Here is a 70,493-nt window from a genome sequence, read left to right as displayed (position 1 = left end):
GTATTAAAACACCAGATGCTAATAACTCAGTGATTTCTCACAACATGACATTTGTTTTGGGCTTCAACTGTTTTTCCACCTTTCCTTCATGAAACCAGAGGACATTTACAGAGGATTGTCCAGTAATGGGTTATAAAACCAGTGAATCCTAAAAGGCATCATTGCCTCAAATTTACACCACAGATATGAGGAAGATGAGCTGAAGAACGAAGACAATAATAATAATAATAATTACACCTGGTAATTAACAGGTGGAGCTCCAAGGAACAGAAGATGTGACTCACAGTTTGTTGTTTGGTAACATTTCAAACTGATGCTGAACTAAAATGACCTCAGTATGTTTTATAATGTCACTTCAGTTTCTCAGTTATTAGCTCAAATGTTTCTTCTGCCCCAGTTTAGAATCCAGTCTCTACCAGGAACGGACTGGCATACGGGGCTAACTGGGGCCTTCCCAGTGGCCCCTCCGTTGGTCGGCCAAAAGGGCGCAGCAAGCAGCATCCTTGGTTTGCAGAGTCTCAAACTGCGTCATATCAAACTCCTTCCTGACCTCACTTCCGCCCAGTCAGGCAGATTTCAGCAGCGCAGTGGACCTGTAAACTGAGCGCAACAGAACCGCCGGCTGACCATGAAGAGCAGAGATCAGAAAAACAGGTCCGAACAGAAAACAGCCTCTGAGGCGATTATTACAAACTCAACGACGGTCATGAGACAGAAAAGCCTCGTCTGGCCGTCTGTTCCTGCCAGTGAGTCATGAATTAAATCTCCATATTTCTCTCTCCAGCAGAGAAGCCCGGTCTGCAGAACCAAGCTGAAGTTGAGTGAGATTCAGAGAAGCTGCACCTTGACGCAGGTGTTCTCCTGTTTGATGCAGAGCTGCAGTTTGCAGTGCAGGTAGACCTGAGCTGAGCTCCCAGTGAACTGGAACATGTTGAAGGAGAAGGAGTTGGAGGTTCCCTTCCGTTTGCCTCCACGCTCACCGTCTGGTCGTCAGGGTTTGGACAACTGCTCACAAGCGTCAAATCAAACGTTGGTGGTCGGATCAGAGAGGTTAGAAAGGTCACAGAGGCTGAATATGGGCAGCGGTCTCACCCGTTCTCGATCAGGTAATGTTTACGGCTAGCGCTGGCCGATTCCTGGTCCGTCGCCCAGCAGGAGTCCATCACCACGGCAACCAGGCTTTCATCCAGGCCGTCGGCGTCCAGCTCCACCCAGATCTTCTGGTTCAGGCGAACTTCGGTGTTTGAGGCCACAGCTTGAGTTCGGTGGGCGTCGGTGTAGGCGTTCATGGTCAGAGAGTAATTCCAAGGTCCGGATGAGATGAACTGAACCACAGAGCTGCAGAGGACACACACAGCTGGCAGGAGTCTGCTTCTACTTCTGACTGCTCAAAGATTTTACTTTGCTTTCTGCATCCAGCAGGTTTGTACTGTCATATGGAGATGCTAGCTGTGGTCGTCTCCTTGGTGTTTCAGTTTTTACGTCAGCTTAACCGGAGCTTCTTTTCTTTCTAGTAGGTTTTGTTATGTCTTGGTTTTCTGCACCTGTTTTGCCTCCCATTATTTCCCCTCTGCTTCCTGCTTGTTCACAGGCCACATCCAATCACTGCCCTCGTCAACAGACGCTGTGGGCCGTCACGATGTTGCTATGACGACGGGTTCATCTCGTAGGGGAACCAAACTGCATTCAGCTCAACTTTACGCTACAGACACGTTGATGAAGGAACGACCCAAGTTACAGGAGTCTAAAAGCTTCCAACTCTTCAAAGTTATGTTTTCTATGCAACATATATCTATGATAGGACAGCGTAGCTACATCTAGTATTTCATAGAGTGTTTAAGCTTTTGGCCAAATCTGTAAAATCACATTGACCTGAATCATAAAGAGAAAGGATTGGACTCTGTTATATCAATCTATTCCTACAGAAACTGACCAAACTATTCTGTAATGTTTTACTGAATCTTTTTCACCTGATTCTGAAACTAAAACCACAAGTTTACCTGATGGGATCAACACCCACCTGTCTTTGATCCTGAAAGCCACCGTCTGTATGTCCGGCTGGGTCTCAACGCAGGAAAACCCGATGTAGACCTGGTCTTGGCGAGTGATTCCTCCAGAGGAGAGGTTCTGTGTCATGATGGTGTTCTTGTAGATGGTTTGGCTGTTGTTGGTCTGCAAACAGAAACATTAACTCCGTACCAAAAGCTGACCTGTGAAAGTTGCCTCCACATCAAGATCCCGAAGCAGAGCGCGAACCCACCGTGACCTCAGTCCCACAGAGGTCGGTGCTGTTGAAGCTGAAGGTCACCATGTGGGTCTGCTGGTCCATCTGACCTCTGCAGGTCGGATCATTGAGCTGTAAGACAGAGTAGTCGATGCCTTTGTCCTCCAGGAGACACCCGACCAGAGAGAGAGAAGTAGAGCTCTGCCTGCAGACCGGCGGATCACCTGGAGGTTACAGCGTTGGTGAGGAGAGGCAGTCAGAGGGTTTCCTCCAAACATTCAGGCCTGTTCTCAGGTCACAGCTGTCCTACCCAAAGAGATCGTCTGTCTGTACTTGGAGGCAAAAATGGCCCGACAGAAGCAGCGAGTTTCTCCTCCAGCTGTCTTCTCTCCACAGAACTCGTGATCGCTGCAGGTCCTGTCCTGACAGACGGCCCCAGGGGGCGCTGCAGAGCAGATGCATTACTGTGAAAAGCAGCAGCAGCAGCAGCAGATTCATGGAGCAGACGGAGGGCAGCAGGTCTTACAGCACTGAGCCTTGGACCTCCAGTCCTCCGGTGCGGCGCTGCTCTGCAGGCTGCAGGCTCTGGCGTAGGCCTCCAGGAACCGACAGCTGAGGCCGTCCAGATCCGGATAGCGGCACAAAGTGTCTGTGCAGGCGGCCATGTAGGGCTCCGGGTCCACGCCGCAGGAGGAGAAGGGCGCCTCCTTCAGGAGGCTACAGCTGCTCCACATGGAGACAATCAATGATCAATAAACGGATTCGTCTCCCATCAGAGCTGACGTCACGAGGCATCAAACACCATGAAACATGAAGTTTCCCCCAGAGATCAGAGAGAAACTCAGACTAAAGGTTCTGGATCAATGTGCTCACCGTTCAGCCATCTTGGTGCAGCTGGTGGTTGTGTCAGTAGCGTCGGTGTACTGCGCCTCACAGCTAGGGGGCGACACACAACAAGGTCAGGACCGATTCCTGAGTTTACCTGCAGTCCGTCCGTCCAGCAGCGGTCGGTCGGTAAGGAGGTCTGACCTGGTGGAGCCGTCCTCAGAGAGCCGCTCTTCACTCAGAGACCTGCTGGCGTTTCCACACAGACCCTGCAGAGGCAGTCCATTAGAACCTGGACGGGTTCAGGACGCAGCGAGAGACAATCAGCATCAGACTGCAGGACAGCAGCGATCCTCAGGAACCAAACTCATCTGATGCTCTGTACCTTTCAGGTGGATCTGAGCCGTGGAGCCGTCAAAGAAGACAGAAGCAGAGAAGTTGGACAGGGACGCCTGGACAGTGACTCCAGTTTGGTCCTTGGAGAGCTTCACACCGTGACCCGTCTGAACCGAGCCGCTGAGGGTCAGCGGCGAGCCGTTCAGCTGCGACCCACAGAGACACAGCGGACTGTCAGAACTCAGAGGCTGAGCCACAGAAACCTGGAGGTCTGTCTGAGAAAAGGAGCTGCAGGCGAGTCTGGAGGGGCTTTGGAAGGTGGCGCCCCCTGCTGGTGAAGCAGCAGAGAGACGCTGCTTCACCTACAAACTTCAGACTACAGCGGACCTGTGACTCAGCAGCTCTGAAAAGGTTCTGTAGCATGAGGAAAGCTTTAAACACACACACACAGAATGACTGAAATAAATTATGAACCAACTGAAAAAGTTCAAGTAAAACTGAATCTGACTTTTGTTTTCAGCTAAAACTCAGAAAATATGTTTTATAAGTTGTCTTTAGGATCAAAGCTGATAGAAAAAAAGTTCAAAACTGTTTCAGTTCTTTTGGGTTCAGGAGATAAGAAACCACAAAAACTATAAAGTCTAAGATTTTTTTAATCAAAACTTTTAAATTAGGAAATTTAATCATCAAATTCATTGCTAGTGTTTTTCCTGTTGTGAACATTTAAAATGATTTTATTTTAACTTCATGTCAGTCTCTTATAAGTATCAGTTTGCTCTTTAGCAGCAGAAAAAGTTGCATTTGTTTCATAAATCCAGAGGTTCCTGGGCTGGGCCCCCAGAACCCGACGATCCAGATTACGGCCCTGCTGGAAGCCATGAAGCGTCTGCAGCGGCTCACCAGAACTCTGCCTCCTTGTTTCAGCTGGATGTCAACGGCCGATGTGAACCCGTTCAGTCGCAGCGTCACGCCGTCCAGGAAGCTCACGTCTTTACGGCGCCGCTCCTGGAAGTGGGCCAGAACCTGGAAGTCTGGGCCTGATGGGATCCTCAGCAGAGAGTACCAGCACCGGTCCTTCACAGAGTTCTGCTGGCCCTGGAAGTCCACCACAGCCGGACCCGTCACCGTGCAGACGGAGCCCAACGAGGAGGCAGAGGAGCAGCTGGTGGAGGCAGAAACAAACATCAAGACCTGTTGCTGGGGGCCATAGCCACCAGGGGGCGCTCTACTCCTCCAGCTCTCTGGATCAGTAGTCAGTATGTTACTGAGGTCTGACTGATGTGAAGGACTCAGATTTAGACCAACTGCTGTGCAGAAAGATTCATTTCAGCCTCACTGATCTCTGATCTGTTCTCCACCGCTGCTCACTTCCTGCTGCTCCTTCACAATAAAAGCTCATTTATCACTTCATGCTTCTCCTTCACAATAAAAGCTCATTTAACACTTCCTGCTGCTCCTTGAAAGTTAATGCTTGCTGTGAAAAAGACCACAGCTCCAGTGAAATTTAACTTCATGAGTCAAATTTGAAAACACATTTTTCTCTTTCCCACTTTTCAAATACAAAATCAATCAATCAATTTTATTTATAAAGCACCCTTCAAAGTGCTGTTTTTAGTAGCAGGACTTTGAGCGTGTAAATAAGTAAAAATGACCATATTTACACGCCGTTGCCTTGACAACGCTCCGTGGGCCCATAGCTGGTATTCTGGAGGACTGCAGACTGAGAACAGGTGAGAGTCCTGCAGGTTATTGGATCAGAGCTGACGTCTCCAGGTCTGAACAGAACACCTGAGAAACGAAGGAAGAGACAGAAAACTCAGAAACTCAGTTTATCTGAGGAAAAACTGTTTCACTGAATCTCAAAGTTCAGGTTTGGATTCAGAGGTTCACTGACCTGATGACCTGCAGCCGCTCAGATCTGCGTAGGTTTGCTGGTTTGCAACACTCGGAGGGAAAACTTTGTTTCCATCCACCAGAAAATCAGGGAACTGCAGAACAACAGAGTCAGAACCACAGAGACTCAACACAGAATAAAAACTGATTTCATTAAAAATGTCTTGATAAAAACTCATTTCTTTCTTTGAGCCAAAACTTTGTTTTACTCAGCTGATTTTTACTCTAAAGAGCAAGACAGACATTTTTCCTGTCTCATGTTTCTATATGTTTTTTGTCTCATGTTTCTATGTTTTTCATGGTGTCCATTGTAATGGACATCTTGACTAAATGAACGTAGAACGTCATGAAAACTTCTATACTTTCCCCGCAGAGCTTCATGCAATAACTCATGGTCTCAACCTTTTAAACTGGATTTTGCTGTTTTGTTTATCAGTGTGCATGTCTGAATAGAGAATAAATAATATAAAATATAGCTTTGACTTTAGTGATGGCCATTGAACTTTCAGATGTATTGACATGCTATTATTTGTAGTGATGTAAACCTATAACAATAGATTACACAGTTATCAAACTGCTGGCTATTTCCATGTAACCTTTATTTTTTATGAACACCTTGAAGCAGTTTCAGTTTGGATTTTACATTTCTTACAGCAGAAATGTGTTTTCTGTGTATTATGGCCTCTTGCATCCAGTCGGCTCTGACTTTTTTCTCAGATTTTTGTGTTTACAGACTGATAATTTGATCTAGCAGGACAACAACACCCACTGATTCACTGTGAAGCTGAACTTCTCTGGATGAGACACTGAAAAACTGTGAATGCTTTACTTCTCAATTTACCATCTAATTCCTGTGGCTTATTTTCCTCATCCAATCACTGGATCAGAAATCTCTTGATGTACCGTCAGTTCAAGAAGGTTTGACAGTTTTTACTCCATCATTGAGAAAATAACAGAAAATCATTATGAAATCACAAACTGGCTATGAAATGTTCACACATGCTTCTTTCTTTGCACAGTAACACTGAATAATTAGGCGCTGTACAGCCAACACAAAGTCCTGATGTCCATTGGGATGGACATTCAACTTTTAAAAAAGTCCTACGATTTAATGAGAGGAAAAATGTTCAAAATACTTTCAAATACTATTACTGGAAATACTTAAAAATATACAGAGAAAACTTTTCTGTGCTGCTATGAACATAAAGAATATTTTTGAAGTAAAACAGAAGCTTCCTCCTCCCCGTCTGTTTTCAGTCACATGCTCGTCTGGATGACTGAAACTCACTAGTATCAACTTAAGGGTCTAAACTTTATTGTTTTTGCTTAATAATAAACCAATCTATAACAAGCATCATGTAAATAACCAATTCCCTAATATTTTTATTAGTTTAATCCCAGAAAAACATCATGTCCACGCCAGTGGACGTGGAGTCTAAAGGATATCTTGATAAAAACTGAAAATAATCAGGAAAATCTTCAGGTAGATGTTTAGATCTGACAATATTTAATTATTAACTCAAAGCTTTTCCTGTATTTTGTAAAAGATGTAAAGACTTACCACTGGTTGGTCTACATTCATAAAAGCACTTTGTGATCCATAGTTTAGTAGAAGAAAAGTGTACTAAAAGAAATACAAAAAAACAGTCAGCAGGTTTGATCCAGTCAAAAGGTTTTCACAAAAAGTCTTTGCATGAAACATAATTACATACTATAGGCGATTTAAACAATGAATAAAATATAAGAACTAAACGTAAACAGCTCATACAGTTCTATCAGTTCATTCATATTCTTCCATCAATGTTTTGTGTTTAAGTCTTTTCTAAAACCAGAAAACAGATTTAAATCACTGAACAGAACTTACTGCAGAGATCAGAAAGGTCATGTAGCACTCCCCAGTGTTCTTAATGCTTGGCAGATTCTGGAGGAAGTCTTGATCAGAACCGGCAGGCATACTTTGAAGTAAAAACTGTGCGTTGTCTGTTTGAGGCATCACCAAGCAGTCTCCTCTGCCCTGAGGCTCATAAAAGCCGGTGAAACAGAGAACAAAGTTCTCACTGGTGAAGTTCAGCTGAAAAAACAGAAACACAACAAGTCAAAGAAAAACCGACCCACAAAGATTCATCAGGAAGAGAAAAGAGTCTGGAAGTCCTGAGGAATAAAACTCTACAGATCAGTTTCTGATTAAATGAGCAGAAATCCTCTGGACTCCTACTTCCTGTGTTTGCTTCAAAATAAAAGCAGGCAGACTCAGAGCTCTGAAGCTGCAGAGATCATCATCAACATCACCATCATCATCATCATCATCATCATGCGTCTGACTAAGCAATAATTAGTAGAGGTTCATCCAGTCATTTTACTCACATAAAGTTGTTCGTATTTCTGTCCAAAGTACGTGATGGGGCATGAGCTGATGTCCACCTCTGTGTTATTAGTAAATACTTTAAACTGTCCAGCAGCTCCTGAAACACAGAGACACATGAGATGAGAACCAGAGTCTGGCAGCAACATGACAATCTGTAGATGAATAAACCAGCATCAGTTGGTCTGTTTGGAGACCAAGATGGCAGCAGGAGCTCCGTTCCTCCATCTTCACTGACTCAGCAGAAACTGCTTCTAACTGCAGGAACTCACCTGGCAGCAACATGGCAGCAGAGAGGAAGAGGAGCAGGAGGCGGAGCATGTTGGAGGCGACCAATCAGAGAGCTGGAAAACAGAACATCACATGAAACATAAATCAGTTTTTACTTTCTGCTAAGTTTATTGTTGAAGTTTGAACGTCTCGTTTTATTTCAGTCATGAATGAATTCCTTTGAGGCAGAATCTGTTGCTGGGTTTGTCTTCCTTGGAGGTGAGGAAGCCACCTGGGGCCACAGGGACACCTGCAGGGGCCACAAATGTCCTCTGTACAAACACAGGCTGTAAAGTTACTGACAACAAGGCAGATGAATCAGCAGCAGGACCTAAATGATGATATTTGTTTCAGATTTCTCCCAGAAATGTAACATTTTTAATGTTAAACCAAAACTTAAAGTGGATTAATGGCAATATCTGGCAACTTCCAACTCTTTCTGATCTGTTGCCAGATTCTGAGGCTTCAAAATGATCCGGTCCTGGTTTTGATCTGTAGTGAGTCTGGTTGATCCAAACAGCAGCGCTGGTAGTGAGCTGAATCATGTCACCTCACAAAACTGCTTGTGTAACAAAGAGCCTGACACCAAACAGACGAAGCAGCTAAACTCTGGTTGGAACGACGTCCAACAGGAAGCAGCTGGCATTCAGTGCTCAGCCTGATGCCAACACAAACAGCTGGAGGCTGTGTGTGTTCCTCTGTGGTTTAGTTTGACCTTCCTAATGTTAAGGAAAAATGATTATTGTTTGGTGCTTAATACAGCTAATCCACGACATGTGTAAAGGTATAGCCAACACTTTAATTTGGAATAGTTTCTGTTGAGCAGTTGGGAATTCAGCAGACAAAGCAGGGCCTTTTTTCCTCCCCCTTTTGACAGGGAGCAATAAAATGTGCATTCCGATAAAGCAGGAGACTCTTTGGCGCCAGGAATCTCCCCGTATCAGGCAGAGATGAGCACGAAGTGGTCCGACAAAAACCAGACATCTTTGCCGTAAATCAGGGAGTCCTAACTTTCTTTGGGGGGCTGAAGCAGGTCTCTGATTGGTCGAAGAGCAGAACGCCTACTTTGCATATATTGAAGTGGGGAAACGCCTACTGAGTATAAAGTTACATGTAGCGCTAAAATAGAGAGAGTTTTTTTTCCATCTTTTTACTCCACGTTGGGCGCCTTTGTCTGTCTTTTGTGTTTCGTGTTGTCTGTTCTCTTGTCTGTATAAAATGTATATCTCTGTTCCTCTGCAGCTTTGTTGTCGATTGCTTTGTATGAGATTAAACTCTGTGATCTGTGACGTCAACACGCTTTGTTGTTGTTTCGTTTACCAGCACGCGGTCGCTGCACGTCGCCCACTGAGAACGTCACTCGTCGAAGATCCCGGGCAAAATTCAAAGAGGAAGCAGGAGCCAAACGTTTTGTCCAAAACTAGCATTTAAATTACCTCTTTTTAATAATTGGGGGCTTCGTCCGGTTCTGGAATCTTGGCGGGTGGCGGTCTCTTCCCGATTGATCCGTCCGGCTCGTGCGGTAAGACGTTTTTAATCACTCTTTTGTTGTGTGTAGCCACGCGGTGTTTGAGGCTGCAGGCGTGGATAGATTTGTCTTAAAATAGTCTGTTGTTAGTTATAATTGGAATTTAACGATAGCCTGCGGTAGGTTTTGACTGTGTGGTACACTGGATGGAAATACGCATGTACAGCGGACTGTAGCGGGTTCAGACTGAGGACTTTGCGCTCCCTCAGTTGTAACAGCTGGGTTTTCTTAAGTTTATGTCTTTTTCCCTGGAGACCCATGGCTGTGCTCCTTAAAGAAAGTAATTTAGGAATTGTGTATTTTGAAACTAGCCTGCGGTAGGCTTTACATTTTAATCAAGTACAATAGTCTGGGGTAGACTTTGAGAATAACCTGCGGTAGGTTTTAGGAATCAAGTAGTAGTGTGCGGTACACTTTAGACAGGTCTGCGGTAGACCGACGGATAGAATTTGCGGTAAATTCTTATTGTAAGCTTGCGGCAAGCTTTGAGGTGTATTTTGTTTTTTGGATTAGACAGGTCTGCGGTAGACCGACGGATAGAATTTGTGGTTAATTCTGGGTATGGCCTGCGGTAGGCTTTGATATGGTGCATCTTTTATTTTTTTAGCCGGCATTTTCTTTTTATTTTTTCCCCTCTGTTTCGTATGTTCGTCTGACACCGGGTTTGTTCTCCAGAGCTCTGGGTGTCTGCGTGTGTGTGCGTATGTGTGTCTGCGTGTGTATCTGTGTGGTCGTGTGTGTGTGCGCGTGCACGAGTTCGGGCTGGCTGTGTGTTTCAGCAGAGTGTTAAGTTGTTTGAATAGCGCTGTGTGTGTGAATTTGCATTGATTTTGCTGCGTTTTATTGTGAAGTTATTATGGACACTGAGTTGCGACACGTGCTATACGCTATTTTATGGTCGGGGTTCGTCTTAACGGGGAAAGTAGAACGATGGCGAAAACGTGGTCGTTTAGTTTAAAAAATAAATAAATAAATAAATGAAAATAGGAGTTAAGTACATAAAACTGGTACCAGAAAACTAAATTATTGGTTGTGGTTTGATTTTAACATAACTTTGAGATGTCTCTTTTTAAACGTGCACGGGGAATTAAAAGGTTCCTGACGATTGGATTTTAAAATTAATTAAATTGACACATGAAAATATGTTAATAAAACATTGGACAATTCCTGAAGCTTCAGTAAATTTGATATAAATTACAGAAAATTTGATAAAAATTACAGTTAAATTTGATAGAATAATGACCACAGACTGACACTTGGGGACTGATGAAATTTTGACTGACTATAAAACCTGGCCAGATGTGTGTGTTTTGTGTTTTCTGTAATGTGTTGTGTGTTTTTGTTTGTGTTACAATTCATGTTGGTTTGACAGAGTGTGTGACTGGAGATAAAATACCATTTGGTATTTTATGTCATATAAATACTGAATTTTTCTTAGTGCTGTTTTATGGTGCACAATTTCCAGTTTTTACAAACATCCTCTGTGTTCAATTGGACTAAATTATTAAAATTAGGCAATAACAGCAGTAACTGTGATCTGCAGTGTAAAGGTTGGAAGGTGATTAAAGGATAGAACCTTGATAAAATAAATCATCTGAACAAATTGAAAATAAATTATGGGTTCTAAGGTTAAATAAATAAATAAAGACAGAATAAGCCAAGAAAATTAGGTCACAGAGGATTGTAGAAATGATGTATTGGCAAATTAATAGATAAATACATACATGATTGGGTAGAGAAATAAATAAGATAAAATGTATATAGAATTGAGAACTAAAATATTAGATAAAATGTTAATTATTCATTCTAGGCTGAGAAGGTGGCAGGAAAATAGAATAAAATACAATAAGTTAAAATAGGACCTTTTCAATGAGTTGAGGATAGAGAAAAAACACAAAAGATCTTTAGAGAAACAGGCTCTAACTGTAAGAGGACATTGCTCAGATAACAACAAACTGCAATATGCAACTGACTCTAGATATTTTCACAATCAGTCTTTTTTCAAACTGACCAAAACTTTAAGATAGATGTAATATTGTTAAATCTACAGGACTTACGGATAATTAGACAGGATAAATTAGAAGTCACTCTCTTGTTAAATAGAAATTGGTTAAATATAGAAAAGTTTGCTAAAATTTACAAGATTTGTTGTTGAAGGATAACATTAAGTTTGCAATAACTTATTGGTTAATAAAAACATTATATGGAACTATTGTAGAGAATCAATATTAAACTGTAATAAGAGCTGATTAAATAGTGCCTATAGACAGACGAGAGGGCTGCACATAAAATAAGAAAATTAAGAAAATAAATAAATAGAACAAAACAAGAACAAGCAACAGCGGTGCTGTAATTTCTACCCCCACTAGATTCAACTAATTAACATGTGAAGCCTCTCTGTATACCACTAATTTGAAGTGCGAAGCAACCTCTGCTCACAGCAGCTCCGCAGAAAAGAACCAGCTGCTGTGAGGCAAATCATTTTCTTTCCCATCGTTTACAGCACCTCCTGACAAAATATCTGCATGTAAGTTACAATTTTAGTAGTGGAACGACAATAAGGTTTTAAGTTCAAATTTTAAAATTAGAAGTAACTAAAACATATCTGATGATTCAAGTGCCAAAGCCTAATAAAGAATTAGGAGTTCCTCCTGAAATCCCTATCGGCTCTCTTCCTGCCATAAAATCAGTTCCTCCGAGAGGTGAGAGGGGGTTTTATGGTAGGCTTAAGAATTTGTTTTGTGCTCTGGCAGAAGAGGTTGCTCAGATAGGTGTAGTGGCTTTCAAATTTAAATTGTGAAAGCTGAAAGTACAAAAGGATTTAATTTTTCTTTTTCTAAGGAACATAGAGATTGGCGGTTTAAATTTTAGGGTATTGTTTCGCATTATAGATTATAGGTAGTTGTAGAGAGTGCTTCTCATTGCATCAGGCAGGATTTTGATGTGGTTTGGTTTCCTGCACTTCAGTGAAACATTTTCTTTTTATGGTAGATAGTTTAAACAGGCACATACATAGTGAGCAACGAAATAATGTGGAAAATGTTAAATGTAAGTTTTTAGCATCAAAAAAACTGAGTTGACTGTCACACGCTGACACTCTTGGTAATGATTTTCTGGTTTCCTTTCATATTACTTTATATAGTGAGTAGTGAGTGGTTTAGATTTTATCTTTAAATTTGTTTTCATTAGTCTGACTTTTTATTTAGCTATTTGTGTCAGTTCTTTGTCTATTTTGTTAAATATAACAAATTACTTTTTTTCTTTTGAGTTACCAGTTTCCTCTGGACCCGTTCACTAGGGGACAGGGACATTTGGTCCTTAGTTTAATTTCTTTCATTTGTGGATTGGTAAAATTCTGACCAGTATTTGTAAAAATGTGTCATTTTTTTTTGGATTTTCTTACTTAAGGCTATATTTTGAATTTTTTTTCTTTCTTCAACGTCTCTCTGGCTCGTTTATGCAAAAACCTTTGCAGAGTCTTAATTGGTAAACATGCTTTGTCACACGCTAGTGAAATTTTTTGAGAAGTTGGTAAAATGAATTATTTGAGAATCATAACAGTAATTGAATACTGAGTTTTACAACTGTTATGTGAAATATTTTGGGAAAATAATAATCTTGAAGGTTTAAAGCATCCTACAATAATTGTTCTGTTTGTTTTGAGAGTTTGCCTTTTAGGACGGGGGCAGCATTGAATATGGGTGGATTTTCTCAGCTAAAATGATAACCCTGTTTCGTCAACATTTTTATTTCAGGTACTGGAAATTGTGATGCATTAATAGGCAATGCATCATCAAAGGGGGTGAATATGTGATGGATTTATTTTTATTTTTATTTTACTTAATTAGATTACTGGAACACTTATACTACTTAAACAAATTTTTTGACGAACATGTCTGATCTGTGTTACAAATAAAAAAGTGAAAGGAAAATATTCTCTGGTAATATATGTGCTTATTTTAAATAGGTTTGAGTTGTTCTCCATTGAAAGATGTTCTGATAATGGGCTAACATATTTTGAGAAAATAGATAAATTTATAGTGATAATGAAGCATATTTTGGTTAATTTACTTGGGAAAATAATTATAGAAATTAAAATATTATTGTGTCAGCCATTTTCAGAGCATTAATTTAATGGAGCAAGAATGTTTTAAGAAATGTTTTGAAGAATCTCTTCTTGATTAAAGTTATCACTAATCAGTAAAAGTACACAGCCGGGATTATAATGATTTTTCTAAACTTGATTTTGATTTTTTGATTTTTTGATTTACATCCATTTAAAACGATTTTGAATAAAACTTTAAATTTGACGACGAGTAAAAGCCGAGGTAAAAATTGGTATATTTTGAAAATGTTTGGATTTGTTAAGGCATACATTTACATTATGATTTCTACAGGTTTAACTCTTTTGAATTTTGTTTAAGGAACACATGTAAAATGATTTAGACAAATAACCAGTAAGATCTAGTTTGTTCTATAAAAGTAATTTAAACGGGACAGTTTAATTCACATTGATTTTCATTTTTTGACGGTAAATGTAAGCTTTACAACTACATTTTTAGGTTTTTGTGTTTGTTTCGTTTGTTTGATCCTATTTTTACAAGATTGCTTTAAGAAAAGATCTGCATTTGTTTAACATTCTGGGAAAACGTTACTTTGGAAACATGTCTTTTGAAGCAAATGATTACAGGGTTTTGGTGTTTTCCATCGGTTAGGAGCTATAGTATATTATAATAGAAACGTAAATTGAAGGGATCACATCCACTATTAATGAGCAGAACTGGACAAAGTAGGAGATAAGGCTTCACGTGATTTGTTGCTCATGGTTTTACACACAAACTGCCCTGGAGTCCGAGCCACAGGTGGGACTCTGGACTCTGTCATACAAGCTGTGTCATGCGAGGCGGGGGTGGGACTGCTTGGAGAAGCGGCTTCACACTTATTTCGAAGATAACAGCCACAGAGCCACGAGCGTTGGAGGATTCACTTGAACACAAAGTGAATTGAAGATGTTTGTGTTGAATTACACAAATGCATGATGCCTTTGGATAAATCTGATCTCTGTTTTGTCATTATAGTTTTGCAGCTGGTTTCCTGGTGCCCTGCGGATGTGGTCTCCTTCAAAGTCTGCGTTCTTTGATAAAAAGGATTAAAATAATTTCCCTGGATGGAAAATAACAAAACAAATTTATTTTTAGGTGAAACCATCGTTTGATTATGCTGACTGTAATGAAGATGATATTAAAGAATGTTGTAATTGTGTTTCTGATGCTAATGAAATTCATGTTGAAACAAGATGTCTGTTTAATACCCTGTGACAGGTCGCTTCACGAGATTTAGTTTCCTCACGAGGAGGTTTCATTTTCTCCTTGACATCTCTCTGTAATATTGACCTAATAATCTCATTTTCAGTGAGCAACGGCCGATAAGGTGGAAACTTGAGGTTTCCAGTTGAAGGAGATCAGGCTGCAAGAGGATCATCATCGACATTAATCTTTATTGCGTGTTTTTCGTTCGTTGAGAACTCTGGAAAGGACTTTCGTTTCGTTTTTTGCGCGCATTTTTTGAACATTTCCTGACGAAGACTTCATATTTTTTGAGAGACTGTCGATGGACATTTAAAAAAAAAAACAGAAAAAGACGAGCAACAGATTGTAATTTTGTGGCTTTCTCATTTGACAGGTTGTACTGGTGTGGTGAATGTTGTCTTTTAAGTTGCAGAGCATTTCTTAATAATGTTTCTATGTATGTCCCTGTTTTATTTTTTGTTTTACACTTTGGGTTTTTGTTTGTCCTGTGTTTTGGTTGTATTGTGATAATTTTGTTTTATGATTTTATTTTTGGGAGGATAAGTATTTCTTACCCTTGGGTTTTGTTTAAAAAGGGGGACTGTATATAATTAGGGTACGTCACTCTTTTGTTTTCTATTTTTTTGTTTTTTTATTAGTTTCATACATAGTTTTGGTTCTGTATTAGAAGGCTTAATCAATTTTTTGTGAGATCTTGGGTGAAGATCTCAAAAGGGGGACTGTTAAGGAAAAATGATTATTGTTTGGTGCTTAATACAGCTAATCCACGACATGTGTAAAGGTATAGCCAACACTTTAATTTGGAATAGTTTCTGTTGAGCAGTTGGGAATTCAGCAGACAAAGCAGGGCCTTTTTTCCTCCCCCTTTTGACAGGGAGCAATAAAATGTGCATTCCGATAAAGCAGGAGACTCTTTGGCGCCAGGAATCTCCCCGTATCAGGCAGAGATGAGCACGAAGTGGTCCGACAAAAACCAGACATCTTTGCCGTAAATCAGGGAGTCCTAACTTTCTTTGGGGGGCTGAAGCAGGTCTCTGATTGGTCGAAGAGCAGAACGCCTACTTTGCATATATTGAAGTGGGGAAACGCCTACTGAGTATAAAGTTACATGTAGCGCTAAAATAGAGAGAGTTTTTTTTCCATCTTTTTACTCCACGTTGGGCGCCTTTGTCTGTCTTTTGTGTTTCGTGTTGTCTGTTCTCTTGTCTGTATAAAATGTATATCTCTGTTCCTCTGCAGCTTTGTTGTCGATTGCTTTGTATGAGATTAAACTCTGTGATCTGTGACGTCAACACGCTTTGTTGTTGTTTCGTTTACCAGCACGCGGTCGCTGCACGTCGCCCACTGAGAACGTCACTCGTCGAAGATCCCGGGCAAAATTCAAAGAGGAAGCAGGAGCCAAACGTTTTGTCCAAAACTAGCATTAAATTGATCCTCTTTTTTAATACTAAGAAACGCACCCTGGAAAGTTTCCTGACATGGCAACAATCAATCAGCCAAATCAAATGTTATTTGTAGAGCACCTTTCAGCAACAAGGCATTTCAAAGAACGTTACATCATAAAAACATAAAAATATAAAGTCAACAGCTTATCAGATTATTGATCAATGTTTCATGATTATGTTTCCAAATCAGCTCTAACCAGCTGAGGTTTTAGTCTGGATTCAAAGGAACTCAGTGTTTCAGCTGTTCTGCAGTTTTCTGGTGGTTTGTTCCAGATTTGTGGTGCACAGAAGCTCAGAGAATCAAAGTCAAAGTTTCTGATTCTGTAAAGCTCTCAGGGTAACTTTACACCACAAATTTTATTCAAGTTAGAGAAGCAATAGTTCAACATATTTTTACTCAAGTAAAAGTAAAAAGTTTCCGTCCAGGAAACTGTCAGGATCTGTGTTTTTCTGTGTTTATTTAGAGTTTTTCTGTGTCCTTAAGTCTCTTCGTTGTCCTGTCCTCCCCTTGATTGTTCCCAGGTGTGTCTCGTTTCTGTGATTACCCTCCCGTGTATTTAACTCCACCTGTGTTCCTTGTTCCTCGTCGGGTCCCCGTCAACGTCAATGTTAGCTTCTTTGTCGTCAGTATTTCTTTGTGCCTGCTGTTCGTAGTTTTGCCTGGTTTTCTACATTAAATCTTCATATTCTTCATACCTGGGTCTGCTGCCTCTGCCTCACCACCTCACCACCTGCACTTCATGACAGAAACGACTCAATTAAGAGCAGAAAAGCATTTGGTAAAAAGTAACTGATCAAAACATGAATCATATTTTAACAATTCATCATCAGATGCACCAAAATGCAAATTTATGTGGAGATTTTGGACCAAATTGAAAAAAAAGTAATTTTGTAACATAGCTACAATTTGGGGAAGTAAAATTTCTCCAAATCAATTTCTGTCAACATAAAGTTTATGAAACTTTAAGAAAGTTTTTGTGAAAGTTTCCTCCATCTGGAGAATTTATGGTTAAAATCTTGTTGTGGTGATGATTTTGCAAATAGATGGTAATAATCTTGGGTTGTTTTTCTACGTGGCTCTGTTGCTGTGAATGTTTCCTCTTTCCCCCTCAGAGAATTTGGTTTTCTGTGAGAAATGTCTCCATGGATGAGCAGAAGAGCGTCCAGCGGGTCTTACCCTCTACAGGAGGATGATGAAGGTGATGATGAAGGTGGCTCTCTGGTGACCGGAGCTGCTGGGCCGATTTGGCGTCTCTGTCCGGCAGATGCTGCTGCTTCTGTTGGTCTCTGCTGGCGTCACCGGATTAAATAAACCTGGAGACGAGGAGGGGACGGTGATGATTGGCCAAACACCTGGGACAGGTATTTGCCCCGGGCTCATTCTGTTCAGTTATTTGTACTGATGGTAAGACAGAAACACCTGCAAAGGAATGTCAGTGAACCAGAAAACTGAGCACAGCTGCAGCCATGTATTAAAACACCAGATGCTAATAACTCAGTGATTTCTCACAACATGACATTTGTTTTGGGCTTCAACTGTTTTTCCACCTTTCCTTCATGAAACCAGAGGACATTTACAGAGGATTGTCCAGTAATGGGTTATAAAACCAGTGAATCCTAAAAGGCATCATTGCCTCAAATTTACACCACAGATATGAGGAAGATGAGCTGAAGAATGAAGACAATAATAATAATAATTACACCTGGTAATTAACAGGTGGAGCTCCAAGGAACAGCAGATGTGACTCACAGTTTGTTGTTTGGTAACATTTCAAACTGATGCTGAACTAAAATAACCTCAGTATGTTTTATAATGTCACTTCAGTTTCTCAGTTATTAGCTCAAATGTTTCTTCTGCCCCAGTTTAGAATCCAGTCTCTACCAGGAACGGACTGGCATACGGGGCTAACTGGGGCCTTCCTAGTGGCCCCTCCGTTGGTCGGCCAAAAGGGCGCAGCAAGCAGCATCCTTGGTTTGCAGAGTCTCAAACTGCGTCATATCAAACTCCTTCCTTTATTTTAATTCCTAAATTGCAAAGATTCAACCAGAGACACAATTTTCATTTCTGCAGAAAAGGAGGGAAGATCCGAGACGCGGAAAGCTGCCGTCAAACACTGTCTGGGATCAACTCTGCCTGATCTTTGTCTGCATTTGGCTTTATTAGAAAATACAAGGAAGGAGGTTGGGCTTTTTCACAGAGTCACACAAAGATTTTGACCAATGACCTTTTTTTACAGGGTGTTCTGGAACCTTCTGTGGACATGCCCTTACAAGGGCATGGGCTGACCAGAACTAATCAGTTACACATGTAGCTGATAACATAGGAATGTGCAAACGTCTCTAGCCTCCAGGCAAACATCCTAAAAATGGTTAATAGTGTGTAACCCACATGTATATGTGTGGTACTGTTAGTGGTATTTTATTTCTGTAGGATTTTGTTTTGTTATTTAATGTTCCCAGCAATTTAGTTATATTTTCATTTTGAGTTTTCTTGTCATACCAGAAACCGCCAGCAGGTGGCTTGTGAGTTACACTCTGGTTTAGACAGCAGGAAACTATTAGAAGAAGAAGAAGAAAACCGTAGCTGGCTGTAGCACGTTGTGCGAATTACTGCATGCTATAAGATAAATTCTTGATTAATTCCGGTAACGGTTAAGAGAAAAGAAGATCCGTGACCTGATCCCTGGCAGTAAAACACATTTTTACTGTGATTTTCTCTGGTGAGTGTTGTAACGTGTTTTTGCAACCGAAATTAAGCTAATGCTAACTGGCGTCATAGGCATTACTGCTCATATATTCCGACAAGGAAGAACAGAGAAACGTAAATAAAACCAATCGGAGAAACGTGTGAGATTAAAATGATGATTTTCACTGTATTGCATTTTTTGTTATGTACAAACTAAGAGGTCGGATACAGTGTGATACGTTTGTTTTGCAAGCTTGCCATTAGTTGAATATTATTTTTGTGATAAATGGAATTTATTGCTTCCTGCATACTTTTGAAACTTAATAGTTAATTAAGTTCTATATATATGCAGGTTGGTTTTTTTAGAACCCCATGAAACTTTGAAGACTGTCCAGCTGCATAGCATCGCAGGCCTGGATTGGATTGCTGAGCTCCAGGGTTCAACCCAAGACCTGGGACTGCTGGATCCGCTGCCTACTTTGCACTGGATAAGATAAGATTTTGGATCCAAAGAAACACATGGCCATTTAACAAAGACTTGACTGACTGACTTAAATTACTGAACTAAGAAAACAAAACTTCCAAAGGACGAACTGAACTATAAGGAATCTGAACCAAAAGAAAATACACTACCTGATAAAAAAGGTGGACACTTTATGTTGGAACAAAAAAAAAACTGTACCGTAATATTCTGTTTCAAGTTGTATTAAATAATCTGTTCATTCTTGATAATATGGTTGTTTGTGCTTATTATCCTCCTTTTTTGAACCTAGAAAGATAGACTAACTGTAACTTCAACATTGAAATCTAAGTTTCTCAACTTATCTATTTGTAAGTTACACTAGTTGGTTACAAGTGTTTCATAGAAGAAAAGGAGTCAAGTAAACAACACACAAAATAATAATATGAAAACATAACCTTTCAAATAAACTCACAAGTAAATGAACTTAGATAATTTTTCTAACATTCCCTCCTGTTTTTCATATTATTATTTATGAAGTCTAACACAGACATCAAAAACACATTTCTTGCTGGCACATTTTCAATGTATGGTCACAACGTTAGACATCAGAGTTTCCCTCAGAGATGGAGGCAACAAGTTGATACTGATACATAACATTTCCAACAGTTTTGGCTATCATTGATTTTAAACATGGAATAATGCAGGCAGTAAAAATACAAAACAATAAAAGAATAATAATAAGAAGCATCATTAATTTCAACGGCAGATGCCACCATGGTCCATATATGAGCCAAGAAAAAACATCTCCTCGTGAGGGAACTGCATCCTGTGACATGGCCTGTTGCAGGTTTTTCAAGGCAGACATTGCTTCATCAAAATGGGTTTCATTAGCATCAGAAATATAAGTACAACATTCTCTAGTGTCATCTTCATCAGTGTCAGCATAATCAAACAATGGCTTAACTTAAAAAAGTAAATTTGGCTTTGTTATTTTCCATCAGGGGAATTACTTTAATCTTTTATCAAAGAACGCAGACTTTGAATGAGACCACATCCACAGGACACCAGAAAAACAGCTGCAAAACTGCAATGACAAAACAGAGATCAGATTTTCCAAAGGCATCATTCATTTGTGTATTCAACACAAATATCTTCAATTCACTCTGTGTCCGAGTGAATTCTCCACCGCTCGTCTCCATCTGTGGCTGCTATCGTCGGAATAAATGTGAAACCGCTTCTCCAAGCAGTCGCACTCTTCTTCAGGGACAACAGCTTTTGTTGTAGAGTCCAGAGTCAGGCCTGGAGCTCTGAACTCTAGGCCAGTCTGTGTGTAGAAAGCCATGAGCAACTCATCATGCGAAGCCTTATCTCTTGCTTGTCCAGTTCTGCTCATTAAATGGTGGATTTGATCCATTCAATTTACGTTTCTATTATTATATACTACACCTCCAACAGATGGAAAACACCGAAACCCTGTAATCACCTGCTTCAAAAGACAAGGTTCTAAATTAATGTTTGCCCTGAATGTTAAGCATATGCAGATCTTCATTTTAAACTAATCTTGTAATATAAGACTGAACAAAAACAAAACAATAACAAAAGCTTAAAGACGTAGTTGTATAGCTTACGTTTACATCAAAACAATGAATATCAGTGTGAATTAAACAGTCCAGTTTAAATTACTTTTATAGAACAAACTAGATTTTACTGGTAGTTTGTCTAAAACATTCTACATGCTTTCCTTAAACAAAGATTCAAAAGAGTTAGACCTGGAGTAATTATAATGTCAATGTATAACTTAACAAATCCAGACATTTTCAAAATACATCAATTTTTTCTCTAGGCCTTTTACTGGTAGTAGAATTTAAAGTTTTATTCAAAGTCATTTTAAATGGATGTAAATCAAAACAAAAATCAAGTTTAGAAAAATCATTATAATCCCACATCTCAGACCCACCTGAGTACTTCTACTGATTAGTGATAACTTAATCAATAACAGATTCTTCAAAACATTTCTTAAAACATTCTTAATCCATTAAATTAGTGCTCTGAAAATGGCTAACACAATAATATTTTAAATTTCTATAATTATTTCCCCAAGTTAATTAACCAAAATATGCTTCATTATCACTATAAATTTGTTATCTATTGGTTTCAAAATACTTTAGCCCATTGTCAGAACATCTTTTAATGGAGAACAACTCAAATCCATTTAAAATAAGCATATATTTCACCAGACAATATCTTTCCTTTCACTTTTGTGTTTAGTACAGATCAGACATGTTCTTCAAATATTTTGTTTAAGTAATATAAGTTTCAGTAATCTAATTAAGTAATATAAAAGGTAAACCCATAACATATTCTCCTCCCTGATGATGCATTACCTGCTAATGTATCACAATTTCTACTACTTTAAATAAAGATGTTGATGAAACAGGTTTATTATTTTACCTGAGAAATTCTACCCATATTCAATGCTGCCCTTTTCCCTAAAAGGTAAACTTTCAAAACAACAGAATCATTTATTTCAGCATGATTTAAACCTTCAAGATGACTCTATTTTCCCAAAACACTTCACATTACAGTTTTAAAGTTCATTATTTCATTTTACTCTTATGATTTTCAAATAATTCATTTTACAAAGAATTTTAACTCATGTTTGACAAAGCATGTTTACCAATTTAGACTCGGTGTTTTGATGCTAAAAACTTACATTTAACATTTTCCACATTATTTCATTGCTCACTATGTATTTGCTTGCTTAAACAACCTGCACTAAAGAGAAAATGGTTCTCTGAATTTTAGGAAACTAAAACTACATCAAAATCCTGCCTTATGTGATGGTAATGACTCTCTACATCTTCCTATAATCTACGGTGCCAAACAAAACCCTAAGATTTAAACAGCCAATCTCTATGTTCCTTAGGAAAAAAGGTTAATTAAATCCTTTGTATTTTTTAGATTTCACAATTTATGTTTTAAGGTCACTACACTAGTCTGAGCAATCTCTATTGTCAGATCACAAAACAAATCTTTAACCCACCATATGAACTTTCCTTCACCTCTTAGAGGGAATGATTTTATGGCAGGAAAGAGAGTCAATAAGGATTTCAGGAGGAACTCCTAATTCTTCTACTGCTTTATTAGGCTTTGGCACTTGAATCATCAGATATGTTTTGGTTTCATCTAATTTTAAAATTTGGGGTTGCTTTATACTTAAAACAACATATACTAGTGTTTTGTAAAGAGGCTTCACATGTTGGTTAGTTGAATCTAGTGGGGGTAGAAGTTACAGCACAGCTCTTCTTGTTCTCCCCTGCTGAGCTGCTGTGAGTGGGGGTTGCAACTCCTCCCTGGGCTTCATTATTCTCTTGTCTAAATAAACATACTTGTCGCTTTTTCCTGTTTTGTTCTATTTATTTTATTTTTTTCTTATTTTCTTATTTTATTTGCAGCCCTCTCTTTCTGTAGGCACTTTTCAATCATCTCTTATTACAGTTTAATATTGATTCTCTACAATAGTTCCACATGATCTTTTTTCATTAACCAATAACTTATTTCAAACTTAATGTTATCCTTCAACAGCAAATCTTGTAAATTTTAGCAAACTTTTCTGTATTTAATCAATTTCTATTTAACAAGAGAGTTACTTCTAATTTATCCTGTCTTAATTATCAATAAGTCCTGTAGATTTAATAATATTTATCTATCTTAAAGTTTTGGTCAGTTTAAAAAGACTGATTGTGAAACTATCTAGAATCAGCCGCATGCTGCAGTTTGTTGTTATCTGGGCAATTCCTCTTACAGTTAGGGCCTGTTTCTCTAAAGATCTTTTCTGTTTTTTCTTTATCCTCAACTCATTAAAAAGGTCCCATTGTAGCTCATTGTATTTTATTCTATTTTTACTACTACCTTCTCAGCCTAGAAGGAATAATTAACAGTTTTATCTAATATTTTAGTTCTCAATTCTATATACATATTTTATTTTATTTATTTCTCTACCTAATCATTTATGTATTTATCTATTTATTTACTTTATTTTTCATTTAGTCATCTATTAATTTGCCAATACATCATTTCCACAATCCTCTGTGACCTCATTTTCTTGGCTTATTCTTTATTTATTTATATTTCATCCTGTAGTTCTACCAATTTATTTAGCCTTAGAACCCATATTTTTACTTTCAATTTGTTCAGATGTTTTATTTTATCAGGATTCTATCTTTCAATACCTTCCAATCTTTACACTGCAGGTCACACTTACTGCTGTTGTTGCTTAATTTGAATAATTTAGTCCAGTTTAACACATAGGGTGTTCTAAAAACTGGAAACTTTGCACCATGAGACAGCACTAAAAAATGCTCTGCAGGGTAATTTCTGCTTCTGCTTGGTTGTTCCAAGTGAGAAATTCTTGCCTATGGCATCCACTTACAGAGGTGCTGTTCACATTCTCATTGTATTTATATGACATAAAATACCAAGTGGTATTTTATCTCCAATTACACACACTCTTTCACACCAACATGAATTGTAACACAAACAAAAACACAAAACACAAAACATCCGGTCAGATTTGTAGTCAGTCAAAATTTCATCAGTCACCAATTTTCAGTCTGTCCTCATTATTTTATCAAATTTTACTCTAATTTTTTATCAAATTTTACTGAAGCTTCAGGAATTTCCCAATGTTTTGTTAACATTTTTCATGTTTTAATTTAATTAATTTTAAACTCTAGTCTTCAGGAACCTGTTTTAAATACCGTGCACATTTATAAAGAGACATCTCAAACTTATGTTAGAATCTAACAATAACCAATAATTTCCTGTTTTCTGGTACCAGTTTTTTACTTAACCCTTATTTTAAAACCGAAACACCACGTTTTTTCTTTATTTTACTTTCAACACACCATCTACACCGTACTTCTTTTTCCATTTAGTCAGGTACTTTAAGTTTCCTGGCTCCATCTGACACATTAACTTCTCATCCCCTTTAAGACTTTTCTCCTTCCCGTGTGAAAAACCCATATTTTACAGTGTGTTCATCCCGTTCTTTACACACCTAGGGTGGACTCTACAGAACGGGGGATAGGAAGAGTAGGGTGGTGGCCAAGTTCTTGTTGTGGTAATTCTCGCTTGGACTAAATTCAATAAATGATTTGAGTGGAGAATTCTTGATAATCATCCCCAACAAGCCCACCACTCACCTTTCCCACTGTTTTTTAGGTATCACATTTATTGCCTTTCCCTACGTGTGTTTTTTATACTTTCCCTTTTTTTTTTTTTTTTCTTGATGTGAAATGGGGGACTTGAAAACCGCCTGTAACATCCCATTTACTTACTTGGTTGAATCCTGCTCTGTCTCGGTTTTGAGTCCCGTCAATCCACCGTTGGCAGAAGGAGGTTGACCTAAGACACTGGCCCAGCGAGGAAATTGCCCCCCGGGACTTTTCAGAATACTGCCGGCAGATTTCAGCGCATCTTACTCCTTCCGTCAGCGGTGGGTATGTTGGGAATCCCTGAACGAGCCCCCAAATGATAGGTTTATTTTAATTCCTAACTTGCAAAGATTCAACCAGAAACACAATTTTCATTTCTGCAGAAAAGGAGGGAAGATCCGAGACGCGGAAAGCCGCCGTCAAACACTGTCTGGGATCAACTCTGCCCGATCTTTGTCTGCATTTGGCTTTATTAGAAAATACAAGGAAGGAGGTTGGGCTTTTTCATGTAGTCACACAAAGAATGTGACCAATGACCTTTTTCTACAGGGTGTGCTGGAACCTTCTGTGGACATGCCCTTACAAGGGCATGCGGCTGACCACAACTAATCAGTTACACATGTAGCTGATAACACAGGAATGTGCAAACTTCTCTAGCCTCCAGGCAAACATCCTAAAAATGGTTAATAGTATTTCACCGAAGAAAAGGAGTAAAGTAAACAACACAGAAAATAATAATATGAAAACATAACCTTTCAAATAAACTCACAAGTAAATGAACTTAGATAATTTTTCTAACATTCCCTCCTGTTTTTCATATTATTATTTATGAAGTCTAACACAGACATCAAAAACACATTTCTTGCTGGCACATTTTCATTGTATGGTCACAACGTTAGACATCAGAGTTTCCCTCAGAGATGGAGGCAACAAGTTGATACTGATACATAACATTTCCAACAGTTTTGGCAACCAGGCAAACATCCTAAAAATGGTTAATAGTATTTCACAGAAGAAAAGGAGTCAAGTAAACAACACACAAAATAATAATATGAAAACATAACCTTTCAAATAAACTCACAAGTAAATGAACTTAGATGATTTTTCTAACTGGTCCGAACAGAAAACAGCCTCTGAGGCGATTATTACAAACTCAACGACGGTCATGAGACAGAAAAGCCTCGTCTGGCCGTCTGTTCCTGCCAGTGAGTCATGAATTAAATCTCCATATTTCTCTCTCCAGCAGAGAAGCCCGGTCTGCAGAACCAAGCTGAAGTTGGTTCCGATTCGAGAAAAGACTAAAGGGCGATTCCACCCAATTTTTCACCACCTTCCGCATCTTTAATCGGCTCTAGGTTAAAAACTACAACACCTGGACTCTTCAAACCTGGACTGGATTATTCTGCTCTAATAACAGAATATTTTAATCCATGTTTGGGATTTGTGAAACCTTTAGGTGATTTGTGAAACTTCACTAAAGCTTAGATTACTATTCATACTTGTTACATGCAGGTTTTGCAAATTCAATTTGAATTCAAAACCACTTTATTAATGGGAAATGAAATGTTGGTGTAGCTCATTAATTCTTCAAAGAGTTCAAAGGTCAATGCCGCCCTGCCGGCCTGATGCGGCTCCAGCTCTCATGCAATTACACAACTTTGACCTTAAAACAGTCAGTTTCATCTAAATCCATCAAAATGATCAAATTTCAACAAAACCTTTAGTAATAAAGACTTTGATTATCTTGTCAAATAAATGCCTTTTGTAATCTAAATACATAAATATCCCACGCTGACCTGGATATTCAACATGAATAAAAGACCAAATACAGACTTTTATTTTTAATGTTTATTTGCTGATTAAAACATGAATTACAACTTTAATCACCTTCATCCAAAGTAGTTATTATAAAAACTAAAAATGTTTAATTAATAATCATCATTGCACACTTTAATATTTTAGTGATTAGAAATCAAAAGTGCTGATCTTTATGTCGCCGCCGCACATCAGATGTCCAACATGAAAACCAAACAAGAAACAACAACAATCCATCCAAAGACTGAAGAAAAACTACAAAAGGCCAAAAGCAGAATGGGAAAAAAAATCATTTATTTGACCTCAAATGGCTTTTATTCTGTCTAAGTTTAGAAGAATTAAAACAAATGACCAGTTAAAGCTTGTATCTAATACAAATTGTAGCCACAAGAGGGGGAAGTGCTCCAGTTTTACATTTGTAAGAGTTAAAACTCTGCTTTAACTTTCTGAATTGAAAACTTAACATGATAATAATTTTATAGATGTTAAAAACTGACATCAACCTACAAACGTCATGTTGGAGTTTCTGTAAATTTCAGCTTCAGAAGAAGAAAAACGGCTCAGTAACAGCCACCAATCCCTGCTAAACCTTTACTGATCATTGAGACTAGAAATGAAATCAAATTCCTCCTGATTGTAGAGCTGACTGAAACATTGAAGCTCACTGTGAACCACTGCAGCCTCATTCTGCTCTCTGTTTTCCTCTGTGCATTATGGGATGTTTCACATCTACAATGTGTTGAGCTCAGACAAGGTGAGAATCAAAAAGCTTCTTTCATTGAAGACCAACTATAAACTCTGATTAGTTTAGTGTTTCACTCACTTCCCTTCACCACATTTGATTAATACAAAGAAACGCTCAGCAGTAGAACCGCTATGTGTCAGAGATTTCCTCATAACACCCGGGTCTGGATCAGAACCGGTCCACAGACTGGATCTTCATGGAGTTTGAGGTCCTTCACCTGAAAAGACAACAGGAGCAAAGTTTGAACCAGACTTCACAAACTGCTGTGGTTCAACTGGACATCAGCTTTACATGATGATGAAAAGTTTTTCCCCTCATATTTTAATAACTCAAACATTATGTGCAAAACTCAGGAAATCTTCCTTTAAAAAGCTCAACACCAACATTTTGTCACAAAAACAAACCCTGTAAAAAGTTCAAGCTTGGTCTCTCTTCCCATCCATCAGGAACTTTGTCCATTTCTATTTCTGTCTCCATTGATGTGACGACTATCAGAGTTTGAGGTTTTCATTTTCATAATCCTGCAACCGTGTCTAAAGATCCAGCGGTGTTACCGTAAACTAGACGACTAGTTACGACCCCTAGTGGAGAGTTCAAGCTACTGATCCACTGACCCCATCTGAGATAATCACTAAAGGATTAATGGGAAGGAACAACTATAAATGTGAATAACAATAATAATAATAATAAAATGTCAGAATAACAGACAGTCTTACCTAGGCAGTCCAAGCCATGCTGATGAAGGCAGCAGCTCCAGACTGGGACCGGACAGACCTGCGTCTCCGAGTTCCAGCACACGTCTAGAAGTGAAGGACAGACAAGTCTGCATTTCAATGACTGTCAAAGCTGAACTTTGTCTCTCATAGTGTGTTAGCGTCAAACATCCTGAGGTGAGTGAGATTCAGAGAAGCTGCACCTTGACGCAGGTGTTCTCCTGTTTGATGCAAACAGCTGGAGGCTGTGTGTGTTCTTCTGTGGTTTAGTTTGACCTTCCTAAGAAACGCACCCTGGAAAGTTTACTGACATGGCAACAATCAATCAGCCAAATCAAATTTTATTTGTAGAGCACCTTTCAGCAACAAGGCATTTCAAAGAGCGTTACATCATAAAAACATAAAAATATAAAGTCAACAGCTTTACATTTTGCACATCAGATTATTGATCAATGTTTCATGATTATGTTTTGAAATCAGCTCTAACCAGCTGAGTTTTTAGTCTGGATTTAAAGGAACTCAGTGTTTCAGCTGTTCTGCAGTTTTCTGGTGGTTTGTTCCAGATTTTTGGTGCATAGAAGCTCAGAGAATCAAAGTCAAAGTTTCTGATTCTGTAAAGCTCTCAGGGTAACTTTACACCACAAATTTTACTCAAGTTAGAGAAGCAATAGTTCAACATATTTTTACTCAAGTAAAAGTAAAAAGTTTCCATCCAGGAAACGACTCAATTAAGAGCAGAAAAGCATTTGGTAAAAAGTAACTGATCAAAACATGAATCATATTTTAACAATTCATCATCAGATGCACCAAAATGCAAATTTATGTGGAAATTTTGGACCAAATTGAAAAACCTTTTTCTTTTGTAACATAGCTACAATTTGGGGAAGTAAAATGTCTCCAAATCAATTTCTGTCATGATAAAGTTTATGAAACTTTAACAAAGTTTTTGTGAAAGTTTCCTCCATCTGGAGAATTTATGGTTAAAAGCTTGTTGTGGTGGTGATTTTGCAAATAGATGGTAATAATCTTCGGTTGTTTTTCTACGTGGCTCTGTTGCTGTGAATGTTTCCTCTTTCCCCCTCAGAGAATTTGGTTTTCTGTGAGAAATGTCTCCATGGATGAGCAGAAGAGCGTCCAGCGGGTCTTACCCTCTACAGGAGGATGATGAAGGTGATGATGAAGGTGGCTCTCTGGTGACCGGAGCTGCTGGGCCGATTTGGCGTCTCCGTCCTACCTGGAGACGAGGAGGTGACGGTGATGATTGGCCAAACACCTGGGACAGGTATTTGCCCCGGGCTCATTCTGTTCAGTTATTTGTACTGATGGTAAGACAGAAACACCTGCAAAGGAATGTCACTGAACCAGAAAACTGAGCACAGCTGCAGCCATGTATTAAAACACCAGATGCTAATAACTCAGTGATTTCTCACAACATGACATTTGTTTTGGGCTTCAACTGATTTTCCACCTTTCCTTCATGAAACCAGAGGACATTTACAGAGGATTGTCCAGTAATGGGTTATAAAACCAGTGAATCCTAAAAGGCATCATTGCCTCAAATTTACACCACAGATATGAGGAAGATGAGCTGAAGAATGAAGACAATAATAATAATTACACCTGGTAATTAACAGGTGGAGCTCCAAGGAACAGCAGATGTGACTCACAGTTTGTTGTTTGGTAACATTTCAAACTGATGCTGAACTAAAATAAGCTCAGTATGTTTTATAATGTCACTTCAGTTTCTCACTTATTAGCTCAAATGTTTCTTCTGCCCCAGTTTAGAATCCAGTCTCTACCAGGAACGGACTGGCATACGGGGCTAACTGGGGCCTTCCCAGTGGCCCCTCCGTTGGACAGCCAAAAGGGCGCAGCAAGCAGCATCCTTGGTTTGCAGAGTCTCAAACTACGTCATATCAAACTCCTTCCTGACCTCACTTCCGCCCAGTCAGGCAGATTTCAGCAGCGCAGTGGACCTGTAAACTGAGCGCAACAGAACCGCCGGCTGACCATGAAGAGCAGAGATCAGAAAAACTGGTCCGAAAAGAAAACAGCCTCTGAGGCGATTATTACAAACTCAACGACGGTCATGAGACAGAAAAGCCTCGTCTGGCCGTCTGTTCCTGCCAGTGAGTCATGAATTAAATCTCCATATTTCTCTCTCCAGCAGAGAAGCCCGGTCTGCAGAACCAAGCTGAAGTTGGTTCCGATTGGGGAAATGACTAAAGGGCGATTCCACCCAATTTTTCACCACCTTCCGCATCTTTAATCGGCTCTAGGTTAAAAACTACAACACCTGGACTCTTCAAACCTGGACTGGATTATTCTGCTCTAATAACAGAATATTTTAATCCATGTTTGGGATTTGTGAAACCTTTAGGTGATTTGTGAAACTTCACTAAAGCTTAGATTACTATTCATACTTGTTACATGCAGACTTTTCAAATTCAATTTGAATTCAAAACCACTTTCTTAATGGGAAATTAAATGTTGGTGTAGCTCATTAATTCTTCAAAGAGTTCAAAGGTCAATGCCGCCCTGCCGGCCTGATGCGGCTCCAGCTCTCATGCAATTACACAACTTTGACCTTAAAACAGTCAGTTTCATCTAAATCCATCAAAATGATCAAATTTCAACAAAACCTTTAGTAATAAAGACTTTGATTATCTTGTCAAATAAATGCCTTTTGTAATCTAAATACATAAATATCCCACGCCGACCTGGATATTCAACATGAATAAAAGACCAAATACAGACTTTTATTTTTAATGTTTATTTGCTGATTAAAACATGAATTACAACTTTAATCACCTTCATCCAAAGTAGTTATTATAAAAACTAAAAATGTTTGATTAATAATCATCATTGCACACTTCAATATTTTAGTGATTTGAAATCAAAAGTGCTGATCTTTATGTCGCCGCCGCACATCAGATGTCCAACATGAAAACCAAACAAGAAACAACAACAATCCATCCAAAGACTGAAGAAAAACTACAAAAGGCCGAAAGCAGAATGGGAAAAAAATCATTTATTTGACCTCAAATGGCTTTTATTCTGTCTAAGTTTAGAAGAATTAAAACAAATGACCAGTTAAAGCTTGTATGTAATACAAATTGTAGCCACAAGAGGGGGAAGTGCTCCAGTTTTACATTTGTAAGAGTTAAAACTCTGCTTTAACTTTCTGAATTGAAAACTCAACTTGATAATAATTTTATAGATGTTAAAAACTGACATCAACCTACAAACGTCATGTTGGAGTTTCTGTAAATTTCAGCTTCAGAAGAAGAAAAACGGCTCAGTAACAGCCACCAATCCCTGCTAAACTTTTACTGATCATTGAGACTAGAAATGAAATCAAATTCCTCCTGATTGTAGAGCTGACTGAAACATTGAAGCTCACTGTGAACCACTGCAGCCTCATTCTGCTCTCTGTTTTCCTCTGTGCATTATGGGATGTTTCAGATCTACAATGTGTTGAGCTCAGACAAGGTGAGAATCAAAAAGCTTCTTTCATTGAAGACCAACTATAAACTCTGATTAGTTTAGTGTTTCACTCACTTCCCTTCACCACATTTGATTAATACAAAGAAACGCTCAGCAGTAGAACCGCTATGTGTCAGAGATTTCCTCATAACACCCGGGTCTGGATCAGAACCGGTCCACAGACTGGATCTTCATGGAGTTTGAGGTCCTTCACCTGAAAAGACAACAGGAGCAAAGTTTGAACCAGACTTCACAAACTGCTGTGGTTCAACTGGACATCAGCTTTACATGATGATGAAAAGTTTTTCCCCTCGTATTTTAATAACTCAAACATTATGTGCAAAACTCAGGAAATCTTCCTTTAAAAAGCTCAACACCAACATTTTGTCACAAAAACAAACCCTGTAAAAAGTTCAAGCTTGGTCTCTCTTCCCATCCATCAGGAACTTTGTCCATTTCTATTTCTGTCTCCATTGATGTGACGACTATCAGAGTTTGAGGTTTTCATTTTCATAATCCTGCAACCGTGTCTAAAGATCCAGCGGTGTTACCGTAAACTAGACGACTAGTTACGACCCCTAGTGGAGAGTTCAAGCTACTGATCCACTGACCCCATCTGAGATAATCACTAAAGGATTAATGGGAAGGAACAACTATAAATGTGAATAACAATAATAATAATAATAAAATGTCAGAATAACAGACAGTCTTACCTAGGCAGTCCAAGCCATGCTGATGAAGGCAGCAGCTCCAGACTGGGACCGGACAGACCTGCGTCTCCGAGTTCCAGCACACGTCTAGAAGTGAAGGACAGACAAGTCTGCATTTCAATGACTGTCAAAGCTGAACTTTGTCTCTCATAGTGTGTTAGCGTCAAACATCCTGAGGTGAGTGAGATTCAGAGAAGCTGCACCTTGACGCAGGTGTTCTCCTGTTTGATGCAGAGCTGCAGTTTGCAGTGCAGGTAGACCTGAGCAGAGCTCCCAGTGAACTGGAACATGTTGAAGGAGAAGGAGTTGGAGGTTCCCTTTCCGTTTGCCTCCACGCTCACCGTCTGGTCCTCAGGGTTTGGACAACTGCTCACAAGCGTCAAATCAAACGTTGGTGGTCGGATCAGAGAGGTTAGAAAGGTCACAGAGGCTGAATATGGGCAGCGGTCTCACCCGTTCTTGATCAGGTAATGTTTACGGCTAGCGCTGGCCGATTCCTGGTCCGTCGCCCAGCAGGATTCCATCACCACGGCAACCAGGCTTTCATCCAGGCCGTCGGCGTCCAGCTCCACCCAGATCTTCTGGTTCAGGCGAACTTCGGTGTTTGAGGCCACAGCTTGAGTTCGGTGGGCGTCGGTGTAGGTCTTCATGGTCAGAGAGTAATTCCAAAGTCCGGATGAGACGAACTGAACCACAGAGCTGCAGAGGACACACACAGCTGGCAGGAGTCTGCTTCTACTTCTGACTGCTCAAAGATTTTACTTTGCTTTCTGCATCCAGCAGGTTTGTACTGTCATATGGAGATGCTAGCTGTGGTCGTCTCCTTGGTGTTTCAGTTTTTACGTCAGCTTAACCGGAGCTTCTTTTCTTTCTAGTAGGTTTTGTTATGTCTTGGTTTTCTGCACCTGTTTTGCCTCCCATTATTTCCCCTCTGCTTCCTGCTTGTTCACAGGCCACATCCAATCACTGCCCTCGTCAACAGACGCTGTGGGCCGTCACGATGTTGCTATGACGACGGGTTCATCTCGTAGGGGAACCAAACTGCATTCAGCTCAACTTTACGCTACAGACACGTTGATGAAGGAACAACCCAAGTTACAGGAGTCTAAAAGCTTCCAACTCTTCAAAGTTATGTTTTCTATGCAACATATATCTATGATAGGACAGCGTAGCTACATCTAGTATTTCATAGAGTGTTTAAGCTTTTGGCCAAATCTGTAAAATCACTTTGACCTGAATCATAAAGAGAAAGGATTGGACTCTGTTATATCAATCTATTCCTACAGAAACTGACCAAACTATTCTGTAATGTTTTACTGAATCTTTTTCACCTGATTCTGAAACTAAAACCACAAGTTTACCTGATGGGATCAACACCCACCTGTCTTTGATCCTGAAAGCCACCGTCTGTATGTCCGGCTGGGTCTCAACGCAGGAAAACCCGATGTAGACCTGGTCTTGGCGAGTGATTCCTCCAGAGGAAAGGTTCTGTGTCATGATGGTGTTCTTGTAGATGGTTTGGCTGTTGTGGGTCTGCAAACAGAAACAATAACTCCGTACCAAAAGCTGACCTGTGAAAGTTGCCTCCACATCAAGGTCCCGAAGCAGAGCGCGAACCCACCGTGACCTCAGTCCCACAGAGGTCGGTGCTGTTGAAGCTGAAGGTCACCATGTGGGTCTGCTGGTCCATCTGACCTCTGCAGGTCGGATCTTTGAGCTGTAAGTCAGAGTAGTCGATGCCTTTGTCCTCCAGGAGACACCCGACCAGAGAGAGAGAAGTAGAGCTCTGCCTGCAGACTGGCGGATCACCTGGAGGTTACAGCGTTGGTGAGGAGAAGCAGTCAGAGGGTTTCCTCCAAACATTAAGGCCTGTTCTCAGGTCACAGCTGTCCTACCCAAAGAGTTCGTCTGTCTGTACTTGGAGGCAAAAATGGCCCGACAGAAGCAGCGAGTTTCTCCTCCAGCTGTCTTCTCTCCACAGAACTCGTGATCGCTGCAGGTCCTGTCCTGACAGACGGCCCCAGGGGGCGCTGCAGAGCAGATGCATTACTGTGAAAAGCAGCAGCAGCAGCAGATTCATGGAGCAGACGGAGGGCAGCAGGTCTTACAGCACTGAGCCTTGGACCTCCAGTCCTCCGGTGCGGCGCTGCTCTGCAGGCTGCAGGCTCTGGCGTAGGCCTCCAGGAACCGACAGCTGAGGCCGTCCAGATCCGGATAGCGGCACAAAGTGTCTGTGCAGGCGGCCATGTAGGGCTCTGGGTCCACGCCGCAGGAGGAGAAGGGCGCCTCCTTCAGGAGGCTACAGCTGCTCCACATGGAGACAATCAATGATCAATAAACGGATTCGTCTCCCATCACAGCTGACGTCACGAGGCATCAAACACCATGAAACATGAAGTTTCCCCCAGAGATCAGAGAGAAACTCAGACTAAAGGTTCTGGATCAATGTGCTCACCGTTCAGCCATCTTGGTGCAGCTGGTGGTTGTGTCAGTAGCGTCGGTGTACTGCGCCTCACAGCTAGGGGGCGACACACAACAAGGTCAGGACCGATTCCTGAGTTTACCTGCAGTCCGTCCGTCCAGCAGCGGTCGGTCGGTAAGGAGGTCTGACCTGGTGGAGCCGTCCTCAGAGAGCCGCTCTTCACTCAGAGACCTGCTGGCGTTTCCACACAGACCCTGCAGAGGCAGTCCATAAGAACCTGGACGGGTTCAGGACGCAGCGAGAGACAATCAGCATCAGACTGCAGGACAGCATCGATCCTCAGGAACCAAACTCATCTGATGCTCTGTACCTTTCAGGTGGATCTGAGCCGTGGAGCCGTCAAAGAAGACAGAAGCAGAGAAGTCGGACAGGGACGCCTGGACAGTGACTCCAGTTTGGTCCTTGGAGAGGTTCACACCGTGACCCGTCTGAACCGAGCCGCTGAGGGTCAGCGGCGAGCCGTTCAGCTGCGACCCACAGAGACACAGCGGACTGTCAGAACTCAGAGGCTGAGCCACAGAAACCTGGAGGTCTGTCTGAGAAAAGGAGCTACAGGCGAGTCTGGAGGGGCTTCGGAAGGTGGCGCCCCCTGCTGGTGAAGCAGCAGAGAGACGCTGCTTCACCTACAAACTTCAGACTACAACAGACCTGTGACTCAGCAGCTCTGAAAAGGTTCTGTAGCATGAGGAAAGCTTTAAACACACACACACACACAGAATGACTGAAATAAATTATGAACCAACTGAAAAAGTTCAACTAAAACTGAATCTGACTTTTGTTTTCAGCTAAAACTCAGAAAATATTTTTTATAAGTTGTCTTTAGGATCAAAGCTGATAGAAAAAAAAGTTCAAAACTGTTTCAGTTCTTTTGGGTTCAGGAGATAAAAAACAACAAAAACTATAAAGTCTAAGATTTTTTTAATCAAAACTTTTAAATTAGGAAATTTAATCATCAAATTCATTGCTAGTGTTTTTCCTGTTGTGAACATTTAAAATGATTTTATTTTAACTTCATGTCAGTCTCTTATAAGTATCAGTTTGCTCTTTAGCAGCAGAAAAAGTTGCATTTGTTTCATAAATCCAGAGGTTCCTGGGCTGGGCCCCCAGAACCCCAGGATCCAGATTACGGCCCTGCTGGAAGCCATGAAGCGTCTGCAGCGGCTCACCAGAACTCTGCCTCCTTGTTTCAGCTGGATGTCAACGGCCGATGTGAACCCGTTCAGTCGCAGCGTCACGCCGTCCAGGAAGCTCACGTCTTTACGGCGCCGCTCCTGGAAGTGGGCCAGAACCTGGAAGTCTGGGCCTGATGGGATCCTCAGCAGAGAGTACCAGCACCGGTCCTTCACAGAGTTCTGCTGGCCCTGGAAGTCCACCACAGCCGGACCCGTCACCGTGCAGACGGAGCCCAACGAGGAGGCAGAGGAGCAGCTGGTGGAGGCAGAAACAAACATCAACCTGTTGCTGGGGGCCACAGCCACCAGGGGGCGCTCTACTCCTCCAGCTCTCTGGATCAGTAGTCAGTATGTTACTGAGGTCTGACTGATGTGAAGGACTCAGATTTAGACCAACTGCTGTGCAGAAAGATTCATTTCAGCCTCACTGATCTCTGATCTGTTCTCCACTGCTGCTCACTTCCTGCTGCTCCTTCACAATAAAAGCTCATTTATCACTTCATGCTTCTCCTTCACAATAAAACCTCATTTATCACTTCATGCTTCTCCTTCACAATAAAAGCTCATTTATCACTTCGTGCTTCTCCTTCACAATAAAAGCTCATTTAACACTTCCTGCTGCTCCTTGAAAGTTAATGCTTGCTGTGAAAAAGACCACAGCTCCAGTGAAATTTAACTTCATGAGTCAAATTTGAAAACACATTTTTCTCTTTCCCACTTTTCAAATACAAAATCAATCAATCAATTTTATTTATAAAGCACCCTTCAAAGTGCTGTTTTTAGTAGCAGGACTTTGAGCGTGTAAATAAGTAAAAATGACCATATTTACACGCCGTTGCCTTGACAACGCTCCGTGGGCCCACAGCTGGTTTTCTGGAGGACTGCAGACTGAGAACAGGTGAGAGTGCTGCAGGTTTTTGGATCAGAGCTGACAACGTCTCCAGGTCTGAACAGAACACCTGAGAAACGAAGGAAGAGACAGAAAACTCAGAAACTCAGTTTATCTGAGGAAAAACTGTTTCACTGAATCTCAAAGTTCAGGTTTGGATTCAGAGGTTCACTGACCTGATGACCTGCAGCCGCTCAGATCTGCGTAGGTTTGCTGGTTTGCAACACTCGGAGGGAAAACTTTGTTTCCATCCAACAGAAAATCAGGGAACTGCAGAACAACAGAGTCAGAACCACAGAGACTCAACACAGAATAAAAACTGATTTCATTAAAAATGTCTTGATAAAAACTCATTTCTTTCTTTGAGCCAAAACTTTGTTTTACTCAGCTGATTTTTACTCTAAAGAGCAAAACAGACATTTTTCCTGTCTCATGTTTCTATATGATTTTTGTCTCATGTTTCTATGTTTTTCATGGTGTCCATTGTAATGGACATCTTGACTAAATGAACGTAGAACGTCATGAAAACTTCTATACTTTCCCCGCAGAGCTTCATGCAATAACTCATGGTCTCAACCTTTTAAACTGGATTTTACTGCTTTGTTTATCAGTGTGCATGTCTGAATAGAGAATAAATAATATAAAATATAGCTTTGACTTTAGTGATGGCCATTGAACTTTCATAATGTATTGACATGCTATTATTTGTAGTGATGTAAACATATAACAATAGATTACACAGTTATCAAACTGCTGGCTATTTCCATGTAACCTTTATTTTTTAGGAACATCTTGAAGCAGTTTCAGTTTGGATTTTACATTTCTTACAGCAGAAATGTGTTTTTCTGTGCATTATGGCCTCTTGCATCCAGTCGGCTCTGACTTTTTTCTCAGATTTTTGTGTTTACAGACTGATAATTTGATCTAGCAGGACAACAACACCCACTGATTCACTGTGTAGCTGAACTTCTCTGGATGAGACACTGAAAAACTGGGAATGCTTTACTTCTCAATTTACCATCTAATTCCTGTGGCTTATTTTCCTCATCCAATCACTGGATCAGAAATCTCTTGATGTACCGTCAGTTCAAGAAGGTTTGACAGTTTTTACTTCATCATTGAGAAAATAACAGAAAATCATTATGAAATCACAAACTGGCTATGAAATGTTCACACATGCTTCTTTCTTTGCACAGTAACACTGAATAATTAGGCGCTGTACAGCCAACACAAAGTCCTGATGTCCATTGGGATGGACATTCAACTTTAAAAAAATAATCCCACAATTTAATGATAGAAAAAAAAATTCAAAATACTTTCAAATACTATTACTGGAAATACTTAAAAATATACAGAGAAAACTTTTCTGTGCTGTTATGAACATAAAGAATATTTTTGAAGTAAAACAGAAGCTTCCTCCTCCCCGTCTGTTTTCAGTCACATGCTCGTCTGGATGACTGAAACTCACTAGTATCAACTTAAGGGTCTAAACTTTATTGTTTTTGCTTAATAATAAACCAATCTATAACAAGCATCATGTAAATAACCAATTCCCTAATATTTTTATTAGTTTAATCCCAGAAAAACATCATGTCCACTCCAGTGGACGTGGAGTCTAAAGGATGTCTTGATAAAAACTGAAAATAATCAGGAAAATCTTCAGGTAGATGTTTAGATCTGACAATATTTAATTATTAACTCAAAGCTTTTCCTGTATTTTGTAAAAGATGTAAAGACTTACCACTGATTGGTCTGAACCCAAATAAGCAGTTTGTGATCCATAGTTTAGTAGAACTAAACGGTACTAAAAAAAATACAAAAAAACAGTCAGCAGGTTTGATCCAGTCAAAAGGTTTTCACAAAAACTCTTAGCATGAAACATAATTACATACTATAGGCGATATAAACAATGAATAAAATATAAGAACTAAACGTAAACAGCTCATACAGTTCTATCAGTTCATTCATATTCTTCCATCAATGTTTTGTGTTTAAGTCTTTTCTAAAACCAGAAAACAGATTTAAATCACTGAACAGAACTTACTCCAGAGTTCATAAAGACCACGAAGCACTTCCCAGTGTTCTTAATGCTTGGCAGATTCTGGAGGACGTATTGATCAGAACCGGCAGGCATACTTTGAATTAAAAACTGTGCGTTCCCTGTTTGAGGCGCCACCAAGCAGTCTCCTCTGCCCTGAGGCTCATAAAAGCCGGTGAAACAGAGAACAAAGTTGTCACTGGTGAAGTTCAGCTGAAAAAACAGAAACACAACAAGTCAAAGAAAAACCGACCCACAAAGATTCATCAAGAAGAGAAAAGAGTCTGGAAGTCCTGAGGAATAAAACTCTACAGATCAGTTTCTGATTAAATGAGCAGAAATCCTCTGGACTCCTACTTCCTGTGTTTGCTTCAAAATAAAAGCAGGCAGACTCAGAGCTCTGAAGCTGCAGAGATCATCATCATCATCATCATCATCATCATCATCATCATGCGTCTGACTAAGCAATAATTAGTAGAGGTTCATCCAGTCATTTTACTCACATAAAGTTGTTCGTATTTCTGTCCAAAGTACGTGATGGGGCATGAGCTGATGTCCACCTCTGTGTTCATAGTAAATACTTCAATCTGTCCAGCAGCTCCTGAAACACAGAGACACATGAGATGAGAACCAGAGTCTGGCAGCAACATGACAATCTGTAGATGAATAAACCAGCATCAGTTGGTCTGTTTGGAGACCAAGATGGCAGCAGGAGCTCCGTTCCTCCATCTTCACTGACTCAGCAGAAACTGCTTCTAACTGCAGGAACTCACCTGGCAGCAACATGGCAGCAGAGAGGAAGAGGAGCAGGAGGCGGAGCATGTTGGAGGCGACCAATCAGAGAGCTGGAAAACAGAACATCATGTAGCAGCATAAATGGTACGCTGCCACTTTAAGATCAATTTCGGCTGCTGCATATAAGCAGGTGTCTACCTGCCACATGACTACTTGCGTCATGACGTCAACTCATTCTGCTTAGTTTGTTTGCTGAGCTGTGCTGGGTAAGCGTGGCTGTCTCTTTGTTTGTCAGCTTTTATCATAGCAATTAATGCAAGCTGGTCTGATCTGTTTAGCCTCCCTTGCTGTGCCTCCAACTCCTGGACCAATTTGTTCGGTTGTTTGCTGCCGGGAAGGTAAGCGCTAGCATGGCTAGGTAACATCCGTCTCATGTAAACGAAGCCTTTATGTAGTGTTCTGTTACAGCTGCGCTCCATAGGTGACCTTGTGGATCTGTTAATCTGGCCGTGTGGTAATTTGCAGGTAAGCAGCTACCGTAAGTTATAGTTTTTATCAGCAGTTGTATTAATAATCTACTTTATTTTTTAGCCTCCTGCCGAGTCCCTGACTATCAAATTTGGACGTACACTCGCTGCTGTTTTGCCTACGATGAATCGTTTTAAAAGATTTGTATGAACTTTCCCCCGTTGCCGGGAGCATCGATGGCACTACGACCGGGATAAAAAGCAATATTGTAGTGCTATTGTATCACTGTTTTACTCGTATTGTTTCATTTTTTTGTCTTTCTTTTAGGGACTGAGGCTTCTGTGGTGGCGGTGGTGACCCCTGGTGGCGGTGTCTTGTCTCGTGTGTTTTGTGGAACACCCCTTTTTTTGTGTGTGTGTTTGCCGTGTCTTTGTAGTGTCCAGGGTGATCCCTTTTCTTCACTGGATGTTGCCCCTTTCCTCACTACTCTCCCCCCACTGGTAAGCCTCAGTTTCCTTTGACATTTAAACATTTTATAATCAACTTTATTAAAAATGCATTCACTGTTTTAACTATTCGATTTCAGGTTATTGTTAAATTAAACAACCTATTAAAGTTTAATAAATTTTTTGTAGAATTGTCTGAATCTTGTCTCATTTCCTGTAGAACGTACCTGTGTCCTTATTATTATTCTATTTTCCTGGAGTTATTCCAGGTGGCGTTGTCGGTTTCCCTTATCTTAAACTTTAACATCTTACATTTGGGTTTCCTAATAAAGAAAATCCACCCCCAGGTTGCCACAAATTGGCGTTGTCGGCAGGATCTACTGTGTAAAGTGAGACGTGATTTTTCAGCTTCTTTTTTTTGGGTTGTTGTTGTGTTTTGTTGTTTTTTTTTTTTTTTTTTTTTCCTGTTTGTGTAGTGGCGTTGTATTTTTTTATTTTTTTTGCGTTGGAAGAGAATTGTGTTGTGTGTACAGGCAAAACAGCAGCGAGCCTATCTAATCGCAAAGGATCCAGGTCATGGAGGAGGAGGAGATCCAAGAAATGCGGGACTTGATTGCCCAATTGAAAGCAGACAACGAGCGATTACGACAGGAACAGTCACGCTCGGCCCCAGGTACTTCTACTGCCCCTTCTACTTCAAGCACATCTCGGAGTGCTTTGCCTGCCTTGGGTCCCCCTGTGTCAGAGAGGTTGGTGTTTGTGCCTCGTGACAGGAAATGTCCAATGTTCCGGGGAAGATCAGGAATAGGGTTAAATGAGTGGTTGGAGGAGGCTGAGGCCTGTATGAGGGCACGTCACTTATCACCTGTTGATCAGGCTTTTTACTTGTATGATCATCTGGAGGGTGAGGCACGAGAGGAACTTAGACACCGTCCTAGTGCTGAACGGACTGATCCAGCTTGCATTATTAGAGTGCTAAAAGAGGTATATGGTTGTACTGATTCCTATGTCTCATTGCAAGAGGCTTTCTTTTCTAGAAAGCAGCAGGAGGGTGAAACCCTTCAAGAATTTTCCCTTGCACTAATGGGATTAATGGAGAAGGTTAAAGCTTGTGCACCCACTAGCATGGTTAATGCTGCTGTATTGTTGAGGGATCAGTTTGTGGAGCATGTTTTAGATGGTCCACTGCGGCGTGCATTGAAACAGTTTGTACGGGAGAAACCTGCAGCTACACTACTTGATGTCAGGGCTGAAGCTATTAGGTGGGAACGGGAGGGATCATCAGGCGGTAGTAGGGCTCGGAGTCTTTCAGTTCCATCACTTGGATTTCAATATGCTGTCCATGGCACTTCTCAGATTAGTCCAAGGGATCAGGGGTCAGAATTGAGGTCACTGCATGATATGTTGGCACGACAACAAGAGCAATTAAATCAACTCACTCAGAGCATTGCCTCTCTTAGTCAAACTCACCAACAGAGTCGTCCCCCTCGTAATGTCCCTATAGTCTGTAGACGGTGCCAACAGCCAGGTCATTATGCTAGGGAATGTGATGGTGTACGTGTCCCTTCCCGTTTTCACACTCGAGGCCCTCAGCAGCCCTCGAGTTCCCTGCCTCATAATTCTGCGGTCTCGGAAAACTAGTTCCCACTGAATTGTTGAGCCGCAGTTCGGGTGGGGCCACTATTGGCTCAGTCACAGCACCATATAATGGTATGGAAACGCCAAAGCTTGTTGCATCGTGTCCTCATTTAGATGTGTGTTTGGGAGGTGTTCAGGTGCCCTGTCTAATTGACACTGGTTCTATGGTGTCGACCCTTACAGAAAGTTTCTTTAAGGATCATTTCAAGTCTGGTGGCCCTGATGGTTTACGCCCTTGTCACTGGTTGCAGCTTAAGGCAGCAAATGGGTTAAATATCCCGTACCTTGGCTACATAGAGCTTAGTGTTGAGCTTTGTGGCAAAGACATCCCAAACTGCGGGGTTTTAATTGTAAAAGATCCTCCCGGCACAGTGGCTCCCACGCCAGGTGTTTTAGGCATGAATGTAATCCAAAAATGCTATCATGAGCTTTTTGTGCAGCATGGCGCAGGGTTGTTCAGTCAGGACAATGTCCCCCAGGCTCCTCATGAAATCTGGCCTGCATTGCAAAAGTGCCATCAGGCAAGCTTGCAGGGCCCATTAGACTATGTGGGGAAGGTAAAGGTGCGGGGTCGTGCAGCATGCAGGGTCCCAGGTGGGGTTATGAAGCTTGTGGCTGCTACATGCTCTGATCAGCTGTCACAGGCTGTACTATTTGAGCCTCCTGAGGCAGGTCTGCCAGGAGGTTTGCTTGCTTCCCCTGCCCTAATCCGTGTGGTGCGAGGCACAGCCTACATACCAATTGTTAATGTAGGCTCTACAGATATCTTGCTTTACCCACGTACTGTTGTAGGTACTCTGCATCATGTTAATGTTGTTAGTCTGCCTGCCGGTGTTAAAGAAGAGCCCTCATATACAGCTAAGGTGTCCTCTCAGATTGTACTCCCAACTGTGCAGGACCAAATTGAGGCCATTGACCTCTCCCAACTGCCCTGCACACACCAGGGGCAGGTGAGGACCCTTCTTAGGGATTATTCATCAGTTTTTGCAGAAAATGACCGTGATTTGGGGTGTACAACCATAATTAGTCATGACATACCCCTTATTGATGAGACCCCTGTAAACCAGCGTTACCGGCGTATACCACCGTCAGACTATGAAGCAGTAAAGGATCACATCAATCAGTTACTTAGTACTAATGTGATCAGAGAGAGCTGCAGCCCCTATGCATCTCCCATTGTGCTAGTCAAAAAGAAGGATGGGAGCCTGAGGATGTGTGTGGACTATCGGCAGCTTAATAGTAAAACCCGCAAAGATGCCTTTCCATTACCACGCATTGAGGAGTCTTTGGATGCACTTACAGGTGCTTGCTGGTTCTCTACCTTGGACTTGGCAAGTGGTTACAACCAGGTACCTGTTGCAGAAGCAGATCGTCATAAAACGGCGTTCTGTACTCCATTTGGTCTATTTGAGTGGAATAGAATGCCATTTGGCCTTTGTAATGCGCCCAGTACATTTCAGAGGCTTATGCAACGCATTTTCTCTGATAAGCAGAATCAATCATTGCTGCTGTATCTTGATGACATAGTTGTGTTTTCCTCCACTGTGGAACAGCATTTGGAGCGCCTGGGGATGGTGCTTGGACGCCTGAAGAAAGAGGGTCTCAAGGCAAAGCTGACAAAGTGCTCCTTTCTTCAACGAGAAGTTAAATACTTAGGCCATGTCATTTCTAGCAAAGGTGTTGCAACTGATCCATCTAAGATTGAGGCAGTGGTTAACTGGCAGCGCCCCACCACATCCACAGAGCTGAGGTCCTTCCTTGGGTTCGCCAGTTACTATCGGCGGTTTGTTGCAGGCTTTGCCAAGCTGGCTGCGCCCCTTCACCAACTAGTGGGACATTTAAGCAGTTCAAAAACAAAGAAGCGGCTAAGACAGGACATCGCTGAGGGCTGGACTGCAGAACACCAACAGAGCTTTGAGGAATTGAAAAGGAGGCTAACTACTTCACCTGTGCTAGCCTACGCTGACTTTTCTCTGCCTTTTATCCTAGAGGTTGATGCGAGCCATGGTGGTCTGGGGGCTGTCCTCTCCCAACAACAGGACGGGGTGGTGCGTCCCATTGCCTACGCCAGCCGAGGATTAAGGCCAACTGAACGTAATATGGATAACTACAGCTCCATGAAACTTGAATTTTTAGCCCTTAAATGGGCCATGACTGAAAAATTCAGAGAGTACTTGTTGGGCCATAAATGTCTTGTATTCACTGATAACAATCCCCTCAGTTATCTTGGTACTGCCAAGCTGGGTGCCACTGAACATCGATGGGCTGCACAACTTGCCTCCTTTGATTTCAAGATCCAGTATCGCTCAGGGCGTACAAACAGGAACGCAGATGCTCTTTCCAGAAAACATCCATCTACTAGAGAACAGGTTGGTGCTCTTGTTCCAGGGAGTAGTCTGCCTGAATCTCTGCAGTTGATGATGGAGAGACGGGAAGTTACGCAAGCTGCCATCACAGTCCTCCCTGAACGCACTACAAAGGATATGCAAGTATTACAACATGCTGACCCAGTTTTGCAGGAACTTTGGACCTTTTGGGCTCGCAAGAAACAACCCGACCGCACAGAGCGAAAGAATTTACCTGCACCTCTGTTGGCATTCCTGAGGCAGTGGGATCGCCTGGTGGAGAAGGATGGTGTCCTCCACCGCAAGACCTTTCGTCCCGATGGTGCTGAGGAGATGCTACAGCTGTTGCTGCCCACAGCCTTGAAGGAGGAGGTCCTGACTCAGGCTCACCAGGACCATGGCCATCAAGGTGTGGACAGGACTCTCTCACTACTGAGAACAAGATGTTACTGGCCAAAAATGTCCTCTGATGTCGTTGATTGGTGCAGGTCATGTGAGCGATGCCAAGTGGCAAAAGATACTCGACCTCTTGCACGGACCTATATGGGCCATCTGCTAGCGTCACGACCCAATGAGATCCTTGCCATGGACTTCACAATCCTGGAGCCTTCTCAAGATGGGCGGGAGAATGTGCTCGTCTTAACTGATGTTTTTAGCAAGTACACCCTGGCCATACCAACCAGAGATCAACGTGCCTCTACTGTGGCTCATGTCCTGGTGACAGAGTGGTTTTCAAAGTTTGGTGTACCAGCCCGTGTTCACTCAGACCAGGGGCGTAATTTTGAAAGTTCCCTCATCCAGCAGCTCTGTCAATTCTATGGCATCAAGAAGTCCAGGACCACACCGTACCACCCTGCTGGAAATGGACAATGTGAAAGGTTTAATCGTACGCTTCATAACCTGTTGCGTACCCTCCCCACCACCAGTAAAAGAGCCTGGACCTCTTATTTGCCACAAGTTATCTTTTGTTATAACACCACACCACATCAAAGCACTGGAGAAAGTCCCTTCTTCCTGATGTTTGGCCAACAACCTAGGCTTCCTTTAGACTTTTTGCTTGGCCATGTATCAGAACCAAGTGCTGGCGGTGTTGACAAGTGGGTTGCAGAGCACCAGACACGCTTGCAACTGGCTTTTGAGGAAGCCAGGGAGAAGCTGAAGATTGCTGCAGATAGGAGAAAGAGAAATAATGACCAGTATGTTCAAGATTCTCCTCTGCACGAAGGCCAACTTGTCCTACTTCGAGACACCAGTCAACAAGGAAGACACAAGATTCAGGATCTGTGGCACTCCAAGGTGTATAAGGTCCTAAAAGTACTGGGTGATACTGGAGCAGTTTACACTGTGGCTCCTGCAGATGAGTTGAACAAAACTAAAAGGGTCCACCGGTCTCTACTGAAGCCAGTTGTTTGCAGTGACATCCCAGCATCCCCTATTGGGGAACCACTGTTGACTGATTCATCCTCTGAGGATGAAACTGATCCTGATTTGTTTTTGAGGGTAAATGTCCACCAGTCACCGCCTTCTTTGCCAGCCAACCCACACCTGGTCAGAAACAACACGGTTCCTCTGTCTGCCGAGGTATATCCTCATGAAGCTCCTTCAACATCTGCATCTCAAGCTCCTAGTGTTGCCAGCTCAAGTAAAGATCAGGGCCTTCCAAGGGTAATGAGAAGAACTACACGCTCAACAGCAGGTCAGCACTCCAATGTCCACCATCTCCCAAGACCAATGGGATTAGTGCATGGGGCTGCACACTCTCCTGATCCACACTGTAATGCTGTTTCTGCACTGTTTAGACCTTGGTGCTAGTGTTTTTGGGGTCGTCGTCGGGGCGTCGACGCAAGTTGGGGGGGTAGATTGTAGCAGCATAAATGGTACGCTGCCACTTTAAGATCAATTTCGGCTGCTGCATATAAGCAGGTGTCTACCTGCCACATGACTACTTGCGTCATGACGTCAACTCATTCTGCTTAGTTTGTTTGCTGAGCTGTGCTGGGTAAGCGTGGCTGTCTCTTTGTTTGTCAGCTTTTATCATAGCAATTAATGCAAGCTGGTCTGATCTGTTTAGCCTCCCTTGCTGTGCCTCCAACTCCTGGACCAATTTGTTCGGTTGTTTGCTGCCGGGAAGGTAAGCGCTAGCATGGCTAGGTAACATCCGTCTCATGTAAACGAAGCCTTTATGTAGTGTTCTGTTACAGCTGCGCTCCATAGGTGACCTTGTGGATCTGTTAATCTGGCCGTGTGGTAATTTGCAGGTAAGCAGCTACCGTAAGTTATAGTTTTTATCAGCAGTTGTATTAATAATCTACTTTATTTTTTAGCCTCCTGCCGAGTCCCTGACTATCAAATTTGGACGTACACTCGCTGCTGTTTTGCCTACGATGAATCGTTTTAAAAGATTTGTATGAACTTTCCCCCGTTGCCGGGAGCATCGATGGCACTACGACCGGGATAAAAAGCAATATTGTAGTGCTATTGTATCACTGTTTTACTCGTATTGTTTCATTTTTTTGTCTTTCTTTTAGGGACTGAGGCTTCTGTGGTGGCGGTGGTGACCCCTGGTGGCGGTGTCTTGTCTCGTGTGTTTTGTGGAACACCCCTTTTTTTGTGTGTGTGTTTGCCGTGTCTTTGTAGTGTCCAGGGTGATCCCTTTTCTTCACTGGATGTTGCCCCTTTCCTCACTACTCTCCCCCCACTGGTAAGCCTCAGTTTCCTTTGACATTTAAACATTTTATAATCAACTTTATTAAAAATGCATTCACTGTTTTAACTATTCGATTTCAGGTTATTGTTAAATTAAACAACCTATTAAAGTTTAATAAATTTTTTGTAGAATTGTCTGAATCTTGTCTCATTTCCTGTAGAACGTACCTGTGTCCTTATTATTATTCTATTTTCCTGGAGTTATTCCAGGTGGCGTTGTCGGTTTCCCTTATCTTAAACTTTAACATCTTACATTTGGGTTTCCTAATAAAGAAAATCCACCCCCAGGTTGCCACAATCACATGAAACATAAATCAGTTTTTACTTTCTGCTAAGTTTATTGTTGAAGTTTGAATGTCTCGTTTTATTTCAGTCATGAATGAATTCCTTTGAGGCAGAATCTGTTGCTGGTTTGTCTTCCTTGGAGGTGAGGAAGCCACCTGGGGCCACAGGGACACCTGCAGGGGCCACAAATGTCCTCTGTACAAACACAGGCTGTAAAGTTACTGACAACAAGGCAGATGAATCAGCAGCAGGACCTAAATGATGATATTTGTTTCAGATTTCTCCCAGAAATCTGAAGTCCTGATGTTAAACCAAAACTTAAAGTGGATTAATGGCAATATCTGGCAACTTCCAACTCTTTCTGATCTGTTGCCAGATTCTGAGGCTTCAAAATGATCCGGTCCTGGTTTTGATCTGTAGTGAGTCTGGTTGATCCAAACAGCAGCGCTGGTAGTGAGCTGAATCATGTCACCTCACAAAACTGCTTGTGTAACAAAGAGCCTGACACCAAACAGACGAAGCAGCTAAACTCTGGTTGGAACGACGTCCAACAGGAAGCAGCTGGCATTCAGTGCTCAGCCTGATGCCAACACAAACAGCTGGAGGCTGTGTGTGTTCTTCTGTGGTTTAGTTTGACCTTCCTAAGAAACGCACCCTGGAAAGTTTCCTGACATGGCAACAATCAATCAGCCAAATCAAATTTTATTTGTAGAGCACCTTTCAGCAACAAGGCATTTCAAAGAGCGTTACATCATAAAAACATAAAAATATAAAGTCAACAGCTTTACATTTTGCACATCAGATTATTGATCAATGTTTCATGATTATGTTTCCAAATCAGCTCTAACCAGCTGAGTTTTTAGTCTGGATTTAAAGGAACTCAGTGTTTCAGCTGTTCTGCAGTTTTCTGGTGGTTTGTTCCAGATTTGTGGTGCATAGAAGCTCAGAGAATCAAAGTCAAAGTTTCTGATTCTGTAAAGCTCTCAGGGTAACTTTACACCACAAATTTTACTCAAGTTAGAGAAGCAATAGTTCAACATATTTTTACTCAAGTAAAAGTAAAAAGTTTCTGTCCAGGAAACGACTCAATTAAGAGCAGAAAAGCATTTGGTAAAAAGTAACTGATCAAAACATGAATCATATTTTAACAATTCATCATCAGATGCACCAAAATGCAAATTTATGTGGAGATTTTGGACCAAATTGAAAAAACCTTTTTTTGTAACATAGCTACAATTTGGGGAAGTAAAATTTCTCCAAATCAATTTCTGTCAACATAAAGTTTATGAAACGTTAACAAAGTTTTTGTGAAACTTTCCTCCATCTGGAGAATTTATGGTTAAAAGCTTGTTGTGGTGGTGATTTTGCAAATAGATGGTAATAATCTTCGGTTGTTTTTCTACGTGGCTCTGTTGCTGTGAATGTTTCCTCTTTCCCCCTCAGAGAATTTGGTTTTCTGTGAGAAATGTCTCCATGGATGAGCAGAAGAGAGTCCAGCGGGTCTTACCCTCTACAGGAGGATGATGAAGGTGATGATGAAGGTAGCTCTCTGGTGACCGGAGCTGCTGGGCCGATTTGGCGTCTCTGTCCGGCGGATGCTGCTTCTTCTGTTGGTCTCTGCTGGCGTCACCGGATTAAATAAACCTGGAGACGAGGAGGGGACGGTGATGATTGGCCAAATACCTGGGACAGGTATTTGCCCCGGGCTCATTCTGTTCAGTTATTTGTACTGATGGTAAGACAGAAACACCTGCAAAGGAATGTCACTGAACCAGGAAACTGAGCACAGCTGCAGCCATGTATTAAAACACCAGATGCTAATAACTCAGTGATTTCTCACAACATGACATTTGTTTTGGGCTTCAACTGTTTTTCCACCTTTCCTTCATGAAACCAGAGGACATTTACAGAGGATTGTCCAGTAATGGGTTATAAAACCAGTGAATCCTAAAAGGCATCATTGCCTCAAATTTACACCACAGATATGAGGAAGATGAGCTGAAGAACGAAGACAATAATAATAATAATAATTACACCTGGTAATTAACAGGTGGAGCTCCAAGGAACAGCAGATGTGACTCACAGTTTGTTGTTTGGTAACATTTCAAACTGATGCTGAACTAAAATGACCTCAGTATGTTTTATAATGTCACTTCAGTTTCTCAGTTATTAGCTCAAATGTTTCTTCTGCCCCAGTTTAGAATCCAGTCTCTACCAGGAACGGACTGGCATACGGGGCTAACTGGGGCCTTCCCAGTGGCCCCTCCGTTGGTCGGCCAAAAGGGCGCAGCAAGCAGCATCCTTGGTTTGCAGAGTCTCAAACTGCGTCATATCAAACTCCTTCCTGACCTCACTTCCGCCCAGTCAGGCAGATTTCAGCAGCGCAGTGGACCTGTAAACTGAGCGCAACAGAACCGCCGGCTGACCATGAAGAGCAGAGATCAGAAAAACTGGTCTGATAGGTTTATTTTAATTCCTAACTTGCAAAGATTCAACCAGAGACACAATTTTCTTTTCTGCAGAAAAGGAGGGAAGATCTGAGACGCGGAAAGTCGCCGTCAAACACTGTCTGGGATCAACTCTGCCCGATCTTTGTCTGCATTTGGCTTTATTAGAAAATACAAGGAAGGAGGTTGGGCTTTTTCACAGAGTCACACAAAGATTTTGACCAATGACCTTTTTTTACAGGGTGTTCTGGAACCTTCTGTCGACATGCCCTTACAAGGGCTTGGGCTGACCACAACTAATCAGTTACACATGTAGCTGATAACACAGGAATGTGCAAACTTCTCTAGCCTCCAGGCAAACATCCTAAAAATGGTTAATAGTATTTCACCGAAGAAAAGGAGTAAAGTAAACACAGAAAATAATAATATGAAAACATAACCTTTCAAATAAACTCACAAGTAAATGAACTTAGATAATTTTTCTAACATTCCCTCCTGTTTTTCATATTATTATTTATGAAGTCTAACACAGACATCAAAAACACATTTCTTGCTGGCACATTTTCATTGTATGGTCACAACGTTAGACATCAGAGTTTCCCTCAGAGATGGAGGCAACAAGTTGATACTGATACATAACATTTCCAACAGTTTTGGCTATCATTGATTTTAAACATGGAATAATGCAGGCAGTAAAAATACAAAACAAGAAAAGAATAAGAAGAAGAAGCATCATTAATTTCAACAGCAGATGCCACCATGGTCCATATATGAGCCAAGAAAAAAAATCTCCTCGTGAGGGAACTGCATCCTGTGACATGGCCTGTTGCAGGTTTTTCAAGGCAGACATTGCTTCATCAAAATGGGTTTCATTAGCATCAGAAATATAAGTACAACATTCTCTAGTGTCATCTTCATACTCTAGATACTCTAGACTTGGCCTACACCAACATCAAAGAAGCATTCAGAGCAGCCGCCTGCCCCCACCTTGGCTCTTCAGACCACCTATCTGTTATGCTAACTCCTGCATACAAGCCCCTGCTGACCAGAACAAAACCTACAGTGAAGCAGGTGAGAATGTGGACTGAGGGGGCCATGGATGCACTTCAGGACTGTTTTGAGTGCTCTGACTGGGATGTTCAAGGCAGCAGCCACTTACAACGACCAGATCAACATCAATGAGTACGCCATGACGGTGTCAGCCTACATCAACAAGTGCACAGAGGACGTCAGCATCACTAAGAACATTATCACCCGGGCCAACCAAAAACCCTGGATGACTAAGGAGGTACGTAGAATGCTAAAAGCACGGAACTCAGCCTTCAAGTCTGGCGACAAGGAGGCACTGAGGACAGCGAGAGCCAACTTGAACCGTGCTATCAGGTTAGCAAAGCGAACCCACAGTCGAAAAATACAGGAGTTCTTCCACGACACCAGCAACACCAGAAGTATGTGGCAAGGCATAAAGGCGATCACAGATTACAATCCATCCTCCCCCCCAGTGGGTGAAGTTGATGCTGACTTTCTAAATGGACTCAATAACTTCTTTGGGAGGTTCGAGGCACTGAACAGTACTCCGGCAAAGAAAACTGTTCCCCACCAGGAAGAGGAGGCACTCTGCCTGGACACAGCCGATGTATTGAAGACTCTGAAAAGAGTCAACCCACGGAAGGCCCCAGGTCCCGACAACATACCTGGGCGGGTGTTCAGGGAATGCGCAGGTCAGCTGGCTGGTGTCCTAACAGACATTTTTAACACCTCACTGGACCAAGCCACAGTGCCAGCCTGTCTCAAAACTGCCTCCATCATTCCGGTGCCAAAGAAACCTCAAGTCACCTCTTTCAACGATTACCGGCCTGTGGCACTGACTCCCATCATGATGAAGTGCTTTGAAAGGCTGGTAAAAGAACACATCGTCTCCAGACTCCCCTCCACATTCGACCCGTTCCAGTTTGCCTACCGCCGAAACCGCTCCACTGAGGACGCCATCTCCTCCGCCCTACACCTGAGCCTGGCTCACCTGGAGGAGAAGAACACTCATGTGCGGATGTTGTTCCTGGACTTCAGCTCAGCGTTCAACACAATCATCCCACAGCATCTGGCAGGAAAACTGGGACACCTGGGCTTCAGCACCCCCCTGCGCAACTGGCTGCTAGACTTCCTCACCGACAGACCTCAGTCAGTCCGGATCGGACAACACACCTCCGATGTCATCACCCTCAGCACAGGCTCCCCTCAGGGCTGCGTCCTGAGCCCTCTGCTGTTCACTCTGATGACACACGACTGCGTCCCCAGGTTCGCCACCAACCACATCGTGAAGTTCGCGGACGACACAACGGTGGTGGGCCTCATCAGAGACGACAACGACCTGGACTACAGAGAGGAGGTGGAGCAGCTGGTGGACTGGTGCAGAGACAACAGCCTGATCCTGAACGTTGACAAGACGAAGGAGATGATCGTCGACTTCAGGAAGAACCGGCCCAGCCACGCTCCACTGCTCATCAACAGCTCGGCTGTGGAGGTGGTCAGTAGCACCAAATTCCTGGGGGTGCACATCACTAACGACCTCACCTGGACTGCGAACACCACGTCTCTGGCCAAGAGGGCACAGAAGCGCTTGTATTTCCTGTGGAGGATGAGAAGAGCACACCACCTGCCCCCGCCGATCCTCAAGACGTTCTACAGAAGCACCATAGAGAGCATTCTGACCAGCTGCCTCTCTGTGTGGTGTGGAAGCTGCAGCGCCTCCAACTGGACGAACGTGAGGAGAGTGGTGCGGACAGCAGAAAGGATCATCGGGGCCCCCCTTCCCTCCATTCAGGACATTTCATCCCAGCGCTGCGTGTCCCGAGGCCGAAACATCGTCAGTGACCCCTCACACCCCCACCATGGACTGTTCTCCCTGCTGCCCTCTGGAAAGAGGTTCCGCAGCGTCCGGTGCAGGTCCACCAGGTTCCGAAACAGCTTTTTCCCATTTGCTATCAGACTGCTGAACTCTTAACTGGCCTGCACTTAAAATCTGGTCTCCACTTTATACCTTGCACATGTACAGAGCTAAGTAACTTCCTTTTTACTGTCAGTCCTGCACTTTATATTTTATATTTATATTTATATTCATATTTTATACTGTATTTTATTTTTTTCTGGAGTAACCTCACAACATTGAAAGCTCAAAACATTGTCCTGAGCCGTATGCAACGAAATTTCGTTCTGTATACACCCTGTGCATGCAAAATGACAATAAAGTCAGTCTAAGTCTAAGTCTAAGTCTAAGTTCATCAGTGTCAGCATAATCAAACAATGGCTTAACTTAAAAAAGTAAATTTGGCTTTGTTATTTTCCATCAGGGGAATTACTTTAATCTTTTATCAAAGAACGCAGACTTTGAATGAGACCACATCCACAGGACACCAGAAAAACAGCTGCAAAACTGCAATGACAAAACAGAGATCAGATTTTCCAAAGGCATCATTCATTTGTGTATTCAACACAAATATCTTCAATTCACTCTGTGTCCGAGTGAATTCTCCACCGCTCGTTCCCACTGTGGCTGCTATCGTCGGAATAAATGTGAAACCGCTTCTCCAAGCAGTCGCACTCTTCTTCAGAGACAACAGCTTTTGTTGTAGAGTCCAGAGTCAGGTCTGGAGCTCTGAACTCTAGGCCAGTCTGTGTGTAGAAAGCCATGAGCAACTCATCATGCGAAACCTTATCTCCTGCTTGTCCAGTTTTACTAAGTTCTGCTCATTAAATGGTGGATTTGATCCATTCAATTTACGTTTCTATTATTATATACTACACCTCCAACAGATGGAAAACACCGAAACCCTGTAATCACCTGCTTCAAAAGACAAGGTTCTAAATTAATGTTTGCCCTGAATGTTAAGCATATGCAGATCTTCATTTTAAACTAATCTTGTAATATAAGACTGAACAAAAACAAAACAATAACAAAAGCTTAAAGACGTAGTTGTATAGCTTACATTTACCATCAAAACAATGAATATCAGTGTGAATTAAACAGTCCAGTTTAAATTACTTTTATAGAACAAACTAGATTTTACTGGTAGTTTGTCTAAAACATTCTACATGCTTTCCTTAAACAAAGATTCAAAAGAGTTAGACCTGGGGTAATTATAATGTCAATGTATAACTTAACAAATCCAGACATTTTCAAAATACACCAATTTTTCTCTAGGCCTTTTACTGGTAGTAGAATTTAAAGTTTTATTCAAAGTCATTTTAAATGGATGTAAATCAAAACAAAAATCAAGTTTAGAAAAATCATTATAATCCCACATCTCAGACCCACCTGAGTACTTCTACTGATTAGTGATAACTTAATCAATAACAGATTCTTCACAACATTTCTTAAAACATTCTTAATCCATTAATTTAGTGCTCTGAAAATGGCTAGCACAATAATATTTTTAATTTCTATAATTATTTCCCCAAGTTAATTAACCAAAATATGCTTCATTATCACTATAAATTTGTTATCTATTGGTTTCAAAATACTTTAGCCCATTGTCAGAACATCTTTAATGGAGAACAACTCAAATCCATTTAAAATAAGCATATATTTCACCAGACAATATCTTTCCTTTCACTTTTATGTTTAGTACAGATCAGACATGTTCTTCAAATATTTTGTTTAAGTAATATAAGTTTCAGTAATCTAATTAAGTAATATAAAAGGTAAACCCATAACATATTCTCCTCCCTGATGATGCATTACCTGCTAATGTATCATAATTTCTACTACTTTAAATAAAGATGTTGATGAAACAGGTTTATTATTTTACCTGAGAAATTCTACCCATATTCAATGCTGCCCTTTTCCCTAAAAGGTCAACTTTCAAAACAAACAGAATCATTTATTTCAGCATGATTTAAACCTTCAAGATGACTCTATTTTCCCAAAACACTTCACATTACAGTTTTAAAGCTCATTATTTCATTTTACTCTTATGATTTTCAAATAATTCATTTTACAAAGAATTTAAACTAACGTTTGACAAAGCATGTTTACCAATTTAGACTTGGTGTTTTGATGCTAAAAACTTACATTTAACATTTTCCACATTATTTCATTGCTCACTATGTATTTGCTTGCTTAAACAACCTGCACTAAAGAGAAAATGGTTCTCTGAATTTTAGGAAACTAAAACTACATCAAAATCCTGCCTTATGTGATGGTAAAGACTCTCTACATCTTCCTATAATCTACGGTGCCAAACAAAACCCTAAGATTTAAACAGCCAATCTCTATGTTCCTTAGGAAAAAAGGTTAATTAAATCCCTTGTATTTTTTAGATTTCACACTTTATGTTTTAAGGTCACTACACTAGTCTGAGCAATCTCTATTGTCAGATCACAAAACAAATCTTTAACCCACCATATGAACTTTCCTTCACCTCTTGGAGGGACTGATTTTATGGCAGGAAAGAGAGTCAATAAGGATTTCAGGAGGAACTCCTAATTCTTCTACTGCTTTATTAGCAGTAGAATTTGGCACTTGAATCATCAGATATGTTTTGGTTTCATCTAATTTTAAAATTTGGGGTTGCTTTATACTTAAAAAAACATATACTAGTGTTTTGTAAAGAGGCTTCACATGTTGGTTAGTTGAATCTAGTGGGGGTAGAAGTTACAGCACAGCTCTTCTTGTTCTCCCCTGCTGAGCTGCTGTGAGTTTGGGTTGCAACTCCTCCCTGGGCTTCATTATTCTCTTGTCTAAATAAACATACTTGTCGCTTTTTCCTGTTTTGTTCTATTTATTTTATTTTTTTCTTATTTTCTTATTTTATTTGCAGCCCTCTCTTTCTGTAGGCACTTTTCAATCATCTCTTATTACAGTTTAATATTGATTCTCTACAATAGTTCCACATGATCTTTTTTCATTAACCAATAACTTATTTCAAACTTAATGTTATCCTTCAACAACAAATCTTGTAAATTTTAGCAAACTTTTCTGTATTTAATCAATTTCTATTTAACAAGAGAGTTACTTCTAATTTATCCTGTCTTAATTATCAATAAGTCCTGTAGATTTAATAATATTTATCTATCTTAAAGTTTTGGTCAGTTTAAAAAGACTGATTGTGAAACTATCTAGAATCAGCCGCATGCTGCAGTTTGTTGTTATCTGGGCAATTCCTCTTACAGTTAGGGCCTGTTTCTCTAAAGATCTTTTCTGTTTTTTCTTTATCCTCAACTCATTAAAAAGGTCCCATTGTAGCTCATTGTATTTTATTCTATTTTTACTACTACCTTCTCAGCCTAGAAGGAATAATTAACAGTTTTATCTAATATTTTAGTTCTCAATTCTATATACATATTTTATTTTGTTTATTTCTCTACCTAATCATTTATGTATTTATCTATTTATTTACTTTATTTTTCATTTAGTCATCTATTAATTTGCCAATACATCATTTCCACAATCCTCTGTGACCTCATTTTCTTGGCTTATTCTTTATTTATTTATATTTCATCCTGTAGTTCTACCAATTTATTTAGCCTTAGAACCCATATTTTTACTTTCAATTTGTTCAGATGTTTTATTTTATCAGGATTCTATCTTTCAATGCCTTCCAATCTTTACACACTGCAGGTCACACTTACTGCTGTTGTTGCTTAATTTGAATAATTTAGTCCAGTTTAACACATAGGGTGTTCTAAAAACTGGAAACTTTGCACCATGAGACAGCACTAAAAAAATGCTCTGTAGGGTAATTTCTGCTTCTACTTGGTTGTTCCAAGTGAGAAATTCTTGCCTATGGCATCCACTTACAGAGGTGCTGTTCACATTCTCATTGTATTTATATGACATAAAATACCAAGTGGTATTTTATCTCCAATTACACACACTCTTTCACACCAACATGAATTGTAACACAAACAAAAAAACACAAAACACAAAACAACTGGTCAGATTTGTAGTCAGTCAAAATTTCATCAGTCACCAATTTTCAGTCTGTCCTCATTATTTTATCAAATTTTACTCTAATTTTTTATCAAATTTTACTGAAGCTTCAGGAATTTCCCAATGTTTTGTTAACATTTTTCATGTTTTAATTTAATTAATTTTAAACTTTAGTCTTCAGGAACCTGTTTTAAATACCGTGCACATTTATAAAGAGACATCTCAAACTTATGTTAGAATCTAACAACAACCAATAATTTCCTGTTTTCTGGTACCAGTTTTTTACTTAACCCTTATTTTAAAACCGAAACACCACGTTTTTTCTTTATTTTACTTTCAACACACCATCTACACCGTACTTCTTTTTCCATTTAGTCAGGTACTTTAAGTTTCCTGGCTCCATCTGACACATTAACTTCTCATCCCCTTTAAGACTTTTCTCCTTCCCGTGTGAAAAACCCATATTTTACAGTGTGTTCATCCCGTTCTTTACACACCTAGGGTGGACTCTACAGAACGGGGGATAGAAAGAGTAGGGTGGTGGCCAAGTTCTTGTTGTGGTAATTCTCGCTTGGACTAAATTCAATAAATGATTTGAGTGGAGAATTCTTGATGATCATCCCCAACAAGCCCACCACTCACCTTTCCCACTGTTTTTTAGGTATCACATTTATTGCCTTTCCCTACGTGTGTTTTTTATACTTTCCCTTTTTTTTTTTTTTTTTCTTGATGTCAAACGGGGGACTTGAAAACCGCTTGTAACATCCCATTTACTTACTTGGTTGAATCCTGCTCTGTCTCGGTTTTGAGTCCCGTCAATCCACCGTTGGCAGAAGGAGGTTGACCTAAGACACTGGCCCAGCGAGGAAATTGCCCCCCGGGACTTTTCAGAATACTGCCGGCAGATTTCAGCGCGTCTTACTCCTTCCGTCAGCGGTGGGTATGTTGGGAATCCCTGAACGAGCCCCCAAATGATAGGTTTATTTTAATTCCTAACTTGCAAAGATTCAACCAGAGACACAATTTTCATTTCTGCAGAAAAGGAGGGAAGATCCGAGACGCGGAAAGCCGCCGTCAAACACTGTCTGGAATCAACTCTGCCCGATCTTTGTCTGCATTTCGCTTTATTAGAAAATACAAGGAAGGAGGTTGGGCTTTTTCATGTAGTCACACAAAGAATTTGACCAATGACCTTTTTCTACAGGGTGGTCTGGAACCTTCTGTGGACATGCCCTTACAAGGGCATGTGGCTGACCACAACTAATCAGTTACACATGTAGCTGATAACACAGGAATGTGCAAACTTCTCTAGCCTCCAGGCAAACATCCTAAAAATGGTTAATAGTATTTCACCGAAGAAAAGGAGTAAAGTAAACAACACAGAAAATAATAATATGAAAACATAACCTTTCAAATAAACTCACAAGTAAATGAACTTAGATGATTTTTCTAACTGGTCCGAACAGAAAACAGCCTCTGAGGCGATTATTACAAACTCAACGACGGTCATGAGACAGAAAAGCCTCGTCTGGCCGTCTGTTCCTGCCAGTGAGTCATGAATTAAATCTCCATATTTCTCTCTCCAGCAGAGAAGCCCGGTCTGCAGAACCAAGCTGAAGTTGGTTCCGATTCGAGAAATGACTAAAGGGCGATTCCACCCAATTTTTCACCACCTTCCGCATCTTTAATCGGCTCTAGGTTAAAAACTACAACACCTGGACTCTTCAAACCTGGACTGGATTATTCTGCTCTAATAACAGAATATTTTAATCCATGTTTGGGATTTGTGAAACCTTTAGGTGATTTGTGAAACTTCACTAAAGCTTAGATTACTATTCATACTTGTTACATGCAGGTTTTGCAAATTCAATTTGAATTCAAAACCACTTTATTAATGGGAAATGAAATGTTGGTGTAGCTCATTAATTCTTCAAAGAGTTCAAAGGTCAATGCGGCCCTGCCAGCCTGATGCGGCTCCAGCTCTCATGCAATTACACAACTTTGACCTTAAAACAGTCAGTTTCATCTAAATCCATCAAAATGATCAAATTTCAACAAAACTTTTAGTAATAAAGACTTTGATTATCTTGTCAAATAAATGCCTTTTGTAATCTAAATACATAAATATCCCACGCCGACCTGGATATTCAACATGAATAAAAGACCAAATACAGACTTTTATTTTTAATGTTTATTTGCTGATTAAAACATGAATTACAACTTTAATCACCTTCATCCAAAGTAGTTATTATAAAAACTAAAAATGTTTGATTAATAATCATCATTGCACACTTTAATATTTTAGTGATTAGAAATCAAAAGTGCTGATCTTTATGTCGCCGCCGCACATCAGATGTCCAACATGAAAACCAAACAAGAAACAACAACAATCCATCCAAAGACTGAAGAAAAACTACAAAAGGCCGAAAGCAGAATGGGAAAAAAAATCATTTATTTGACCTCAAATGGCTTTTATTCTGTCTAAGTTTAGAAGAATTAAAACAAATGACCAGTTAAAGCTTGTATGTAATACAAATTGTAGCCACAAGAGGGGGAAGTGCTCCAGTTTTACATTTGTAAGAGTTAAAACTCTGCTTTAACTTTCTGAATTGAAAACTTAACATGATAATAATTTTATAGATGTTAAAAACTGACATCAACCTACAAACGTCATGTTGGAGTTTCTGTAAATTTCAGCTTCAGAAGAAGAAAAACGGCTCAGTAACAGCCACCAATCCCTGCTAAACCTTTACTGATCATTGAGACTAGAAATGAAATCAAATTCCTCCTGATTGTAGAGCTGACTGAAACATTGAAGCTCACTGTGAACCACTGCAGCCTCATTCTGCTCTCTGTTTTCCTCTGTGCATTATGGGATGTTTCACATCTACAATGTGTTGAGCTCAGACAACGTGAGAATCAAAAAGCTTCTTTCATTGAAGACCAACTATAAACTCTGATTAGTTTAGTGTTTCACTCACTTCCCTTCACCACATTTGATTAATACAAAGAAACGCTCAGCAGTAGAACCGCTATGTGCCAGAGATTTCCTCATAACACCCGGGTCTGGATCAGAACCGGTCCACAGACTGGATCTTCATGGAGTTTGAGGTCCTTCACCTGAAAAGACAACAGGAGCAAAGTTTGAACCAGACTTCACAAACTGCTGTGGTTCAACTGGACATCAGCTTTACAAGATGATGAAAAGTTTTTCCCCTCATATTTTAATAACTCAAACATTATGTGCAAAACTCAGGAAATCTTCCTTTAAAAAGCTTAACACCAACATTTTGTCACAAAAACAAACCCTGTAAAAAGTTCAAGCTTGGTCTCTCTTCCCATCCATCAGGAACTTTGTCCATTTCTATTTCTGTCTCCATTGATGTGACGACTATCAGAGTTTGAGGTTTTCATTTTCATGGTCCTGCAACCGTGTCTAAAGATCCAGCGGTGTTACCGTAAACTAGACGACTAGTTACGACCCCTAGTGGAGAGTTCAAGCTACTGATCCACTGACCCCATCTGAGATAATCACTAAAGGATTAATGGGAAGGAACAATTATAAATGTGAATAACAATAATAATAATAATAATATGTCAGAATAACAGACAGTCTTACCTAGGCAGTCCAAGCCATGCTGATGAAGGCAGCAGCTCCAGACTGGGACCGGACAGATCTGCGTCTCCGAGTTCCACCACACGTCTAGAAGTGAAGGACAGACAAGTCTACATTTCAATGACTGTCAAAGCTGAACTTTGTCTCTCATAGTGTGTTAGCGTCAAACATCCTGAGGTGAGTGAGATTCAGAGAAGCTGCACCTTGACGCAGGTGTTCTCCTGTTTGATGCAGAGCTGCAGTTTGCAGTGCAGGTAGACCTCAGCTGAGCTCCCAATGAACTGGAACATGTTGAAGGAGAAGGAGTTGGAGGTTCCCTTTCCGTTTGCCTCCATGCTCACCGTCTGGTCCTCAGGGTTTGGACAACTGCTCACAAGCGTCAAATCAAACGTTGGTGGTCGGATCAGAGAGGTTAGAAAGGTCACAGAGGCTGAATATGGGCAGCGGTCTCACCCGTTCTTGATCAGGTAATGTTTACGGCTAGCGTTGGCCGATTCCTTGTCCGTCGCCCAGCAGGAGTCCATCACCAAGGCAACCAGGCTTTCATTCAGGCCGTTGGCGTCCAGCTCCACCCAGATCTTCTGGTTCAGGCGAACTTTGGTGTTTGAGGCCACAGCTTTAGTTCGGTGGGCGTCGGTGTAGGCCTTCATGGTCAGAGAGTAATTCCAAAGTCCGGATGAGATGAACTGAACCACAGAGCTGCAGAGGACACACACAGCTGGCAGGAGTCTGCTTCTACTTCTGACTGCTCAAAGATTTTACTTTGCTTTCTGCATCCAGCAGGTTTGTACTGTCATATGGAGATGCTAGCTGTGGTCGTCTCCTTGGTGTTTCAGTTTTTACGTCAGCTTAACCGGAGCTTCTTTTCTTTCTAGTAGGTTTTGTTATGTCTTGGTTTTCTGCACCTGTTTTGCCTCCCATTATTTCCCCTCTGCTTCCTGCTTGTTCACAGGCCACATCCAATCACTGCCCTCGTCAACAGACGCTGTGGGCCGTCACGATGTTGCTATGACGACGGGTTCATCTCGTAGGGGAACCAAACTGCATTCAGCTCAATTTTACGCTACAGACACGTTGATGAAGGAACGACCCAAGTTACAGGAGTCTAAAAGCTTCCAACTCTTCAAAGTTATGTTTTCTATGCAACATATATCTATGATAGGACAACGTAGCTACATCTAGTATTTCATAGAGTGTTTAAGCTTTTGGCCAAATCTGTAAAATCACTTTGACCTGAATCATAAAGAGAAAGGATTAGACTCTGTTATATCAATCTATTCCTACAGAAACTGACCAAACTATTCTGTAATGTTTTACTGAATCTTTTTCACCTGATTCTGAAACTAAAACCACAAGTTTACCTGATGGGATCAACACCCACCTGTCTTTGATCCTGAAAGCCACCGTCTGTATGTCCGGCTGGGTCTCAACGCAGGAAAACCCGATGTAGACCTGGTCTTGGCGAGTGATTCCTCCAGAGGAGAGGTTCTGTGTCATGATGGTGTTCTTGTAGATGGTTTGGCTGTTGTGGGTCTGCAAACAGAAACATTAACTCCGTACCAAAAGCTGACCTGTGAAAGTTGCCTCCACATCAAGGTCCCGAAGCAGAGCGCGAACCCACCGTGACCTCAGTCCCACAGAGGTCGGTGCTGTTGAAGCTGAAGGTCACCATGTGGGTCTGCTGGTCCATCTGACCTCTGCAGGTCGGATCTTTGAGCTGTAAGTCAGAGTAGTCGATGCCTTTGTCCTCCAGGAGACACCCGACCAGAGAGAGAGAAGTAGAGCTCTGCCTGCAGACCGGCGGATCACCTGGAGGTTACAGCGTTGGTGAGGAGAGGCAGTCAGAGGGTTTCCTCCAAACATTAAGGCCTGTTCTCAGGTCACAGCTGTCCTACCCAAAGAGTTCGTCTGTCTGTACTTGGAGGCAAAAATGGCCCGACAGAAGCAGCGAGTTTCTCCTCCAGCTGTCTTCTCTCCACAGAACTCGTGATCGCTGCAGGTCCTGTCCTGACAGACGGCCCCAGGGGGCGCTGCAGAGCAGATGCATTACTGTGAAAAGCAGCAGCAGCAGCAGCAGCAGATTCATGGAGCAGACGGAGGGCAGCAGGTCTTACAGCACTGAGCCTTGGACCTCCAGTCCTCCGGTGCGGCGCTGCTCTGCAGGCTGCAGGCTCTGGCGTAGGCCTCCAGGAACCGACAGCTGAGGCCATCCAGATCCGGATAGCGGCACAAAGTGTCTGTGCAGGCGGCCATGTAGGGCTCTGGGTCCACGCCGCAGGAGGAGAAGGGCGCCTCCTTCAGGAGGCTACAGCTGCTCCACATGGAGACAATCAATGATCAATAAACGGATTCGTCTCCCATCACAACTGACGTCACGAGGCATCAAACACCATGAAACATGAAGTTTCCCCCAGAGATCAGAGAGAAACTCAGACTAAAGGTTCTGGATCAATGTGCTCACCGTTCAGCCATCTTGGTGCAGCTGGTGGTTGTGTCAGTAGCGTCGGTGTACTGCGCCTCACAGCTAGGGGGCGACACACAACAAGGTCAGGACCGATTCCTGAGTTTACCTGCAGTCCGTCCGTCCAGCAGCGGTCGGTCGGTAAGGAGGTCTGACCTGGTGGAGCCGTCCTCAGAGAGCCGCTCTTCACTCAGAGACCTGCTGGCGTTTCCACACAGACCCTGCAGAGGCAGTCCATAAGAACCTGGACGGGTTCAGGACGCAGCGAGAGACAATCAGCATCAGACTGCAGGACAGCAGCGATCCTCAGGATCCAAACTCATCTGATGCTCTGTACCTTTCAGGTGGATCTGAGCCGTGGAGCCGTCAAAGAAGACAGAAGCAGAGAAGTCGGACAGGGACGCCTGGACAGTGACTCCAGTTTGGTCCTTGGAGAGGTTCACACCGTGACCCGTCTGAACCGAGCCGCTGAGGGTCAGCGGCGAGCCGTTCAGCTGCGACCCACAGAGACACAGCGGACTGTCAGAACTCAGAGGCTGAGCCACAGAAACCTGGAGGTCTGTCTGAGAAAAGGAGCTACAGGCGAGTCTGGAGGGGCTTCGGAAGGTGGCGCCCCCTGCTGGTGAAGCAGCAGAGAGACGCTGCTTCACCTACAAACTTCAGACTACAGCGGACCTGTGACTCAGCAGCTCTGAAAAGGTTCTGTAGCATGAGGAAAGCTTTAAACACACACACACAGAATGACTGAAACAAATTATGAACCAACTGAAAAAGTTCAACTAAAACTGAATCTGACTTTTGTTTTCAGCTAAAACTCAGAAAATATTTTTTATAAGTTGTCTTTAGGATCAAAGCTGATAGAAAAAAAAGTTCAAAACTGTTTCAGTTCTTTTGGTTTCAGGAGATAAGAAACCACAAAAACTATAAAGTCTAAGATTTTTTTAATCAAAACTTTTAAATTAGGAAATTTAATCATCAAATTCATTGCTAGTGTTTTTCCTGTTGTGAACATTTAAAATGATTTTGTTTTAACTTCATGTCAGTCTCTTATAAGTATCAGTTTGCTCTTTAGCAGCAGAAAAAGTTGCATTTGTTTCATAAATCCAGAGGTTCCTGGGCTGGGCCCCCAGAACCCCAGGATCCAGATTACGGCCCTGCTGGAAGCCATGAAGCGTCTGCAGCGGCTCACCAGAACTCTGCCTCCTTGTTTCAGCTGGATGTCAACGGCCGATGTGAACCCGTTCAGTCGCAGCGTCACGCCGTCCAGGAAGCTCACGTCTTTACGGCGCCGCTCCTGGAAGTGGGCCAGAACCTGGAAGTCTGGGCCTGATGGGATCCTCAGCAGAGAGTACCAGCACCGGTCCTTCACAGAGTTCTGCTGGCCCTGGAAGTCCACCACAGCCGGACCCGTCACCGTGCAGACGGAGCCCAACGAGGAGGCAGAGGAGCAGCTGGTGGAGGCAGAAACAAACATCAAGACCTGTTGCTGGGGGCCACAGCCACCAGGGGGCGCTCTACTCCTCCAGCTCTCTGGATCAGTAGTCAGTATGTTACTGAGGTCTGACTGATGTGAAGGACTCAGATTTAGACCAACTGCTGTGCAGAAAGATTCATTTCAGCCTCACTGATCTCTGATCTGTTCTCCACCGCTGCTCACTTCCTGCTGCTCCTTCACAATAAAAGCTCATTTATCACTTCATGCTTCTCCTTCACAATAAAACGTCATTTATCACTTCATGCTTCTCCTTCACAATAAAAGCTCATTTATCACTTCGTGCTTCTCCTTCACAATAAAAGCTCATTTAACACTTCCTGCTGCTCCTTGAAAGTTAATGCTTGCTGTGAAAAAGACCACAGCTCCAGTGAAATTTAACTTCATGAGTCAAATTTGAAAACACATTTTTCTCTTTCCCACTTTTCAAATACAAAATCAATCAATCAATTTTATTTATAAAGCACCCTTCAAAGTGCTGTTTTTAGTAGCAGGACTTTGAGCGTGTAAATAAGTAAAAATGACCATATTTACACGCCGTTGCCTTGACAACGCTCCGTGGGCCCACAGCTGGTTTTCTGGAGGACTGCAGACTGAGAACAGGTGAGAGTCCTGCAGGTTATTGGATCAGAGCTGACAACGTCTCCAGGTCTGAACAGAACACCTGAGAAACGAAGGAAGAGACAGAAAACTCAGAAACTCAGTTTATCTGAGGAAAAACTGTTTCACTGAATCTCAAAGTTCAGGTTTGGATTCAGAGGTTCACTGACCTGATGACCTGCAGCCGCTCAGATCTGCGTAGGCTTGCTGGTTTGCAACACTCGGAGGGAAAACTTTGTTTCCATCCACCAGAAAATCAGTGAACTGCAGAACAACAGAGTCAGAACCACAGAGACTCAACACAGAATAAAAACTGATTTCATTAAAAATGTCTTGATAAAAACTCATTTCTTTCTTTGAGCCAAAACTTTGTTTTACTCAGCTGATTTTTACTCTAAAGAGCAAAACAGACATTTTTCCTGTCTCATGTTTCTATATGTTTTTTGTCTCATGTTTCTATGTTTTTCATGGTGTCCATTGTAATGGACATCTTGACTAAATGAACGTAGAACGTCATGAAAACTTCTATACTTTCCCCGCAGAGCTTCATGCAATAACTCATGGTCTCAACCTTTTAAACTGGATTTTGCTGTTTTGTTTATCAGTGTGCATGTCTGAATAGAGAATAAATAATATAAAATATAGCTTTGACTTTAGTGATGGCCATTGAACTTTCAGATGTATTGACATGCTATTATTTGTAGTGATGTAAACATATAACAATAGATTACACAGTTATCAAACTGCTGGCTATTTCCATGTAACCTTTATTTTTTAGGAACATCTTGAAGCAGTTTCAGTTTGGATTTTACATTTCTTACAGCAGAAATGTGTTTTTCTGTGCATTATGGCGTCTTGCATCCAGTCGGCTCTGACTTTTTTCTCAGATTTTTGTGTTTACAGACTGATAATTTGATCTAGCAGGACAACAACACCCACTGATTCACTGTGTAGCTGAACTTCTCTGGATGAGACACTGAAAAACTGGGAATGCTTTACTTCTCAATTTACCATCTAATTCCTGTGGCTTATTTTCCTCATCCAATCACTGGATCAGAAATCTCTTGATGTACCGTCAGTTCAAGAAGGTTTGACAGTTTTTACTCCATCATTGAGAAAATAACAGAAAATCATTATGAAATCACAAACTGGCTATGAAATGTTCACACATGCTTCTTTCTTTGCACAGTAACACTGAATAATTAGGCGCTGTACAGCCAACACAAAGTCCTGATGTCCATTGGGATGGACATTCAACTTTAAAAAAAGTCCTACGATTTAATGAGAGGAAAAATGTTCAAAATACTTTCAAATACTATTACTGGAAATACTTAAAAATATACAGAGAAAACTTTTCTGTGCTGCTATGAACATAAAGAATATTTTTGAAGTAAAACAGAAGCTTCCTCCTCCCCGTCTGTTTTCAGTCACATGCTCGTCTGGATGACTGAAACTCACTAGTATCAACTTAAGGGTCTAAACTTTATTGTTTTTGCTTAATAATAAACCAAACTATAACAAGCATCATGTAAATAACCAATTCCCTAATATTTTTATTAGTTTAATCCCAGAAAAACATCATGTCCACGCCAGTGGACGTGGAGTCTAAAGGATGTCTTGATAAAAACTGAATATAATCAGGAAAATCTTCAGGTAGATGTTTAGATCTGACAATATTTAATTATTAACTCAAAGCTTTTCCTGTATTTTGTAAAAGATGTAAAGACTTACCACTGGTTGGTCTACATTCATAAAAGCACTTTGTGATCCAAAGTTTACTAGAAGAAAAGTGTACTAAAAAAAATACAAAAAAACAGTCAGCAGGTTTGATCCAGTCAAAAGGTTTTCACAAAAAGTCTTAGCATGAAACATAATTACATACTATAGGCGATATAAACAATGAATAAAATATAAGAACTAAACGTAAACAGCTCATACAGTTCTATCAGTTCATTCATATTCTTCCATCAATGTTTTGTGTTTAAGTCTTTTCTAAAACCAGAAAACAGATTTAAATCACTGAACAGAACTTACTGCAGAGTTCATAAAGAACATGTAGCACTCCCCAGTGTTCTTAATGCTTGGCAGATTCTGGACGATGTTTTGCAGTTCAACATAGTCAGGCACACTTTGAAGATAAAACTGTGTGTTGTCTGTTTGAGGCGCCACCAAGCAGTCTCCTCTGCCCTGAGGCTCATAAAAGCCGGTGAAACAGAGAACAAAGTTGTCACTGGTGAAGTTCAGCTGAAAAAACAGAAACACAACAAGTCAAAGAAAAACCGACCCACAAAGATTCATCAAGAAGAGAAAAGAGTCTGGAAGTCCTGAGGAATAAAACTCTACAGATCAGTTTCTGATTAAATGAGCAGAAATCCTCTGGACTCCTACTTCCTGTGTTTGCTTCAAAATAAAAGCAGGCAGACTCAGAGCTCTGAAGCTGCAGAGATCATCATCATCATCAACATCACCATCATCATCATCATCATCATCATCATCATCATCAGCAACATCATCATCATCATCATCAGCAACATCATCATCATCATCATCATCATCAGCAACATCATCATCATCATCAACATCATCATCATCACCATCACCATCATCATCACCATCATCATCATCATCATCATCATGCGTCTGACTAAGCAATAATTAGTAGAGGTTCATCCAGTCATTTTACTCACATAAAGTTGTTCGTATTTCTGTCCAAAGTACGTGATGGGGCATGAGCTGATGTCCACCTCTGTGTTACTAGCAAATACTGCAAGCTGGTCAGCAGCTCCTGAAACACAGAGACACATGAGATGAGAACCAGAGTCTGGCAGCAACATGACAATCTGTAGATGAATAAACCAGCATCAGTTGGTCTGTTTGGAGACCAAGATGGCAGCAGGAGCTCCGTTCCTCCATCTTCACTGACTCAGCAGAAACTGCTTCTAACTGCAGGAACTCACCTGGCAGCAACATGGCAGCAGAGAGGAAGAGGAGCAGGAGGCAGAGCATGTTGGAGGCGACCAATCAGAGAGCTGGAAAACAGAACATCACATGAAACATAAATCAGTTTTTACTTTCTGCTAAGTTTATTGTTGAAGTTTGAATGTCTCGTTTTATTTCAGTCATGAATGAATTCCTTTGAGGCAGAATCTGTTGCTGGTTTGTCTTCCTTGGAGGTGAGGAAGCCACCTGGGGCCACAGGGACACCTGCAGGGGCCACAAATGTCCTCTGTACAAACACAGGCTGTAAAGTTACTGACAACAAGGCAGATGAATCAGCAGCAGGACCTAAATGATGATATTTGTTTCAGATTTCTCCCAGAAATCTGAAGTCCTGATGTTAAACCAAAACTTAAAGTGGATTAATGGCAATATCTGGCAACTTCCAACTCTTTCTGATCTGTTGCCAGATTCTGAGGCTTCAAAATGATCCGGTCCTGGTTTTGATCTGTAGTGAGTCTGGTTGATCCAAACAGCAGCGCTGGTAGTGAGCTGAATCATGTCACCTCACAAAACTGCTTGTGTAACAAAGAGCCTGACACCAAACAGACGAAGCAGCTAAACTCTGGTTGGAACGACGTCCAACAGGAAGCAGCTGGCATTCAGTGCTCAGCCTGATGCCAACACAAACAGCTGGAGGCTGTGTGTGTTCTTCTGTGGTTTAGTTTGACCTTCCTAAGAAACGCACCCTGGAAAGTTTCCTGACATGGCAACAATCAATCAGCCAAATCAAATTTTATTTGTAGAGCACCTTTCAGCAACAAGGCATTTCAAAGAACGTTACATCATAAAAACATAAAAATATAAAGTCAACAGCTTTACATTTTGCACATCAGATTATTGATCAATGTTTCATGATTATGTTTCCAAATCAGCTCTAACCAGCTGAGTTTTTAGTCTGGATTTAAAGGAACTCAGTGTTTCAGCTGTTCTGCAGTTTTCTGGTGGTTTGTTCCAGATTTGTGGTGCATAGAAGCTCAGAGAATCAAAGTCAAAGTTTCTGATTCTGTAAAGCTCTCAGGGTAACTTTACACCACAAATTTTATTCAAGTTAGAGAAGCAATAGTTCAACATATTTTGACTCAAGTAAAAGTAAAAAGTTTCCGTCCAGGAAACGACTCAATTAAGAGCAGAAAAGCATTTGGTAAAAAGTAACTGATCAAAACATGAATCATATTTTAACAATTCATCATCAGATGCACCAAAATGCAAATTTATGTGGAGATTTTGGACCAAATTGAAAAAACCTTTTTTTGTAACATAGCTACAATTTGGGGAAGTAAAATTTCTCCAAATCAATTTCTGTCAACATAAAGTTTATGAAACGTTAACAAAGTTTTTGTGAAACTATCCTCCATCTGGAGAATTTATGGTTAAAAGCTTGTTGTGGTGGTGATTTTGCAAATAGATGGTAATAATCTTCGGTTGTTTTTCTACGTGGCTCTGTTGCTGTGAATGTTTCCTCTTTCCCCCTCAGAGAATTTGGTTTTCTGTGAGAAATGTCTCCATGGATGAGCAGAAGAGAGTCCAGCGGGTCTTACCCTCTACAGGAGGATGATGAAGGTGATGATGAAGGTGGCTCTCTGGTGACCGGAGCTGCTGGGCCGATTTGGCGTCTCTGTCCGGCGGATGCTGCTTCTTCTGTTGGTCTCTGCTGGCGTCACCGGATTAAATAAACCTGGAGACGAGGAGGGGACGGTGATGATTGGCCAAACACCTGGGACAGGTATTTGCCCCGGGCTCATTCTGTTCAGTTATTTGTACTGATGGTAAGACAGAAACACCTGCAAAGGAATGTCACTGAACCAGAAAACTGAGCACAGCTGCAGCCATGTATTAAAACACCAGATGCTAATAACTCAGTGATTTCTCACAACATGACATTTGTTTTGGGCTTCAACTGTTTTTCCACCTTTCCTTCATGAAACCAGAGGACATTTACAGAGGATTGTCCAGTAATGGGTTATAAAACCAGTGAATCCTAAAAGGCATCATTGCCTCAAATTTACACCACAGATATGAGGAAGATGAGCTGAAGAATGAAGACAATAATAATAATAATTACACCTGGTAATTAACAGGTGGAGCTCCAAGGAACAGCAGATGTGACTCACAGTTTGTTGTTTGGTAACATTTCAAACTGATGCTGAACTAAAATGACCTCAGTATGTTTTATAATGTCACTTCAGTTTCTCAGTTATTAGCTCAAATGTTTCTTCTGCCCCAGTTTAGAATCCAGTCTCTACCAGGAACGGACTGGCATACGGGGCTAACTGGGGCCTTCCCAGTGGCCCCTCCGTTGGTCGGCCAAAAGGGCGCAGCAAGCAGCATCCTTGGTTTGCAGAGTCTCAAACTGCGTCATATCAAACTCCTTCCTGACCTCACTTCCGCCCAGTCAGGCAGATTTCAGCAGCGCAGTGGACCTGTAAACTGAGCGCAACAGAACCGCCGGCTGACCATGAAGAGCAGAGATCAGAAAAACAGGTCCGAACAGAAAACAGCCTCTGAGGCGATTATTACAAACTCAACGACGGTCATGAGACAGAAAAGCCTCGTCTGGCCGTCTGTTCCTGCCAGTGAGTCATGAATTAAATCTCCATATTTCTCTCTCCAGCACAGAAGCCCGGTCTGCAGAACCAAGCTGGAGTTGGTTCCGATTCGGGAAAAGACTAAAGGTCGATTCCACCCAATTTTTCACCACCTCCCGCATCTTTAATCGGCT

At 41.3% G+C, this 70,493-nt stretch overlaps 2 protein-coding genes and 4 long non-coding RNA genes across 9 annotated transcripts; 3 read left to right on the top strand and 3 right to left on the bottom strand.

The window, feature by feature from the left end:
• Nucleotides 1–743: 743 nt before the first annotated feature.
• LOC116732578 (uncharacterized) lies at nt 744–17,477 on the bottom strand. The gene is made up of 17 exons (XM_032582857.1): nt 17,370–17,477; nt 7,913–7,984; nt 7,643–7,740; nt 7,143–7,349; nt 6,840–6,902; nt 5,280–5,373; nt 5,047–5,173; nt 4,286–4,547; nt 3,435–3,591; nt 3,254–3,341; nt 3,098–3,160; nt 2,751–2,947; nt 2,535–2,669; nt 2,261–2,448; nt 2,021–2,172; nt 1,093–1,338; nt 744–1,005 (listed from the first exon to the last, which is right to left on the bottom strand). The coding sequence occupies exons 2-17, from the start codon at nt 7,959–7,961 to the stop codon at nt 759–761; spliced, it is 2,373 nt and encodes a 790-aa protein (XP_032438748.1). The 5' UTR covers nt 7,962–7,984; nt 17,370–17,477; the 3' UTR covers nt 744–758.
• On the top strand, nt 11,772–18,725 carry LOC116732686 (uncharacterized). Its single transcript, XR_004341854.1, has 3 exons — nt 11,772–11,782; nt 15,042–15,044; nt 18,570–18,725. It is a non-coding gene; the product is annotated as an uncharacterized LOC116732686 (long non-coding RNA).
• A 45-nt stretch (nt 18,726–18,770) lies between these two features.
• LOC116732680 (uncharacterized) lies at nt 18,771–19,610 on the top strand. The gene is made up of 2 exons (XR_004341848.1): nt 18,771–18,912; nt 19,231–19,610. It is a non-coding gene; the product is annotated as an uncharacterized LOC116732680 (long non-coding RNA).
• Nucleotides 19,611–26,741: 7,131 nt separating this feature from the next.
• LOC116732663 (uncharacterized) lies at nt 26,742–28,052 on the bottom strand. Of its 2 annotated transcripts, XR_004341831.1 has the most exons (3): nt 28,034–28,052; nt 27,834–27,917; nt 26,742–27,334 (listed from the first exon to the last, which is right to left on the bottom strand). It is a non-coding gene; the product is annotated as an uncharacterized LOC116732663 (long non-coding RNA). The 2 variants fall into 2 exon arrangements; XR_004341830.1 differs by having other exon boundaries at nt 27,834–28,052.
• Nucleotides 28,053–30,586: 2,534 nt separating this feature from the next.
• Nucleotides 30,587–69,442, bottom strand: LOC116732573 (alpha-tectorin-like). 3 transcript variants are annotated; one of them, XM_032582850.1, is made up of 19 exons: nt 69,313–69,442; nt 67,732–67,803; nt 67,462–67,559; nt 66,809–67,018; nt 66,506–66,568; nt 64,945–65,038; nt 64,709–64,838; nt 63,872–64,133; nt 63,020–63,176; nt 62,839–62,926; nt 62,683–62,745; nt 62,336–62,532; nt 62,117–62,251; nt 61,843–62,030; nt 61,603–61,754; nt 60,675–60,920; nt 32,230–32,392; nt 32,030–32,113; nt 30,587–31,530 (listed from the first exon to the last, which is right to left on the bottom strand). In XM_032582850.1, exons 2-18 carry the CDS (start codon nt 67,778–67,780, stop codon nt 32,030–32,032), a joined length of 2,379 nt encoding a protein of 792 aa, XP_032438741.1. In that variant the 5' UTR covers nt 67,781–67,803; nt 69,313–69,442; the 3' UTR covers nt 30,587–31,530. The 3 variants fall into 3 exon arrangements, with proteins under 3 accessions (XP_032438741.1, XP_032438740.1, XP_032438742.1); XM_032582849.1 differs by lacking the exons at nt 30,587–31,530; nt 32,030–32,113; nt 32,230–32,392 and adding exons at nt 58,782–59,725; nt 60,225–60,308; nt 60,425–60,587; XM_032582851.1 differs by lacking the exons at nt 30,587–31,530; nt 32,030–32,113; nt 32,230–32,392; nt 60,675–60,920 and adding exons at nt 58,782–59,725; nt 60,225–60,308.
• LOC116732668 (uncharacterized) lies at nt 39,470–40,452 on the top strand. Its single transcript, XR_004341837.1, has 2 exons — nt 39,470–39,608; nt 39,681–40,452. It is a non-coding gene; the product is annotated as an uncharacterized LOC116732668 (long non-coding RNA).
• Nucleotides 69,443–70,493: the final 1,051 nt, after the last annotated feature.

Source organism: Xiphophorus hellerii, chromosome 14 (genome assembly GCF_003331165.1).
Source record: "Xiphophorus hellerii strain 12219 chromosome 14, Xiphophorus_hellerii-4.1, whole genome shotgun sequence".
NCBI lineage: Eukaryota > Metazoa > Chordata > Actinopteri > Cyprinodontiformes > Poeciliidae > Xiphophorus > Xiphophorus hellerii.
This window is presented reverse-complemented; position numbering and strand designations above follow the sequence as displayed.

What these genes read in the sequence shown, in the direction of transcription:
- LOC116732573 (XM_032582850.1), bottom strand. Translation starts at nt 67,780, where the DNA reads ATGCTCTGCCTCCTGCTCCTCTTCCTCTCTGCTGCCATGTTGCTGCCA. An exon ending in TGTTCTTTATGAACTCTGCA is followed by an intron (nt 66,569 to 66,808) that starts GTAAGTTCTGTT and finishes TATTTTTTTTAG; the next exon opens with TACACTTTTCTTCTAGTAAA. An exon ending in AACAAGGAGGCAGAGTTCTG is followed by an intron (nt 63,177 to 63,871) that starts GTGAGCCGCTGC and finishes TGTGGGTCGCAG; the next exon opens with CTGAACGGCTCGCCGCTGAC.
- LOC116732578 (XM_032582857.1), bottom strand. Translation starts at nt 7,961, where the DNA reads ATGCTCCGCCTCCTGCTCCTCTTCCTCTCTGCTGCCATGTTGCTGCCA. An exon ending in CAGACAGACGATCTCTTTGG is followed by an intron (nt 2,449 to 2,534) that starts GTAGGACAGCTG and finishes TGTAACCTCCAG; the next exon opens with GTGATCCGCCGGTCTGCAGG. An exon ending in CATTACCTGATCGAGAACGG is followed by an intron (nt 1,006 to 1,092) that starts GTGAGACCGCTG and finishes GCTTGTGAGCAG; the next exon opens with TTGTCCAAACCCTGACGACC.